The sequence below is a fragment of the Grus americana genome (genome assembly GCF_028858705.1).
Source record: "Grus americana isolate bGruAme1 chromosome 27 unlocalized genomic scaffold, bGruAme1.mat SUPER_27_unloc_1, whole genome shotgun sequence".
Lineage (NCBI taxonomy): Eukaryota > Metazoa > Chordata > Aves > Gruiformes > Gruidae > Grus > Grus americana.
In genome coordinates, this window is record NW_026561291.1 from 1,108,805 (window position 1) to 1,178,455 (window position 69,651).

A 69,651-nucleotide genomic window follows, 5' to 3' on the forward strand; every position below is an offset into this window, starting at 1 on the left:
CCGGGCTCCTGGGACGGAGGGAGCTCATGGCAAGTGGGCAGCACTGCAGAGAGACATCTCTGCCCAGGAGCATGTCCTCTGCAAAGCGCAGCAGGGCTGAGGGCACTGCCTGCAGGCACCGAGGGGAGAGGAGGGAGGAGAAGAGAGGTTAAAGGCAGCCTGGGGTGAGAGGATGCTGAGAGCTGATTCAAAGAGAACTCTTCACAGCCCCCTACGTGGTAAGTCTGTGTCTGCAGGGAAAAGCAGCTGTGGTTGCTGGAGGGACCTCTTCAAGCTGGTACATCCCACAGCCTGTGGGATCTTCTGGGAGGATGTTTGTGTGCAGGAGGAAAAATGGCAGAATTCACTTGAAAGGAAGGAGTCTGTGCTTTGAGATGTCTCATCATTGTCAACGGGGTTGGCAGGGGGAGATGGGAATTTCTTTTTGTGCTCTGGAGAAGGCACTGAGAGCCCAGTTCCCATTAGGACTTGTCTGAGCTGCTCCTTAGCCCCTGCACACAGAGGTGCCCCTGGGCAGTGCCCGGCTGCCAGGAGGGGTCTGCAGGGCAGAGCTGAGCACACAGCCGGTGGCATGGGCTCTGTGTGCACAGGCAGGGAGGAGACCTGAGCACAGAGGAACAGCTCCTGGCAGGGACAGCTCCAGGCAGCAGAGACATGAGCAGGGAGCGAGAGGCAGCTGTTCCCAGAAATGCTGTGGAAGGGGGGTTGGGGCACCTCCCTGCCATCCCCTGCAGTGCAGACACCTTCCCCGGAGAAACCCCCTGCTCTGCTCTCCCACCCAGCAGAACCTCTGCCCTGAAGGTCACCTTCTCGGCAGCCTGACCCCTGAGGAGCGGATATTACCAAATACCAGAGTGCCTCCATCGGCAGCAGCACTGTGGCATTTCTCTGGGTTTCCCCTCCTGTCTCTGCTCCCCTTGATCGTATCACCAGGTTTGCTGGGATGGGGGGGTGGGGTTCAGACACAGCTCAGAGACCAGCCCTGTGGGTCTTGCCATGCAGATGTGTCCATGGGAATGAAGTGTCCAAGTGCCTGCCTAATGCCCGGGCTGCAGGGGATACAAATGACCCCATTCTCCCTTCTTTAGGACACCCCATCTTTAGGACATTTGCTTCTTTCCCTGAGGGGTCTTGCTGGGCTGCAGGCTGCCCTCCCCCAGGGCACAGCTCTCCCATGGCATCCCGGTGGTCTCCAGGAGCCCCATGGAGAAGACCCCTCAGTGCTAAGGATATGGAAACGCTGCTGGGTGGCTGCCTGCAGACAGCTGCAGAGAGCCCTCTGTGTTCCTGGCTGGGAGGGGAGGGCTGAGATCCTGCTCAGGTAGAGTGAGACAGGCTGAGGGGGTTGGAGATGTGCACTTGGGAAATGGATTCCTCTGCTCTCAGCAGTGCCCAGCTCCTTTTGGGGGGAACGTCTGGGTGCGATCATCCTGCAGCTCAAAGAGGTGCCAGCACAGGGCGGCTGAGACCAGGGCTGATGGACCGACCGGCTCTCCTCACTCATCACTAAGCCTCTTCCTCATAGAAGTCTCCCCTAGCTCTTCAATGACTTTTTCTCCTCGCACAGGTCCCAATGCCCAGCGGAAGCAGATGTCCAACAGCAGCTCTATCACTGAGTTCCTCCTCTTGGCATTCGCAGACACACGGGAGCTGCAGCTCTTGCACTTCTGGCTCTTCCTGGGCATCTACCTGGCTGCTCTCCTGGGCAATGGCCTCATCATCACTGCCATAGCCTGCGACCACCACCTCCACACCCCCATTTACTTCCTCCTCCTCAACCTCTCCTTCCTCGACCTGGCCTCTATCTCCACCACCGTGCCCAAATCCATGGCCAATTCCCTCTGGGACACCAGGGCCATCTCCTATGCAGGATGTGCCGCCCAGCTCTTTTGTTTTCTCTTCTTTATCTCAGCAGAGTATTCTCTCCTCACCATCATGGCCTACGACCGCTACGTTGCCATCTGCCAAACCCTGCACTACAGGACCCTCCTGGGCAGCAGAGCTTGTGTCCACATGGCAGCAGCTGCCTGGGGCAGTGGGTTTCTCAATGCTGTGCTGCACATGGCCAATACATTTTCTATACCACTCTGCCACAGCAATACTCTAGACCAGTTCTTCTGTGAACTGCCCCAGATCCTCAAGCTCTCCTGCTCAGTCTCAGACTACCTCAGGGAAGTTGCAATTATTACTTTTAGTACTTTTCTATTTTTGGGTTGTTTTGTTTTCATTGTGCTGTCCTATGTGCAGATCTTCAGGGCCGTGCTGAGGATCCCCTCTGAGCAGGGATGGCACAAAGCCTTTTCCATGTGCCTCCCTCACCTGGCCGTGGTCTCCCTGTTTGTCAGCACTGCCATATTTGCCTACCTGAAGCCCCCCTCCATCTCTCCCTCATCTCTTGATCTGTTGTTTGCTGTTGTGTCCTCGGTGGTACCTCCAACACTGAATGCCCTCATCTATAGCATGAGGAACCAGGAGCTCAAGGATGCCATGAGGAAAATGATGACTGGATGTCTTTCAGCAGCCATAGACTGCCTACGTTCCTCTGAAACTGACTCCCTGTGTATGTCGTGACAGGCCAAGTCTGCCTTTCCTTCTTTACATTTTTTTTTCTTCATTCCACTTTTCATGATGTTGTGTTACAAATAAATATTATTATTCCTCCTCTTAAATATCCACCCATTCTGTGTGACCAATAGACCATGTATAAATGGGAAACCATTTTATTTAAGGTAAATAAATGAACCTACAGGAACTTTTTTGTCTAAGATCCATCCTCAGCTGAGCAGAAATGAAACAATTTTCTGGCTGCCCCAGCTTGGGGCAGGCTGCTTTGTCCCTGGGGGATTAGGAGCTCTTGAGGACCCCAAGGGCCAGGGCTCTTGTGCTAGCCTGGGGAGACAGGATGGCACGGAGGGGCTGCAGACCTCTCAGGATATGCTGGAGAGGAGAACAGGGGACACAGGGTGCCACTGACCTCCTTTCTCTTGTGCCCACCCATCTCTGCCCCCCAGGAGCTTCTCTGCCCTTCAGAGGGGCTGGGGCTCTGGGGCGAGTGCCCAGAGCTCTGCAGCAGCCTGCGGCAAGTACTGCTGTGGGGCCAGAGCAGACAGGGCTGGAGAGAGGGCAGGGAGGAATGTTTCTGGGAGAGAGAAACGTCAGTGTATAGCTTGTTCTGCGTGACCGTGCAGGGTGAGGGCTCGCATCAGGGGGACTGTGGTTCAGAGACAGGGCTCCTGGATGGGAGCTGAGACAGGCATGTGCAGGAGAGAGGAGGAGGCCAGTCTATGTCCTTGGTGGCATGGACAGACCGGGAAGGTGACCCAGGGCCTTTGTCACCTCCCAGCCTCTCTCACCAGCCATTTCCAGCCCTGACCGTTCACCCAGGTTATGGGCAAGTCTCGCTGTGCGGCCATCTCCATCCTCCTGCTGGGCTGAGTGCCTGCATTGGGGAAAATGGCCAGCTCTGGCCAGCTTCTTCTGAAGAGTGAGTGGCCCTGAGCAGCAGTGACTGGCCGTGTGTAGGCCTGGGACAGAGAGTCAGGGGATGTCAGTGAGAACAAGGTGATGGCTGATGGCTTTAACAAGTCCTTACAGCCACATCTGAGCCCAGAAATGGAAAGCAGTGGATCTGTATGGGTGGTGGAGGAGGAGGAGGAGGACGACGATGACGATGACGACGAGTTTTTTGCTGGGAAGGTGGCAGAAAGAAAGTCCCTTCTTGTGCACATCAGAGATAAGGAAGATGTTTCCATCTTGTGCGCATGCCTCAGCCTGGCAGATAGGGAATGCCCGCTGCTGGGGGTGGCTGTGCTCAGTCATGCCTCAGGAGCTGACCTTGCTCTCTTCCCCTCCTTCACTCCCCACACTTGGATGGACCACAGGAAACATCCATGATCCTGGAAAATGCACGACCCTCCTGGAGGGAGGTCCCACAACTGCAGGGGAAACAGGAAGGCTTTGAGAGACACATGGGGGTGCAGGCAGAGAGAAAGGTGTATGCATAGCAGTGAGTGTGTTAAAGGCAGGAAGAAGACTTGAAGTGGTGGTGGGGCTGCGGGGATGTCATGCTGAAGGGAATCAGGCTGAATTGTGATTTGGAGGCAGCAGCAGCAGCAGCAGGAGGACATGCATTTCAGTGCTGGGATATGGCGATAAGTGCAGGAGTCAAGCAAGTCTGGGACTGGGCTATTTTGGGTGCCAGAGGACATTAGCAGGGCATTGGAAGATGCCCGAGGGGTTGTGGGGAACTCACAGGCACTGTCAAGTCCTCAGGTAACCACAGCTTTGTCTTTGCAGGCACAGGCAGTGAGGCCAAAGTGACACATACAAGTCCTTCATTTGCTGGCTGGGGAGGGAGACAAGGAAGCTTAGCATAGAATTACCAAGGTAATTTATTCTCTTATTTCAGCTGTGCAGGCAGTGGTGCCTCAGCCTAATGGCTGGAGGACCCCAGTACAGAGGAAAGCAGGGTTTGTATCTGTTACAGTACAGTTGTATAGACCAATGCAATCACTCACGTTAAGGGATGGGCTCATCAGTTCCTACATCCTTGTCCCGTGCAGGTGGTGCAGACAAACGGTCAGTGGTATGTTAATTCTCTTTGTTCTAAAGCGATGTCCTGCTCAGGTGGGGGGATTATCCTGGATCCTGGTCGGTTGCTGTTCTGGCCGTGGTTATACGCCCGGTTTTTTGAAAGGTAAATCTTCCATGGGTTTATCATGGACATGGGATGTTCTCAGCTGGTAAGAGCTGGCTTAGGTTGGGTCTTCAGGTCACATGGGCCCTGAGGTAAAAGCTCATAGTCTCAATTAGTGTTCATTCTTGTAAGCAAGTTGTACTGCAGTTAGCATCTTGCCTTTCACTGGCATCAGTAAAGCTTGGGAGATCCCAAGGTCAGAGTGAGATGAGGAAGCAGGAGGAGGTAGCTAAAGTCCTCAGGGAAACTGGAACAGGCACAGGACAGTATAGGACCATCTGTGGTGCCAACAGCTGACAGCCTTGGTGTGGCTGGGCCCTCCTCCAACACCAGGACAGAAGTCCTTGTCCTCTCCACAGTGGCTGCTGTCTCTTCCACTGAATCCCGTGAGAAGGCCCCAGTCCCTGACAGTCCCAGGGCCTTGTTGCCTCCTCACCCACCCCCCATAGAGCCTGGGAGGTGTCCTACCGCTGACCTGCACTAGGCATCACGTACCCTCCCATCACACTGCTCCCAGGAGGAGCTGTAAGCATCTCATGAGGGAAAGGATCCTCTCTTCAGGGAATGGGGGTCAGGGCTTGGCCATCCTGCTTGGTGAAACACATTTAGGGATTTCACAGCCACTCCCACATTTGATTTTCCACATGTGACCAATGCTTCTGACTTCCTGTTTTACCAGCTCCCAGGGACAACCACAGAATCACAGAATGGTTTGGGTTGGAAGGGACCTCAAAGATCATCTAGTTCAATCCCCTGCCATGGGCAGGGACACCCTCCACTAGACCAGGTTGCCCAAAGCCCCATCCAACCTGGCCTTGAACACTTCCAGGGAGGGGGTATCCACAACTTCTCTGGGCAACGTGTTCCAGTGACTCACCACCCTCATAGAGAAGAAGTTTTTCCTAATATCTAATTTAAATCTACCCTCCTTCAGCTTACAGCCATTACCTCTTGGCCTATCATTACATGCCTTTGTAAATCTCCCTGTCTGGTCATTCCCTCCATGGTCTCTTGAGTGATGGTCCTCCCTGGGGCCCAGGAACACTCTCAGAAACTCGGAGGTTTGCTGCTGACTTTTACTTCTTTAGACACTTGTTCAATCTTTCAGGACCTGCAGTTCAGGAACTTGGCACCAGGGGGCTAATTAACATGCAAAACGCCCTAATGAGCCAATGCTCTGTGCATAATTTTCCTTTAGGTCTTCAGTTCTTATGTGGTTAATTAGAGAGATTTCAGGAGTCTAGTTAAAGTCTAAAGATTTCAATACTAAACAGTAAGGAAGGATTCTTTTTTTTTCCCCCCTACAGTTCTTAATTCTTCTGCTCACACATTGCGTGATATGAGAAATCCTCAGTTCATAGTGATCCTGAGTGTCTCCTAATGGAGTTTGAATATATATTCTGTAAATTCTCATGAGTTTTTTCATAGGACATGGACACGGACCAGCAAGATGATGACCCTTTCTCTCCCTCTGTGGAAAGAGAGACTTATACAGCCATTTCCAGAAATATATTTCCTGCCATCACTTTGAATGGGGAAACTGTGTTCTGGTGACACATTTGTATCGTCATATGATACATCTACATTTCATAGCTAAAGGGAGCTTGGAGCAAGGAAGGCAGGAGGAGTTGGATAGATCACCCTATATTTCTTTGCCATCAAGAAATGGCCACACCTGCTATCACTTCCTTCATGGCATCCCTTTCTTTGAGCTGGCCACATCTTTATGGGATGTCCCATGGCATAACACCATGACCTGCCAAGTGCCAGACCTCAGTCGATACGCAGAGGCCCAGAGCCCAGCCAAATAAAGAGGCCCAGAGCACAGATGTCACTCCTGTCTTCAAGCAGGAAAAGAAGGAAGACGCAGGGAACTACAGGCCAGTCAGACTCACCTCCCTTCCTGGGAAGATGATGGAGCAGCTAATGCTGGAAACCCTTTCCAGGCACAGGAACGATAAGGAAGTCATCAGGAGTCGTCAAGGCCCAGAGCCTTATGTATGTCCAGTTTGCCTGAGTATTCCCTGATCCGATCCTTTTCCAGCAAGGCACTTCTCCATGCTCCAGACTTTCCCCCTGGTCTCTGGCACCTGGGATTCCTGAAGGCCGATCTTGCTGGCAAATACTGAGGCAATGATGGCATTCGGTGCCTCAGCCTTTCGCACGTCCCGTGTCACCAGGTCCCCAGTCTCACTGAGCAATGGGCCCACAGTTTCCCTAGTTTCCCTTTTGTTCCCTGTCTACTTACAGAAGCCCTTCTTGGTTTCTTTGGCATCCCTTGCCAAATTCCATTCCATTTGGGCTTTAGCTTTCCTACCTTTCTCCCTGCATGCTCAATGTCTCTGTGTCCCTCCCAGGCTACCCATCCTCATTTCCACCCTCTGTATTCTTCCTTCTTGTGTTGGAGTTTGGCCAGGAGCTCCTTGTTCATCCACACAGCTCTCCTGGCATTTTTGCCTGACATCATATTTGATGGGATGCACCTCTCTTGAGCTTGGAGGAGGTGATCCTGGAATATGAACCAGCTTTCTCGGGCCCCCCTTCCCTCCAGGGCCACATCCCATGGGACTCTTCCAAGCAGATCCTTGAAGAAACCAAAGTCTACTCTCCTAAAACCCGGGGCTCTGAGATTGTTTTTACCTTCCTTCCCACCCTCAGGAACCTGAACTCCATCATCTCATGGTCACTACAGCCCCATCTCATGGTCACAAGGCTGCCTTTGACCTTCACATCCCCAACAAGCCCCTCATTGTTGATGAGGAAGAGGTCAGGCAGAGCACCTCTCCTCACTGGCTCCTCTGTCACCTGAGTGAGGAATTTCTCATCCAGGCACTCCACAAACCTCCTGGATTGCTTATGCCCTGCTGTGTTGTCCTTTGAGCAAATATTGAGGTGGTTGACATCTCCCGTGAGGACCAGAGCCTGCCAATGTGAGGCTGCTCCTATCTGCCTGTTGAGGGCCTCATATACTTCTTCCTCCTGGTCGAGTGGCCGATAGCAGACATCCACTGTAATGCCACCCTTTCCTGGTCTCACTTTAATCCTCACCCTTAGGTTCTCTCTTGGCTCCCTACCCATCCCCAGACAGAGCTCCATGTACTCCAGCTGTTCTCTCACATAAAAGGCAACGCCCCCCCTCCTTGTCATCCCATCCTCTCCTTCCTCAAGAGCCTGTATCCCTCCATTGCGACATCCAATCATGGGAGTCATCCTGCCACATTTCCATGATCCCAACAAGATCATTGCCCTGCAACTGCACACCGATCTCTAAATCCTCATGTTTATGCCGCATGCTGCATGCGTTAGAGTACAGGCACTTTAGAGAGGAACCCCAGCATGTTGAGTTCTTGGAGGGGGTGTGAGAGATTTCTCCATCATGGTGCTTTGTAGGCATTTCCTTGCTTACATGCAAGCACTGAACTTGAGCCCCGTTTTGTGATCCCTTCCCACCACATCACCCCATGCCCTTGCTCATTGATCCTGTCACTCCCTTAGAGGACTGCTGGTTACTCTCTCCCTCCCCCATCATTCTTAGTTCAAAGCCCTCCTTATGAGGTCAGCCAGCCTGTTGGCAGAAACAGCTTTGCCCTGCTTAGTGAGGTGGATCCCACCTCTGCCAAGACGATGCTGGTCCGCAAACAGGGTCCCATGGTCGTGGAACCCAAAAACCTACCCCAGTTCCGCAGTTAATTATTAACTTGTCCTAGTAGTGCCTTTCTCCTCACCAATGAGATTGAGGAGAACACCACCTGGGCCCCCATGCCCTTCAGTGCCACCCCCAGAGCTTTGTAGTCACTTCTGGTACTGTCCAGGTTGCCCCTGGTAGTGTCATTTGTGCCCACATGGGATAAGACCAGGAGGCAGTAGTCAGAGAGCCAGATGAGCTCTGGACGTCCCACCACAACATCCTGGATCCTTGTCCCCAGCAAGCAGCAAACCTCTCTAGATGGTTGGCTGGCCCAACAGATGAGTGCCTCTGTCCCCCGCACCAGGTAGTCACCCATTACGATGAAAAACCCCCCGTGGCACTACATCTGGATGAGGCTTGAATATCTCCATTTGTGGAGGTACCACAGCCTTTCGGAGTGCCTGTTCCTGGTGCCTGATGGACCTTATAGTGCAGCTTCTTTTCTCTTAAGTCTAGTCAGAATTTTCCACATCCCAACTTTTTCCCATGGCTTCTCATCCTTCCACTGTGCCCACATGGGAAGAGTCTGACTCCTTCTCCTCTGCACCATCCCATAAGACAGCTGTAGACAGTGACAGTATTGATAGCTGTGAAGTAGAATTTTCCACTTGACAGGGTGAGGAATGTGTTTGGGTTAATGCTTAGACACTGTCTAATTCAGGGTTGAATACACTGCGTTGCTTTGCTAATGACTGGACCCTTGAAGAGGAGCTGAAAGACTGATAAATGCACGCCTTGCTAAGGACTGTCCTCGAAGAGGACCTGAAAGATTGACAACCTGATAATTTTTCTAATCCTGCAACAAGATAAATATGTTGTAGTTTCTGTGTGCAGGGTGCTAGCTTTGTGGCATTACCACCCTGCAACCACCTCTGTGCAGACATGAAATAAATAAAATACCTCTGCTCTGTGTGTGTATTGGTGTACTGCACATGGGGTAAATGACCCCACTTTTGGGAAAACACCAGGACATCCCATGTCTCTAAAGAGCCTTTTGACAAGGTGGGCACATCTGTGCTGGCCTGGCCAGCCATTCCTACACCCCCTGCCCATGCTCTCCACAGCCCTTGAGCTGGTGGAGCTGCTCTGCAGAGCAAGTGGGCTGTGGGGCCTGGGGTCACAGGGGCACTCTGCAAGGGACGTGCTGGTCAGGCTGGGAGGCAGACCCAGCTCAGGGACATCACTGCCACTGACTGCCTCCCACAGAGGCTCTTATGTGGCCATGGAGGCTGCTCAGAGGTGACCTGCCTTATTGCCAATGCCATGAGATGTGTTTGGGTGCTGCACCGCATCCAGTCTATGGAAGTCCACTGATGGGAAAACGAACCACTCACCAGGCTCCTTTCCCTGTGCCTGCTGTGTCCCTTGGGCTTGCAGAACCCTCACTTGCTGGTTCACACCCACATTTAGCACTTGATCTCTGGGGCACTTAACCTTGGACAGGCTCGTGCTCAGTGGGCTCCATTCCCTGCTGACCTCCTGGCACGTGCTGTCCCTGCAGATCCCCTGGGCTCTCCTGGCAGTTCCTGATTCCTTTCAGAAAAACACACATCTGCCATCAGCCCTACCACAGGCTGTCGAGCCCCAGGCAGCTTAGTTGGAGTCCATTCAGCATCTGTGTGGGTGCTGTCCACCCACAAGGAACACCTGAGCCATTCCTCAGTCCCTGGAAGACCACACTGGTGTAACCGTGGGATAGGCGCCGTGAAACAGTAACTATAGAATCAGTTTGAGATAATTAATTATCCAGTGGACATGGGTGCATGACCACTGATGACCACCAGAGACCCCTTGAAGACCACCGACTCAAATCACTGAGCATGTGTGACGGGGAGGAAAATATGGAAATGGATTCCAAGAAATGATTATCATAGGACTGCCCTTTCTGAGAAAAACGATGAATATGTATGTTTTGATCCTACATAACCTGTGTGCTGGTGATCACCTGGCATGCACATTGGGTGGAGCTATCCCCTGTGCACCCAGGCCTGCAATAAAGAATGCCTGCCTTTTAACACTACATTGGTGTTACGAGGTTTATTCCCGGATTTCGGTGACAAACCCTCCTGCATGCTGGGGCTACTCCCCCAGCTCCAGAGATGTGCACAGATGGGAGCTGAGACAATTAACTTCCCACCGGTTTCTCTGGAGTTTATCTAAACAGGCAGTCTGGATGGATATGTACAATGAGGTATTCTGGTCATGAATACTAATATCACAAAAAAAAACCCCAAAACCCACAAAAAAACCAAACACACACAAAAAATTACAGACACATATAAAGACAAGTTAGTCCTGGCTCTTCCTGAGATACAAAGGGAGCCCTACTGGGATAATGGGCACCTTATTAATCTGAAGTAGATTGTATTCAAATAGTTTCCACAGGGCATCTATGATTTCCTGGTTCCTCATGCTGTAGATGAGGGGGTTCACTGCTGGAGGCACCACCGAGTACAGAACTGCCACCACCAGGTCCAGGGATGGGGAGGAGATGGAGGGGGGTTTCAGGTAGGCAAATATGGCAGTGCTGATAAACAGGGAGACCACGGCCAGGTGAGGGAGGCACATGGAAAAGGCTTTGTGCCGTCCCTGCTCAGAAGGGATCCTCAGCACAGCCCTGAAGATCTGCACATAGGACAGCACAATGAAAACAAAACAACCCAAAAATAGAAAAGTACTAAAAGTAATAATTGCAACTTCCCTGAGGTAGTCTGAGACTGAGCAGGAGAGCTTGAGGATCTGGGGCAGTTCACAGAAGAACTGGTCCAGGGCATTGCCCTGGCAGAGTGGTATAGAAAATGTATTGGCCATGTGCAGCACAGCATTGAGAAACCCAGTGCCCCAGGCAGCTGCTGCCATGTGGACACAAGCTCTGCTGCCCAGGAGGGTCCCGTAGTGCAGGGGTTGGCAGATGGCAATGTAGCGATCGTAGGCCATGACAGTGAGAAGGGCGTACTCAGCTCCAAGCAGGAAGACAATCAGAAAGACTTGAGCAGCACATCCTGTGTAGGAGATGGTCCTGATGTCCAATAGGGAATTGGCCACGGCTTTGGGCACAGTGGTGGAGATGGAGCCCAGGTCGAGGAGGGAGAGGTTGAGGAGGAAGAAGTACATGGGGGTGTGGAGGTGGTGGTCGCAGGCTATGGCAGTGATGATGAGGCCATTGGCCAGGAGAGCAGCCAGGTAGATGCCCAGGAAGAGCCAGAAGTGCAAGAGCTGCAGCTCCCGTGTGTCTGCGAATGCCAGGAGGAGAAACTCAGTGATGGAGCTGCTGTTGGACATTTGTGGTTCCTTGGCATGGGGGCTGGTTGAAAAAATGAAAGGACAGGGAACAATTAGGACATCTTCCTCTGAGCAAAGCCACTCCATTCTTCATAGAAACAGCCCCCAACTGAAATGCCTTTCCCTTCTCTGGTTTGTGCTGGCTGAGTGTGTTGTGAGGAGCTGAGGAGTCAGCTGTGCTCAGCTTCAGTGGGTACATGGAGCTGGTTTGTGACACCTCCAATGTTTAAAACCCATGTCAGATGCAATCCACCTTCAATGGAGAAATTAAATCTCTGCACTCATGACTCAGAAGAGTGCAGGCTGCCGAAGACAGGCTTAGCATTTCCTTAGAAGAATTTTGTCTGTGGTTTTTATTTTCCACCATCACATCTGGGGAGCGCTCTTTTGAGGGGTAGAAATACTCATTTTAGGGTGGAAAATGGGAAGAGGACAGCAATGGGAATGTGACAGAACAGGCAAAACAGCTCAGCTCTTTGTGGATTAGTGCAGAGTCAAGAGAGCTGTAGCGTTCATTACACTATCACCCAGCTGCCCTGCACTTTTGCTTGTGCTACCTTGAAGATGACCTCACACAAAAATTACACTTAAAAAAAATCCCAAAACTAGACTGTGATGAGAGATGGGGAGTTGTGTTTCCAAGGGCAGATCTGCAAACTCTTCTCTTTCCCAGCCCAGAGGTGTAGTTGTGATGGAGAGAGAAGGACAGAGCCCCTCTCAGAGAGAAGCAAAGGCCTCTGAGAGGAGAGAACTGACCTCCAAGGGAAAGCTCAGCACTCCCTGGGATCCTACAGCACAGCCGTGCTCTTCTGGGGCAGCTCCCAAGCCCAGCAGCACAGGCAAAGCAGACAGTCTGATATCCTGAAGATGGGATGTCCTAAAGGCAGAGTCAGCTCATTGCTCAGCAGACAATGCCCAGCAGACATCTAGAGTGAGGGACCACAAGAGAGCAGCCTGAAGGCAGCCTAGCCCAGGGCTTGGCTGCAGTTTCCTCCCACTCCCTGCCCATGTCTCTGCTGCCTGGAGCTGTCCCTGCCAGGAGCTGGTGCTCTGCCCACACCTCTCCTCCCTGTCCCTACTCTGAAGGACACAACTGGGCACCCCTGCCTGCACACCTGCATTCCCAGCCACTCAAACTTGCCTCTGCACAGGGAGTCCACCTGGCACATCCCAGGAGCTGTGGGCTCTGCCAGCTTGAGGAGATGCCTCCAGGAACCGCATTGGCATTGCCCTGCACCCAGAGACTTACCGTGTCAAGGGCTCTGAAGATTTCTCCTTTCCTGAGCTCTCAGCAAGCCTCCCATTTCCAACTGCCTTTAAGCTCTCTCTGCCTCGCTGTTCTCCCCTCGGTGCCTGCAGGCAGAGCCCTCAGCCCTGCTGGGCTCTGCAGAGGAGCTGCTCCTGGCCAGAGATGTCTCTCTGCAGCACAGCCCACTTGCCATGAGCTCCCTTTGTCCCAGGAGAGCAGCAGCAGAGGACCAGCCCAAGGCGGCATGTTAATGACCCCTCTGGTGGGTTTGGGGATGAGTCCATGAAGCTCAGACCCTGAGAGGAAGCTGATGAAACCTCTCCAGAAGTCACAGTCCGATGATGCAAACTCCACAGTTTCTTGGAGCATTAATGGGTCCCCCTGAGGGCCATCCCTGACAAAGCAGCTCTGGGGCTGGTTAGAGCAGGCAAGTGGAGGCAGTGATGACAGGTAGGCAAAGGCAATGGCAAGGTGGCTCTGATGCTGAGTAATCCTGGGTGTGTTTGATCAAGCCAAAGGGCCAAGCTGTGACCCCCAGCCCCTGGGAGGGGAGATCCTGTACCTCACACGTGTCTCAGGGCACTTCCTGTGCCAGTGTGATGTGGGGATGTGCAATGCCTAGAGCAGGACTACCACACACTCTTTCTCAGGCTCACAGGTTGTGACAAGGGGGCGATGAAGTCCTGGTGCTCTAATGATAAGATGTCTCCTCACAGGCATCCCCTGCAGAGAGAACAGCCACAGCCCAGCAGAGCAAGACCTTGGCTGTATTGGGGGCTTTCAGCCTTGCCACTGCCCCCAGATGTCTCCACCACAGCATGTCCTACGGTGTCCCACACCTGCACCTCTTTCCCTGCAGGCTCTCGACACCCAGCCTGCTCACCAACTTGGGTCTCACCTGAGCGTCTTCCCACCCTTACTGATATCTCTCCATCCTCACAGGCTCTTTGAAATGCAAAGGTCTGGCTAATCCAGACTCTTGCTGGGTGGCCTCTTGTACCACAGAACTGCACTTGCAGGGACATTTCTTTCTCCTCGTGTCCCATCTCAACCTCCCAAGATGCACTTGGTGGCATCTTCTCTTTCTCATCATGATGTTTCCCAGTTTTGAGAAAAGCTCCACCATCTCTGAAACCACCCCTCTCAAGCAGTCTCAGGCTACTCCTAGACTGCCCTGAGCCTCCCCACCACTGGGCAAAGGGGCCAAAGAAGCCCAGGTCTCTCAGCCCCTCCACATAGCCCATCTGCTTAAGGCCCCAAACTCCACCTGGCCACATCTCCTCTGGCCACTCTCCAGCTCCTCCCAGCTCCAGCAAAAGAGGGAGCCGAGAACTGGGACAAAGCCATGTGTGGGGGTCCCCACCAGTGCGGTGTCAAGGGCCAGAAGAACTGCCCTGCTCTGGGTGACCATGCTCATCCTAACGCAGCCCCGTATGCAACTGGCCTTCTTCACAGTGAGCAGAAACCCCTGGCTCGGATGGTGTCCCTCGCAGTTGCCAGGCCCTTCTCCTCCTCAGAGTCCCTCCTCAGCACAGCAGGTCCCAGCTGGCCCTGATGTACACGTTGGTTCTTCTCCCTGAGGCCAGACTGGCCAATTCTCCTTGTCAACGTCACGAGGTCTCTTTTGGCCAAATCCCCGAGTTTCTCCAGGTCCCTCTGGACTGAAGCTCCATTTGGTCAGCGGTTACTGTTTGTGTGCGGGTGGCTCACCCTGATGGTGGTGGAGTCTCACAAGAGAACAGCATGAGGAGTTGCAGATCTCTACAGACCCAGGTAGGAATTGCCATGAAGAGAGTCTGCAAAACACCACAGGAGGGTACAAAGACCTTCCATGTATACAGGAGCTGGCCCCAGGATCACCTCAGCTCCCCAGTTCCCCCACACACAGACAGACACTCACGTACAAATGACTCTCTCCAGCCCAGCAGCACAGCACCACTGAGGCTGGAAGGCAGCCACCTTCCATCTTCTCTGTGCTTCTTCTGCATGCTTGGTTTTTCGTCAGGAGCTCCTTTCTCATCCATGCCTTCCTCCAGCCACCTTTTCTTGACTTTCTGCATTTGGGGTGGATCATTCTGGAGTTTGAAGCGGAGATTCTCCTCAAGTCCTGCTCTTGGCCTTCTTCCCATCTCTCAGGATCCTACACTCTGCTTTCTCGCCCCTGACTGTTACATCTCTGACCAGCTCTTCCTTCCTTGCAAGCATGAAGTCCTGCAGGGCATCTCATCTTTTCTCCACTCTGCTCCCACCAGCGAGTAGCTTCGGGGGCAGCAAGGGAAGTTGCTAAAACACCCGTGTGAACTGGAGTCAAATGGACAGTGACCTGTGGATAAGTTCACAGTGGAGGTACATCAGCTGAGGTGATGGTTGCCTTTGGAAAAGCCCCTGCCAGAACATGTACACACCAGTGACCGCACACCCAATAATCCAAAGCTCCTTTGATCTTTAATGGCTTGAGTGATATCAGCCCTGTTCTGCAGTTGGAGTAGATGGTCCCTTCCAGCTTGAACTATTCTGTTCTGTTCTGTTCTGTTCTATTCTATTCTATTCTATTCTATTCTATTCTATTCTATTCCATTCCATTCCATTCCATTCCATTCCATTCCATTCCGATGTTTCCTCCCTGTTTCAAATCTTTCACTTTTTCATAATCTTCTGAGATTCTTTCTGTTATTTGCACTGGTGTGGCTCTTTGCCCCCCCGACCTCCCCTCCCCCCCTCCCTCCCCTTCTCCCAGAGCCACCCCAGTGCTCCCAGTCCAGCTCCCAGGCTCCCTGCAGTGCTCCGAGTTGTGCTCCAGTTCTCCCAGTGCCATTCACTGGCTTCCCCCAGTGCTCCCAGTAACGCCCTAGTGCTTCCAGAGCAATTCCCTTGGTCCCCCTAGTCCCCCTAGTTCTGCCCTAGTGCTCCCAGTTCGGTTCCCTGGCTCAGCCCAGTGCTCCCAGTGCCACTCCAGTGCAGCCAGTGCCACTCCTTGGTACTCCCAGTGCTTCTTCAGTTCTCCCAGTGGGGCTCCTTGCCTCCCCTCCCAGTTCTGCCACTGCCACCTCAGTGCAACCAGGGTGGCTCCCTGTCTCCCCCACTGGTCCCAGTGCCACCCCAGTTCTCCCACTATGGCTCCCTGGCTCCTCCCAGTGCCCCCAGAGCCACTCCCAGGCTCCCCGTGGTGCTTCTAGTCTCCATTTCTACTCCATTTCTAGTCTACATTTCTAGGCTCCATTTCTACTAGAGCTGCTCACAGGCTCCCTCCAGTGCTCCCAGTGCCACACCAGTGCTCCCAGTTGTGGTGGGTTGACCCTGGCTGGACGTCAGATGCCCACCAAAGCCGCTCTGTCACTGCCCTCTTCAGCTGGACAGGGGAGAGAAAATATAACGAAAGGCTCGGGGGTCGAGATAAGGGCAAGGAGAGATCATTCACTAATTACTGTCATGGGCATCTTCTCACAGAAGACATCCCTGTAGCCTCCCCTCCTCCTGCTACCAAAACCTTGCCACACAAACCAAACACATCTGCTGGCCCTCGTTTTGCTGGTTTTGTAATCTCATTTGGTGTTTTGGAGGTGGTGTTCATGGCAATTCCCACCCGGGTCTGTAGAGCCCTGCAACTCCTCATGCTGTTCTCTTGTGAGACTCCACCACCATCAGGGTGAGCCACCCACACACATACATTAACTGCTGACCAAATGGAGCTTCAGTCCAGAGGGACCTGAGATTCTTTGAGATGCTAGTCAACACAAACCTCTTGAGGGTTACAAGGAGAAGTGGCCAGTCCTGCATTAGAAGGCAGAGTAACCTCGGTCATCAGGGCAGGCTTGCACCTGACCGGCTGAGCAGTGACCCTGAGGAGAAGGGTCTGGGCGCTACGTGGGACACCATACAAGCCAGTGGTGCATGTTCACTATGAACAAGGCCACCTGCATACAGGTCTGCATTAGGATGACCATGGCCACCCAGACCATCTTGAGACTGGTTGAAGTGTGGTTTCAGAGATGGTGGAGTTTTTCTCAACATTGGAAAGCAGCACAAGAAAGAAATAATGGCACAAAGGGAAGCTTTGGAAGTTGAGACTGGGCATGAGGATTTCATGTCACGTTGAGTTACACGAAACATCACTCCAAGTGCAGTGCTGTGGTACAAGAGGCCACCCAGCAAGAGTCTGGATTAGCCAAAGCTTTGTATTTTAACAAACAGCCCATGAGGATGGAGAGATATCAGTAAGGGTAGGAAGATGCTCAAGTGAGAGCAAGGTTGGTGTGGTGGGTTGACTCTGGCTGGAGGCCAGGTGCCCACCAGAGCCGCTCTCTCACTCCCCTCATTCACTAGACAGGGAAGAAAAGGTATAACAAAACGCTTGTGGGTCGAGATAAGGACAGGGAGAGATCACTCACTAATTACCGTCACGAGCAAAACAGACTGAGCTTAGAGAGGTAATTCATCTGATTTATTACTAGGCAAAACAGAGTAGAGGAATGAGAAATAAAATCAAATCTTAAAACACCTCCCCCCACCCCTCCCATCTTCCCGGGCTCAACTTCACTCCTGGCTTCAATCTCTGCCCCCGCTCAGCGACACAGGGGGGACAGGGAATGGGGGTTACGGTCACTTCATCACACGGTGTTTCTGCCACTTCTTCCTCCTCAGGGGGAGGACTCCTCTCATCGTTCCCCTGCTCCAACATGGAGTCCCTCTCACGGGGTGCAGACCTTTACAAACTGCTCCAGCGTGGTCTCTCCCACGGGGTGCAGACCTTCAGGAGCAGACTGCTCCAGCATGGGGTCCCCCACGAGGTCACAAGTCCTGCCAGCAAACCTGCCCTGGCGCGGGCTCCTCTCTCCATGGGTCCACAGGTCGGGCCAGGAGCTTGCTCCAGCGTGGGCTTCCCACGGGCCACAGCCTCCTTCAGGTGCCTCCACCTACTCTGGCGTGGGGTCCTCCACAGGCTGCAGGTGGAATCTCTACACCCCCTCATCCTTCCTCCATGGGCTGCAGGGGGACAGCCTGCTTCACCATGGTCTTCACCACGGGCTGCAGGGGGATCTCTGCTCCAGTGCCTGGAACACCTCCTGCCCCTCCTTCTGCACTGACCTTGGTGTCTGCAGAGTTCCTTACATCTTCTCACTCCTCTCTCCGGCTGCAAAAGCTCTCTATAACTGTTTTTCTCCTTCTTAAATATGTTACCACAGAGGCGCTGATTGGCTTGGCCTTGGCCAGCGGCGGGTCCGTCTTGGAGCCGGCTGGCATTGGCTCTATCAGACACAGGGGAAGCTTCTAGCAGCTTCTCACAGAAGCCACCCCTGTAGCCCCCCCGCTACCAAAACCTTGCCACGCAAACCCAACCCAGTTGGCAAGCACAGCGGATGTCCACAGCCTTCCAGGAAACAGGTGCAGGCATAGGACACCATAGGACAACCTGTGGTGGAGATGGTCAAGGGAGATGACAAAGTTGAAAGCCCCCAACAGAGCTGAGGTCTTGCTCCCATTGGCTGTGGCTGTTGTCTGTCTCACCAAGGCCTACCAGGAGACACCTAATCCTTACAGCACGAGGGCCTCATGGCCTCCTCCTTGTCTCCACTCAAAGGCCTGGGAGGTGTCGTACCATCCTCCTGCAATTTACATTGCATGTCCCCACGACACCCTGCCCCAGGAAGAGCCCTGAGACCTGTGTGTGGGACAGGACCTCCCCTCCCAGGGACTGGGGGTCACAGCTTGGCCCTTTGGCTTGATAAAACACATCGAGGTTTACTCAGCATCAGAGCCACCTTGCCATTGCCTTTGCCTACCTGTCATCACTGCCTCCACTTGCCTGCTCTAACCAGCCCCAGAGTTGCTTTGTCAGGGATGGCCCTCAGGGGGACCCATTAATGCTCCAAGAAACTGTGGAGTTTGCATCGCACTGTGACTTCTGGAGAGGTTTCATCAGCTTCCTCTGAGGGTCTGAGCTTCATGGACTCATCCCCAAACCCACCAGAGGGGTCATTAACATGCTGCCTTGGGCTGGGCCTCTGCTGCTGAGCTGCTCCAGGCTCCTGGGATGGAGGGAGCTCATGGCAAGTGGGCTGTGCTGCAGAGAGACATCTCTGGCCAGGAGCAGCTCCTCTGCCAAGCGCAGCAGGGCAAAGGGCACTGCCAGGGTATCTCAGGGAGATGAGCAAGGCAGGTGAAGAGCTTAAAGGTGGTCAGGACTGGGAGGCTGACCAAGAGCTGAAAAAAAGAGAAATCTTGAGAGCCCTTGACACGGTAAGTCTCTGGGTGCAGGGCAATGGAGCTGTAGTTTCTGGAGCCATCTCCTCAAGCTGGCAGAGCCCACAGCTGATGGGATCTGTAAGAGGGGCTTTGTTTATACAATTTTAAATAACTTGTGAAGACATAGTCTGCATCTGGAGATGCACAGGGCTGTATTTCAGATCAGAGTCCCTTCGACGCAGGGTTTTGTGTGCAGGGACAGGGACTTTTCTGCGTTCCAGGATCAATGCTCAGCCTGCCTGGGGATCTCCCCATGGCACTGCAGGCAGAAGCTGTGGGTAGAAGGACGAATGTCTGGTAGGGCAGGGCAGTGTGGTTCTGCTGTTGAGAGAGTGCTGCATGTTTCCAGGCTGCTCACAGCTCCAGACCACCCCTGGGACACTTCACAGGGAACTTTTTAAGAAGGAAATCAAGGCAGGGGCTACCTGGAAGTAAAGGTGCGTCTCAGGGTTGGTGCTTTATATTTCTTGCTGTGATGGTAGGTGAAAATGGTAATGAAGCTGTCAAGATTGCACAAGAATGAAACACCTCTAGAATTACAGTGAGTGATGAACAGGGTTTTCAAGGCACCTGATAAAGCCACTTCACCCTTTCCTCTGCCTACCCAAAGCATTCACATCACCTTTGTGGTCTCTTCAGGGTTGATCTGCTCTTCCCCTTAAGACCTGCCAACACAGAGGTGCCCCTGGGCAGTGCCCTGCTGCCAGGAGGGGTCTGCAGGGCAGAGCTGAGCACACAGAGGGTGGGATGGGCTCTGTGAGCAGGGACAGGGAGGAGAGGTGTGGGCAGAGCACCAGCTCCTGGCAGGGACAGCTCCAGGCAGCAGAGACATGGGCAGGGAGTGGGAGGAAACTGCAGCCAAGCCCTGGGCTAGGCTGCCTTCAGGCTGCTCTCTTGTGGTCCCTCACTCTAGATGTCTGCTGGGCGTTGTCTGCTGAGCCATGAGCTGACTCTGCCTTTAGGACATCCCATCTTCAGGACATCGGACTGTCTGCTTTGCCTGTGCTGCTGGGCTTGGGAGCTGCCCCAGAAGAGCACGGCTGTGCTGTAGGATCCCAGGGAGTGCTGAGCTTTCCCTTGGAGGTCAGTTCTCTCCTCTCAGAGGCCTTTGTTTCTCTCTGAGAGGGGCTGTGTCCTTCTCTCTCAATCACAACTCCACCTCTGGGCTGGGAAAGAGAAGAGTTTGCAGATCTGCCCTTTGAATCATGACTCCTCTGCTCTTGTTAGTGTCTTTTTGGGGGTATTATTTAAAAGTAATTTCTGTTTGGCATCATCTTCAAGGCAGCAGAAGCAACAGTGCAGGGCAGGTGCATAACAGTCTAAAGGACACTGCAGCTCTCCGGACTCTGCACTAAGCTACAAAGAGCTGAGCCCTTTTGCCTGTCCTGTCTCAAGACTCTTCCCATTTTCCATTATGAAATGAGCATTTCTAACCCTCAGAAGAAAACTCCCCAGATGTGATTGTGGAAAATGAAAACACAGAAAACACTCATATTAGCATGCTAAGTCTCTCTTCTCCAGCCCGCACTCTTCTGAGTTGTGAGATCAGAGATTGAATTTTTCCATTAAATGTGGATTGCATCTGATATGGGTTTAAAACATTGGAGCTGTCACAAACCAGCTCCATGTACCCACTGCAGCTGAGCACAGCTGACTCCTCAGCTCCTCACAACACACTCAGCCAGCACAAACCAGAGAAAGGAAATGTATTTCAACTGGGGGGTGTTTCTATGAAAAAGAGAGTGGTTTTTCTCAGTGGATTCTGTCCTAACTTTTCCCTGTCCTTTTGTTATTAGAACTGGCCCCCATGCCAAGAAACAGCAAATGTCCAACAGCAGCTCAATCACTGAGTTCCTCCTCCTGGCATTCGCAGACACACGGGAGCTGCAGCTCTTGCACTTCTGGCTCTTCCTGGGCATCTACCTGGCTGCTCTCCTGGCCAATGGCCTCATCATCACTGCCATAGCCTGCGACCACCACCTCCACACCCCCATGTACTTCTTCCTCCTCAACCTCTCCATCCTCGACCTTGGTACCATCTCTATCACGGTCCCTAAAGTGATGGCCAACTCACTCTCAGACAACAGGTCCATCTCTAATGCAGGATGCGCTGCTCAAGTCTTTCTATTTTTCTTCTTGCTTGGAGCTGAGTACGCCCTTCTCACTGTCATGGCCTACGATCGCTACGTTGCCATCTGCCAACCCCTGCACTACGGGACCCTCCTGGGCAGCAGAGCTTGTGTCCACATGGCAGCAGCTGCCTGGGGCACTGGGTTTCTCTATGCTGTGCTCCACATGGCCAATACATTTTCTATACCACTCTGCCATGGTAATACTGTAGAACAGTTCTTCTGTGAAATCCCCCAGATCCTCAAGCTCTCCTGCTCAGATGCCTACCTCAGGGAAGTTGGGCTTCTTATATTAAGCTGTTTTTTAGGTTTTGGGTGTTTTGTTTTCATTGTGCTGTCCTATGTGCAGATCTTCAGGGCTGTGCTGAGGATCCCCTCTGAGCAGGGACGGCACAAAGCCTTTTCCACGTGCCTCCCTCACCTGGCCGTGGTCTCCCTCCTTGTCAGCACAGGCATATTTTCCTACCTGAAACCCCCCTCCATCTCTTCCCCATCCCTGGACCTGGTGGTGGCAGTTCTGTACTCGGTGGTGCCTCCAGCAGTGAACCCCCTCATCTACAGCATGAGGAACCAGGAAATCATAGATGCCCTGTGGAAACTATTTGAATACAATCTACTTCAGATCAAGAAGACCCCCATTATCCCACCAGGGCTCCCTCTGTATTTCAGGAAGAGCCAGGAGTAGCTTTTCTTCATATGGGTCTGTATTTTTTTGTGTGCTTCTTTTCTTCTTAGGTTTTTTGTTTATTTTATACCTGTGATATTAGTATTCTTAGCCTGTTACCTCTTTTTACTTGACCCAAACACCTCATGTACATATGGGTCCAGGCTGCCTGTCTAGATAAACTCCATGGTGAAAGCAGTGGGAATTCTCTCAGCTCCCATCTCTGCACATCTCCTCTGGAGCTGGGGGAGCAGCCCCAGCATGCAGGAGGGTTCAGGAGCCAAATGCCCAGCTGCCCCATGGAGTAGCAGCCTGGGTTGCCCTTGGGGCTGCCCCTCGCTGCCTCAGCGGGCACTCCCTCTCTGCTGCCTTCACGTCGGGGCTGCTGCTGCCCTGGAGCCATGGCCAAGGCCAGCAGCAGGAGATGGCCTGGACAGGGCTGCTCTCTCCTCCCTTCCACACTGTCCTGCTGTGTCCTGGCATTGCTGTCACCCCCAAGGTCTCGTGTACCTTATCAGCTTATCTGCCTGGTGCTGTCCCACCTGCAGTGGGGCTGATGGCAGATATCAGTCTGGAAAAGAATGGAGATCTGCCAGGAGAAGTGAGGGGATCTCCAGGGACAGTGTGTGAGTCTGAGGTGGCAGAGAGTGGCACCTCATAAAATGAGTGACAATCCAAGGAGGAGCGTCCCAGAGGAGAAGGCAAACCTGAGGAGACCATGGGCTAACGAGGGCTCTGCAATGGCAGGAGAGGCTGTGAGGAGCCAGAAGGCAAAGGGACATAAGTCTAGACAGTGGTTCATCACACCCTCATGGAAACCCTGTGGGCTGGACCTAGTGCAGCCCTCCCCTGCCCTTTCTGCCACTGGAGACACACCATGGTCCTGCCAAGCACTGTCCTTGTCTTCTGAGCCATCAGGGAAGATGGAAAGGGGCTCAGCAGCTGTGATCCCCTCTGGCTGGCTCTGCTTCCCACCCTGACCAGCATGGCCAATCAGGGTCACCCCATGGCCCCGGGGAACCACAGCCCCCTCGCTCTGCAGAGCAGCCCCACCAGCTTGGGGCCCTGCAGGGAGCATGGGGAGGGAACCAGGAACGGCCGGCCAGGCCAGCACAGACACACTCACCTGGGAAAAGGCTCTCTGCAGAGCAGGGATGACTCTGGAGGAGATCAAAGGAGCATTTCTGTGCCTGAAAGGAGGAATCAATGAGAAAGGGAAACCTCTTTCTGCAGGCACCCACTGGCAGCAGGCTCTTCTGTCCCCTGGCCGGGACTCTTGGTGGCATGGAGAGAGCGAGAAGGTGCCCCAGGGCATTCATCACCCCCCAGCCTCTCCCATCAGCCATTTCCAGCCCTGGTCACTCCCCCAGTTCTTGGTGGTTGGGCTCTGTGGCCATCTCCTTCCTGCTGTTGGTCTTGGTGCCTGTGTTGGGGAAACAGCCAGCCCTGCCCCAGCCTCCTGCCTTGCCCAGACCTTGGCAGAGCCCCGAGCAGGGCTGTCTGGGAACCTGTGCATGGGACATAGCTGGGGCTTGGCTGGGGCTGGGCACTGCTTGGCTGCAGAAGAAGGAGGGCTGCTGAGGAAGGACACTGAGGTCTGGCATGGGCACTTGTGGTGGAGGACGTGTCCCCGCCCCAAACACACCCTGTCCTGTGCAGTGTCTGATGATGGGGGCCCTGGGGGCATGTGTGGGGCAGTGGGGCTGCACAGGGGCAGGGATGGGTCACGGATGGGAGCCACAACACAATGATGAGGAGGTGGAAGCCGGGACAGGCTATGAAGGAGGAATTTAGAAAGATGACCTGAGTGTGTGGGCATGTGTTTAGGAAAGCCAGAGCTGAGCTGGAGCTGATGGGGGCTGCAGGCACCATCAAGAGCAAAATGAAGAGCTTCAGCCACTGTGTTTGCAGTAAAAGGCTGAACAAGGAAAGTGCTGCTGAATGGTGAGGGGGGGTCGTAACAGCAGACACAGGCCGGGCTGAGTGACTCAACGCCTTCCTTGCCTTAGACTGTGCTCAAAAGTTCTGCCAGGCCTCTGCTCAGTGAAAGGGCTCAAGGAGGAGGAGAGCAGGTATTGAGAGGAACCTCATGAAACCCCCCAAGGACAAGTGCCAGGTTCTGCCCCTGCAGGGGACTCACACTGGCAATGGCACAGGCTGGGGGCTGCCTGGCTGGGGAGCAGCTCTGTGGGAAAGGTCTTGGTGGGCAGGCAGCTGGACAGGAGGCAGCCGTGTGCCCTGGCAGCAAGGGAGGACAGCAGTGCCCTGGGCTGTGTGACCAGCAGCATGGCCAGGAGATGGAGGGTAGGGATTTACCCTCTCTATGTGGAAAGTTTCTAGTTCACATCGAGAATGCCGTGTCCACTTTTGGGAACCCCAAGAATGGAAAGGTGTTGACCATCTGGAGTGGGTTTAGTGAAGGGCCTTGAGATGGTCAGGGGGCTGGATCAGTGTCTCTGTGAGGAAAGGCTGATGAAGCTGGGCTCCTTCAGCCTGGAGAAGGGATGGCTGAGAGACACCTCAAAGCAAGGGGGATCTCACCTTTTTCACCACGAGGCTAGCCAAGCATTGGAACAAGCATTGATCACCGTGAGAGATTGTAAAGTCCTTTGTCCTTGCAGGTTTTCAAGACCCAGGTAGACAAAGACCTGTGGAACCAGGTCTGACCATTTACCTGACCTGTCTTGGATTAGAGAGTTTTTCTATAGACTTCTCAACATCTGCTCTGAAACTCAATGATCTTATCATCCTTAAATCTCTTGTGCAATATCTTATCAGCAGATGAGAGAACAGATGTTTATGGTGGTTTTTGTGACCAGCAAAGTCGAGTACGATGAACATCTCCTCCAGCCTGGTAACTGCAAGGGTAGGCTGGGAGGCACTGCCTGGGATAGCTCTGCATTACACCTAATGTTAATTGCATCCTCCTCTAACCACCTCAATGGCCATGGTCTGGACCCTGAAGGTCCTACATGGAGGTTTTGTGAATCAGGGAAACTGAATACCACCCGTGACTATTAGATGCATTCCTGGTGTTTGTGAACAGCAAGGAGTTTCTCTTTCTGGTGCATTCCCAGGTGACATGGACTCCACCTGGGATTTGTCTCCCCGTCTTTTAGACAACCACTGTCTGGGTGTCTTTCCACCCTTGCTTGTGCAGGCTCCTCTTACAGCTGATGGGGGGTCTTGACCCTCCTGCAGTCTCCTTTATCCTCGCAGCACTTGTCAATCACTTGGCTCCTTCATTGTCTTGGCCTCCAGGAACCCGACCAGCCCCCACACAGCCTGGGCATCAGCTCACTCCTGGCATCTTCTTTCCAGGTGAACCCCGTCCACATTGAATTCCCAGGTCTGGCTCTGAGCCTGCTTTGGCCCAAGGCAAACTCCTGAAAGTCTGGGTAAAACCCAGCAAGGTTCAACTCCCTCTGCAGCACTCCAGTGCTGTCCCAGAAGGCTCTGCACAGTTCTACACACCCACCCACCCACCAGCCCACCCATCTTCAGACTGTACCTCAGTGCACACACTGCCAACCTTTTTGCAGCATGCTATGAGAAACCTTCTGGCTGGTGATAATGTATCACACGCCACTTCTGGGAAGGTTGAGCTGCCCAAGCAAGCCTGCAGATGATCCCCATGGTGTCCAGGCCACAAGGGCAGCACATGGGACTCACGGGAGGCCAAGGCAAGGAGCCACATGCTGCTTGGTGTCAGGTCTGCTCCGGAGGGGCTGGTGCTGAGCAGGGTGTCCCTGAGCCCTGCCTGCGCTCCGGCCTGCTGCAGCCAGTCAAGTGGCTGTAACAGAGGTGCCCTCACAGTCAGCACCCAGACGTGTCCCCTTCACCGGCCTCACCCCTCCCTTTCTTTGGACACCAACAGCTGACGGCTGACCAGGGCTGCACTCTGGTCCTCACAGACAAGGCAGAACGGGATGAGGATGTCAAGGCTGAGGGCAGGCATTGCTGCCACGATCAAGCAGGAGCAGAAAGACACACAGCGTAGTGACAGCCTTGGAGGGAAGGAGAGCAGGTCTCAGCTTGTTCAAGACCTGCTTGGCAGGACCCTGGAGAGCCAAGATCCATGCAGCCCTCCATGAAGATGAAGAGGAAGTGTCTGGCTGACGAGTTCCAAGAGCAAGGAGGCAGTGCACAGAGGGTGGCAGGGGAAACAGGCTGGCCATGAGGCAGATGGAGACATGACCTGTGTGTGCCAAGATGGAGCCAGAAAAGCCAACCTCAGCGGGGCTGGAACTAGTGCGGGATAAGGAGGGCAACGACAAGGGCTGTTGTACGTTCACTGGCAGCACAAGGAGTCAGCTGAGGAAAATGTGGTCTCAGGGCTCAGTGGAGCAGGGCATGTAGTGACAAAGACATGGGAGAGGCTGTGGAGTTCATTGCTTCCTTCACCGTGCCTTTTTCCAGTGAAATCTCATCCCAGGTCCCCCTCGTCCCCAAATGGATCCCTTGGGCCAGTTCAGACACACACAAGTCCATGGAAAAAGATGGGATACACCTACGGGTGCTGGGGAAGCTGGACAGGGTCCTTGCAAGATTGTGCTTGTCTGTCCTTGACATTTCAGGGCTATCCGGGAAGGTGGCTGATGACTGCAGAGAGGCAGACATTGCACCCATCCTCCAGAAGGGCCAGAAGGAGGATCTGGAGAACTACAGCCCAGTCAGCCTCACCTCATTCCCTGGGATGGTGTCCTGGTTTTAGCTGAGAGGGTTGATTTTCTTCATAGTAGCTAGTGTGAGGATATGTTTTGGATTTGTGCTGGAGACAGTGTTGATAATATAGAGATGGTTTTGTTCTATGGACTTATTGTTGAGCAGTGTTTACACAGGGCCAAGGCCTTTTCTGCTGCGGCACAGACGCAACCGTGGCCCCAGACACTTCGAGATATACCTGCTGCGACACAGACGCAACCGCGGCCCCCGAACGCCGCCGCCCCCCGACAGATGGTGATGGAGTAAATCCTCCTGGAAGCCAATTCCAAGCCTGTGATGGACAAGATTGGAAGAGCCACCAAGGGCAAATGAAATCCCACTTGACCAGCCTGGTTGTGTTCTCCACTAAGAAGAACGGCCTTGTGCCCCAGGGGAATTTGTGGGCCCTCACTCTAGCAAGGCCTTTAACGCAGTCCCCCATGTCTCCAGATGGCCAGACCACTGAGATCTGGAGTGCGTAAATGGATCCCAGGCAGGTGGAACCTTGATTGGACCATGCAGCCACCGAGCAGCCAGTTACTAGGGGCCTCCATCAGTGACCAACCCCTGGGGCAACACTCATTGATGTCTTTATGAATTCTTATTTTTAATGCTGCAGGCCTTATGATGAAGGAAATTTCAGAAGATTTTGACAAAAAAATATGACGCACTGAAGAAGTAAAGAAAAAGATCTAAAGTGAAGAAATATGTTAATACACTTTTCAGCTTCTGAAATTCTTTGTGTTCTTGTCCTCCTGGTTTTGGTTCCTTTTGATTTATATTCCAGTCTTTGGGGGAGATTTCATGACCTTTTCTTTTCTTAGAAGGAAAAGCCATTTCCAAAGCTGATCTGGGGTGCAGCTACAGGGACACAGCTGTCTTCAGTTACAGGGACCCTCTGCCCAGGCTCTGTCAGGAGCTCCTGAGGGGCTCTGGTCTCCTGCAGCTCCTGTGTGACAGCGGCCAGTCCCAGGCAAACACTTCAGAGACACCGGGGCCTCTGCCAGGGGCACTCGATGTCCACGGTCAGACAACTGAGCTTGGCCTGGAAAGGGAAGGAACTGCTTGGAACTGTTAAAAAACACCTGAGTGCCTTTGCATTAACAAATTGAATATTGTAATCAAATGGTGATGTTTTCCCCCCATGCAAAAATGGGAATTTCCAGGCAGTGTATCAATTGCAGGAGAAGAAATATTGCTCTTCCCCTGTACTTGCATTGCCAGCACCATGAAGATTATCCCGCGTGTTTCATCTCCCCAATCTTTCCAGCTGTCCTGATAAAATGTCCAGCTCTAAAGGCATATTTTCCACAGACTATCTGGCTCTGTGCCCTTCCCATTGCTCTCCACTTTTCCCCTCTCCTTACTCCTTGCTCAGCCAGATCCCTCCCCACCACCCAGGTGTTGCTTTGAGCTTCAGGGAGTTAGAAGCCTGTCCTGTCTTTCAGCAGTCTAATTATCTCTTCAGCCAACTCCTTCACTGGGGTTATACCTATCCTGTCCGATCTCTCTCTCTCCCAAACATTTCTGGTGAGGCTGTTCCCTGTGGATGGGGAACCTCATTGGAGGCAGCTTGGGCTTGGCATGAAGTTGAGGAGCATGGGTTATTGTTTATGAAACTTCACCCTGCTTTCCTTCTGTGTGTTTGCCATGCAGAGCAACGCAGCTGTGCCTGTGTGCAGCCAGGTCCCTAAGGAAAGCAGGTGGGAGTTGGTGCAAAGGAGCTGTAACCTCCAGCTGCAGACTTGGGTGAGAAGTGTGATGTGAGGAGAAGTGATGCAAGTCCCAGGTGGCCCATGAGAGAGGTGGCAGGGCTGGGGAGGTGATGAGGAAGGTTGTCCATGCAGTGCCTGTCCTCAATGAGGAGCTCTTCCTACCCACCCTGACTTCCTGCACCAATATGGAATGGAGAATACTACTATAACTTTTTCTGTAAACTAAAAAAAAAAGAAACAAACAAACAAAAAAATCCCAAATCCAAGCTCTTAAAAATCAAAAATACTCCTTTTTGTAGGGCTCACTGAAATCTTTGAAATCTTCGACTTCACATACACCCTGGAGACCTCTCCAATTAGTTGTGTAAGTCTTGAAGACTTGCAGAAAATAACCAGAAGAGACATGGCTTGGTGCATTTTAATGAGCTCCCTGGTGTATTTGATGCTGAGACCAGGAACTAAGACACTGAGAGAAGCCTGAGGAAACCACTGAAGAAATCAATGTCAGAAGCAACTCCTACAGTTTCAGGGAGTGTTAATGGGTCCCACTGGGATCCATCACTGACAAAGCCACCCTGGGGGCTTGTTAGAGCAGAAGACTAGAGGCAGTGATGACAGGTAGGCAAAGGCAATGTTAAGGTGGCTCTGAGGCTGAGTAACCCTCGATGTGTCACATCTGCTGCGCTTTGCAGAGGAGCTGCTCCTGGGCAGAGATGTCTCTCTGCAGCACAGCCCACTTGCCATGAGCTCCCTCTGTCCCAGGAGCCTGGAGCAGCTCAGCAGCAGAGGACCAGCCCAAGGTGGCATGTTAATGACCCCTCTGGTGGATTTGGGGATGAGTCCCTGAACCTCAGGCATGGAGCAGCACCTGAAGAGACCTGTCAAGAAGTCAAACTCAGACACCATCTCCAAAGTTTCTCAGAGTGTTAATGGGTGCCCCTGAGAACCATTACCAACAAAGCCTCCCCAGGGGCTCGTTAGAGCAGAGAACTGGAAGCAGGAATGGCAGGAAGGCCAAGACAATGTAAAGGTGGCTCTGATGCTGAGGATATCTGGAATCTTTGCATCCAGCCAAACGGACAAGCCCTGACCCCCAGCCCCTGGCAAAGGGAGATCCTGTCCCTCACACACATGTTTCTCAGGGCTCTTCCTGGGGCAGTGGGGTGTGGGGATGTGCAATGCTAAGGGCAAGGCTGTGGAATGACATCTGCCAGGCTCCTGGGTGGGGACGAGGAGGCCATGAGGCCCGAGTGCCGTAAGGGTAAGGTGTTTCCTCACTGGCATCAGTGGCAGAGACAAGAGCCATGGCCAAGGAGGCAAAGACCTCAGATCTGTTGGAGGGTTTCAGCTTTGCATGGCCCTAGATTGTCTCCACCACAGGCTGTCCTACAGTGTCCCACACCTGTCCCTAGTTCCCGGCATGCTGCAGACATCCACTCTGCTTCTCCACCCTGCTCTGACCTGAGCAACTCATTCCCCTGACTGCTATCTCTCCATCCCTGCGAGGTATGCCTTGAAACACAAAGCCATGGACTGAGCCAGGCTCCCTCGGGAGGTCTGATTATACCACAGCGCTGCCCTCGGAGGGACATTTCTTTCTCCTTGTGTCCACTTTAAGCATCCCAACCCTCCATCTCTTGTATGATTTCTTTCCCATGCTGTCTCCCACTATGAAGAAAAGCTCCTCCAGCTCTGGAACCACACTTCAACCACTCTATGGCTACTCCTGTACTTCCCGGAGCCTCTCCACCACTGGGCCAAAGGGCTGAAGAAGCCCATGTCCCTCAGCTTCCACATGCAGGGCATGTGCCCTGCACCCCACCTTGGCAGACCTCTTCTGGGCACTCTCCAGTGCCTCCCTGCTCCTCCAAAATGGGGAGCCACACCCTGGGACACACCTGTGTGTGGGGGGCCACTGCAGGACCCAGGATTTTCTCAGGATCACAGCTCAGCCAGTCAGGTCACAGCTAGCCCTGGTCTATAGGGCTGTTCTTCCTCCTGATGCAGGACTGCCCACTTCTCCTTCTCCTCCTCAAACCCAGGCCAAACCCCAGAGTTTCACAAGGTCCCCCTGGACTGACACTCCTTTGAGGCAGCCCTTAATTTTTGTGTGCAAGTGGCTCACCCTGATGGTGGTGTCTCCCACAAGGTAACAGCAGGAGGAGTTCCAGGATGCTGTAGATAACAGAAAGAGGTTCTAGTTCAATGGAATTAATGAACCAGGAAGGCATTACCATGACAGCCATCTCCAAAATACCAAATGAGGGTAAAAAGGAAGCTAATGCAGGGCCAGTGAAGAAAGGGTGAATGAGGATTGGGCTGTTTGTGTGCTAGGATATGTTAGTGTGAAATGGGCACCTATACAGGCACATTGTATGTGTATGCTCACAGAGCCAGACCCTCACAGTGGTCTCATGTTGCCACTGGGGCCTGAAACATTCAAAGTTCAGTGTTTCATTGTGGATGACAGTTTCTTCAGACAGAACAGGCTCTCCTTACAGCCTGCAACAGCCGTGCCTTGCAACAGGGTGACACATGAGAGTGACACATGCAGGAAGGGATGGCATGAGAGCGATGATATTCCAACATCCCCAAGGTCCCTTGCCAACCCAATAAAATCCAGTAGAATTGGAAGAGCCCTAAACCTCTCAGGCATGCATTTGTAAGGTTGGCCTTACCAGTATGAGAGGCTGAGAGAGGTGGGGTTGTTCAACAGTGAGAAGAGATGGCTTTGGGAAGATCTAAAAATGGCCCATATACCACTACTAAGAGGTTATCAGCAAGACAGATCCAGGCTTTTCCCTCTTGTGTGTGAGGAAAAACTGTTTAGCCATGAAGAGAGTGAAGCACTGGAGCAGATTGGCCAGTGATGTTGTGCTGTGTCAGTCCCTGGAAGAGTTCAAAGGCAACATGAAGAACTCCCTGAGCAACCTGGTGTGACCTGATAGCTGCCCTTGCTGTGTGATGCACATTGGCCTCGAGACCTCCTAGGGTCCCTTCCCAGCACGAACGTCTGTCCATTTCCTTCCACCACAGGTCTTCCCTTCACCATGGTAAGGAAAGCACTCAGGTTCCCCATGACCATGAGGAAAGTCAGACTAAGTTTGGTCAGGTCATCTGTGTCATTCCTGTCCCAAACCACTCACTGCTGCTCAGATGCAGAGCTGCATGGCAGGTACCCCCAAAACAGCCTTGATCTAGTGTTCCGCTTCACCTTCTATTTCCTTTCTCCCTCTTCTCTTCCCTTTGATCCTTCTTGTACCCTCCCACACTAACAGCCCACCTCTGTTCACTCTTTCCTCACTGGCCCTGGCTTTGCTGGCTTTGAAGCTGTTTCTGAGATGGTCACCATGGATAATCCTACGTTGGAAGGAAATTGCATTAAAGTAGCACCACCTTCTACTATTTGTATTACCCTGCAACTCCCCGTGCTGTTACCTTGTGAGGGACACCACCATCACGGTGACCATCTGCACACAAATATTGAGCTTCAGTCTCGGGGACCTTGAGAAACTCTGGGGTTTAGAGAGCAGAAACCTCTTGAAATGTTACAAGGAGAAATGGCCAGTCCTGCACTGGGGGGAAGAATAAGCCTGGACCCGTGTGTCCCTCTGTGGGGCTTCCTGCTGTAGTCAAGTGGGGAGGAATGGAGAGAGTCCCGAGGAGGATGGCCAATATAGGACGTGGGGCCTCAAGCACATGCCCTGTCTGGGGAGGCTGAAGGACCTGAGCTTCTTCAGGCTGCTGAAGTGGAGGCTCAGAGCACCACAGTCACAACCTGCAGCTACTTGAAGGATGCTGTCAGTGATGCTGGAGCTTTTCTTCATAATAGAAAAAAAGGAGGAAAAAGGAAGAGCACCACAAAGTGTGGCTTGGGAGGCTGAGACAAGAAATGAGGAGAAGGAAATGTGACTCCAAGGGCAGTGCTGACATAGAATAGGGTGCCCAGAGGGAGTCTGGACCAGCCCATGGCTTTCTCTTTCAAGGAACAGCCAGGGACGATGGAGCGATATCAGTAAGGCTAGTGAGATATTGGGGTGAAATGGAAAAAAGGATTGGGTGTCTTCAAAGAAAGAGGTGCAGGTGTGGGACACTGTAGGGCAGGCTGTATTGGACACTGCTGAGGGCTGTGGCAAGGCTGAAAGACCCCAACCACAGATGACCTCTGCATCACCATGGCTATGGCTATTGTCTCTGCAGTCAGGGCCTACCAGAAGATGCCTTCAATTGATTCAGGAAGACCTCATGACCTCCTTGCTCCACCCAGAAGGGTCATGCCATAGTCTTGCTCCAGGCATTGCACATGCCCACATCCCACTGGCCCAGGAAGAGCCCTGAGCAACATGTGAGGGACAGGATCTCCATTCGCAGGGGCTGGGGGTCAGGGCTTGTCCATCTGGCTTCATTTAACACTTCCAGATATCCTCAGCATCAGAGCCACCTTGACATTGGTTTTGTCTACTTGTCATTATTGCTTCCAGTTTCCTGCTCTAACGAGCCCCTGGGGAGGCTTTGTTGGTAATGTCCCTCAGGGGGACCCATTAACCCTCTGAGAAACTTTGGAGTTTACATCTGAGTTTGACTTCTTGAGAGGTTTCATCAGCTTCCTCTCAGGGTCTGAGCTTCATGGACTCATCCCCAAACCCACCAGAGGGGTCATTAAAAGGCTGCCTTGGGCTGGTCCTCTGCTGCTGCTCTCCTGGGACAAAGGGAGCTCATGGCAAGTGGGCAGTGCTGCAGAGAGACATCTCTGCCCAGGAGCAGCTCCTCTGCAGAGCACAGCAGGGCTGAGGGCGCTGGGAGAGGAGTGAGGCAGAGAATAGGAGGATGCTGAGAGCTCAGGGAAGGAGAAATCTTCACAGCCCTCTACACAGTAAGTCTCTGGGTGCAGGCAAGTGCCACTGCGGTTCCTGAAGGGTTCTCCTCAAGCTGTCACAGGTCACAGCCTATAGGACCTTTCTCCGGAGTAGAAGGTAAGGGCATCCTCCAGTGCAGGGTTCCCTGCAGCACCGTCAGAGGGACAGAGCATGACGGCTGCCTTGTCCCGGGGTTGGCTGCAGGGTGTGAGGGTGGGTGTGCAGCCAGGGGTGCCCAGTTGTGTCCTTCAGAGCAGGGTCCCTGCAGCCCAGGGGCTGTGTGCCGGGGCAGGGACTCTGCCGCCTGCCAGGGTCAGCACTCAGCCTGCCCGGGGAGCTGCCCAGGGCACTGCAGGGAGAAGCTGTGGGTGGAAGGAGCGACCCCCTGGAAGGGCAGGGCAGGGTCCTTCTGCTCTTGAGAGGGTGCTGTGTGGGTCATGGCTGCTCACAGCTCCAGATCACTCCCAGCACAAGTCCCAGGGGACTTTTCAAGAAGCACATCAAGGCAGGGGCTACATGGAAGGAAAGGTGCTTTCTGGATCCTGTGTTTTTCCAGTTTCTTGTGGTGGTGGTGCAGAAATATGGTCATGGAGCTCTCAGGGTAGCACCACAGTGCGAGACACTGACAGCATTACAGCCATTGGTCAACACCTCTTCAAGGAACCTGATAAAGTCCCTTCACTCACCTCAGCCTCCTCCTCAGGTGGGAAAGGGGTAACGGGAGCAAAATCAACAAAAGAAACCCCCACAGTTCTGTTCTGCACTCAGGTGAATTGGGAGAGACAATGGTCAAATCTCTCTTATATCACGGGTAGATTTAACCTGTGATCACTCCTGTTTCCTCTCTGCCTGTTGCTGCACAGCAGGACTGACTCCTCTGGAGCCCACAGAAGAGGCCCCTGCTCTGCATTGCACCCTCAGCCAGCACAAACCAAGGATCACGCCAGGATCTGCGTGAAGACAGACAGAGGACACTTGTGGTTGCTTACTGTGATGAATGGAATAGGTTCTGCTCACAGGTGTCCGTCCTAACTCTTCACTGCGTTTCTCCCCCTTGGACAGGCCCTCGTGTGCAGAGGGAACAAATGTTTAACGGCAGCTCCATCACTGAGTTCCTCCTCCTGGCATTCGCAGACACACGGGAGCTGCAGCTCTTGCACTTCTGGCTCTTCCTGGGCATCTACCTGGCTGCTCTCCTGGCCAATGGCCTCATCATCACTGCCATCGCCTGCGACCACCACCTCCACACCCCCATGTACTTCTTCCTCCTCAACCTCTCCCTCCTCGACCTGGGCTCCATCTCCACCACTCTCCCTAAAGCCATGGCCAATTCCCTCTGGGACACCAGGGCCATCTCCTACACAGGATGTGCTGCCCAGTTCTTTTCTCTTATCTTCATGATTTCAGCAGAATTTTATCTTCTCACTGTCATGGCCTATGACCGCTACATTGCCATCTGCCAACCCCTGCACTACGGGACCCTCCTGGGCAGCAGAGCTTGTGTCCACATGGCAGCAGCTGCCTGGGGCACTGGGTTTCTCTATGCTGTGCTGCACACGGCCAATACATTTTCTATACCACTCTGCCAGGGCAATGCCCTGGACCAGTTATTCTGTGAAATCCCCCAGATCCTCAAGCTCTCCTGCTCACATTACTACCTCAGGGAAGTTGGGCTTATTGTGGTTGGTGCCTGTTTATTCTTACTGTGTTTTGTTTTCATTGTGGTGTCCTATGTGCAGATCTTCAGGGCCGTGCTGAGGATCCCCTCTGAGCAGGGACGGCACAAAGCCTTTTCCATGTGCCTCCCTCATATGGCTGTTGTCTCACTATTCATCGGCACCTCATTTTTTGCTCACCTGAAGCCCACCTCCATCTCGTCCGATCCCTGGACCTGGTGGTGGCAGTTCTGTACTCGGTGGTGCCTCCAGCAGTGAACCCCCTCATCTACAGCATGAGGAACCAGGAGCTCAAGGAGGCCCTGAGGAAACTAATTCAATGGATCTTACACCACCAACAGTAATTTGTCTCCCCTTCTCTGCAGAGTGCCCAGGGTATATTTTAGGCCAGTACTCTGGGGTTTTTTTTCTCTTATCATCATCGTTAGAGGTAATTGCTTGGGTTCATAGGACTTCTCTTGAGGTGCTGTCCTGTTGTGTCTGATCCTTGAAGAACCATGTGTCACCTTTTGCCTTCCTAATAGCCTCTCTGCAATAAAAGGGGATCTCCTGAGGGAGGTGCCTGCAGCCTGGGCTCTCCTTGATACAGTTGTGGCTAAGAACAAGCCAGAGGAATTGGACTTTCCAAGTCTCTTCCGCCTGGATTTCTCCTTCTGTTTGGGGAAATAATCTCATGGTATCACTGTTAGACACCAAGCACTTAGTTGAAGGCTCTCGTCTTGGTGTCCAGGGGCATTGGAAATGGTGCACGAGCTCCCAGTCCCCTTCCTCAGGCTGTCACAGGTATGACGGGGCTGATGGCAGAGGTCCGTCCAAGTGGAAAGGAATCTGGTGTGGTCAGGAGAGGATGGGGACACTGCAGGTACTCCTGGGTGTGAAGTGAATGGAGACTCAGAAGGTGAAAGACCCTGAGATGAAGTCCCCCCAGGGCAGAGCACTCACTCCAGGTACCCCCAAAGAAAGATTCTGCAGTCCTGTGGGAGTCCGTGAAGATGCAGCAGGCACAGGGCAGGAGAGTGGAGAGATGCAGGAGGTGCCTGAGGAGCCGCAGGGCCAGGACTCTGCTGGTGTCCTGGGGAGCAGGGCTGGCGGGGAGGCAGAGTGGGGCAAAGGCGGTCAGGGCTGGGGATCCCCTGCAGCGTCAATGCAGGAGAGGCCGAGAGGGAGTGGCCTGCACTGGCACTTGGGGCCAGCTGCAGGCCTGGGGCCGATGGGGAGGCTGAGCCCCCCCTCTGCCTCCCAGCAGCTGCTGTGCCCTTCCGAGGGGCTGGGGCTGTGGGCTGAGTGCCCAGAGCTCTGCAGCAGCCCAGACTGCCAGCCCAGACTGGGCTGCTCTGCTGGGCTGCGCTGGGGAGAGGGCAGGGAAGGTGGGGGAGAGCCGGGGAGGGGATGGGCTGGACTGGAAAGTGCCCAGGACAGGAACAGCCTGACGTTATCGGAGCTCTGTGACCATCCAGGGGGAGGACCCGCTCCAGTGGGCCTGTGGAGCAGAGCCTGATCTCCTCGAGAAGGAAGCAAGTCATCACAGGTGCAGGAGAGAGGAGCTGCTCTGTGCCATGTTCCCTGGACACGCTGGGGAAGCTGCCCCAGGGCAAGTGGGAGAAACCGCCCCACACATCGTCCATTTCCCTCGCTGGCCATACACCCAGCCCTGGGGAGGGACCTTGGTTGTGGGGCCAGCTCCGTCCTCCTGCTGGGCTCAGTGCCTGTCCTGGGGCACGGCCAGCCCGGTGCCGTCTCTCTTCTGTCCCACACCCTGCAGATCCCACCGCACGGCTGACTGCTGACACCTGCATGGGACACGACCGAGGTTGTGCAGGGGCAGGTACTGGTGGGGGGGGCTGCCAAATGGAGGGCTGCTGCGGGTGGAGGCATGGAGGGCTGCCACGGGGACTGTGCTGCTGGAGACGTTTCCCCACCCCAAGAACGCACCCTGCTCTATCTAGTGCCTGCACTGCAGGGCCGGGGGACCATGTTGGGCAGCAGGGCTTGGCCAGCCCAGCTGAGGAGGTCTCCTCTTCTTGCCCCACGCTCTTCAGCCCACTGTCAGCCTATAGGCATTGCCACAGTGCCTCTGCGCTGGCTGTTGGGTGTCTCCATGTGCCCTGCTCTGAGCCCATGCAGGGACCTGCCGTGGGTGTCTCTGCTGGAGCTGGCCACCATGGCCTGCCTGCACAGTCCCAGGAGATCCTGGACAGGCTGCCCTTGGCGATGGGCTGTGATGGTCCTCAGCCCACAGCAGGTTCTGAGCACCAGCCCAGGAATGCTTCCCTGGGGATGAGTGCCTCACGCTGTGCTGGCTGCACATGTGAGCCTTGGGGGATGTCCTCACACTATGGTTCTTCTGGGTACAAAAGGGGAACCGTCGTCTCCCAAAGTGATTTCAGCTGGGTGGGAGCTGCCAGTGTTGCAGAAAGGCTGGCACACAGAAAGACTATTTGAAAAAGGACAATCATTTCATTGGGCTCTAGTCCCAACCCCTCCTCAGACAGCTCCTGATAGATCAGGTGCTCAGGGCCTTGTCTCAACAAATTTGGAATATCTCCACTGGCTGAGATCCCACCATCTCCCCCGGGCCCTGGCTCCAGTGTTTGGCTCTGAGGGATTTCTCAAAACAGGGCAGCTCTCTCAGCCTCTCCTTGGACATAACACGCTCCAGGCCCCGACCACCCTTCTGGCCACTGCTGGAAAATCTCCACTCGGTCAGGGTCGGTCTGGCTGCTGCTGTGGACCAGAGGCTGGATCATGAGCTGTCCTGGTTTCAGCTGAGACACAGTTAATTGTCTTCCCAGCAGCCAGTCTGGGGCTATGTTTGGGATTTGTGCTGGAAACAGTGTTGATAACATAGAGATGTTTTTGTTACACAGAGATGTTTTTGTTCTTGCTGAGCAGGGCTTACACAGTGTCAAGGCCTTTCCTGCTCCTCACATCTCCCTGCCTATGGGATGGCTGGGGGTGGGAGGGGACACAGCCAGGACAGCTGACTCCAACTGACCAAGGGGACATTCCATACCATATGATGTCATGCTCAGCTTATAAATGGCTTGGGGAAGAGGAAGGACAGGGGGGTGGTAGCATTTGGAGTGATGATGTTTGTCTTCCCAAGTCACCGTTACGCGTGATGGAGCCCTACTTTCCTGGAGATGGCTGAACACCTGCCTGCCCAGGGGAAGTGAGGAATGAATTCTTGCTTTGCTTTGCTTGTGCACACAGCTTTTGCTTTACTTATTGAACTGTCTTTATCTCAGCCCACGGGTTTTCTCACTCTGACTCTTCCGACTCTCTCCCCCATCCCGCTGTGGTTGAGTGAGCGGGCGGCTGCATGGTGCTCAGTTGCTGGTTGGGGTAAAACCATGACACAAGCTGACCTCATGAGTTGGGGAAATGCATTCACAGTGAATGCTCCTACACTGCCCTGATGGCTGAAGGCAACTCCCTGAACTGGAATTGTGTAAACTTACCCGTTGTCTCTCAGCGCATGCCAGAGAAATGGCTTGCAGCCTTGTAAAGCTACGAATAAGTGACAAAACCCAGAACAAATCCACCTCAGTTAACTTCTTGTATAAAATTAGGATCTGTCAGAACAGAAATATGTTGGAGCTGTTCACTGTGGTGGACAAATCGTAGCAGGACTTGGCAAAATATTAAACTGCAACGGACTTCTCATTTCAACAGAAGGCTGATGGATGAAGAGGTAGCATGCCATGTGTGCTCCTTTCTCTCTTAACAGCCCTTCTTGGTATATGCCTGGCAGTCTGCTACACTTGAGAGAGAAATAAGATTTTCATTCATTTCTCTTATATTCCAAAAGGGGGACAGATTCTTTTGCACATAATCACTCTTTCAGTAAAACTCTCCAAGTGCCATTTTCCTCACCTTTGGAGCTGGGGGATCCACTTTTCAGTAATACATGCAGGCAACTGAGAAATATCTAGTGTTGACTAAAAGAATTGGATATTAGTAATATCCGATAGATCCAACGGACGTTGTCCTTCATGTCACTCGTTATCGCCTCTGTCGGGAGAATGGGGCAGCGAAAGGCAGATGGTGGCCTTCTGCGCACTGGAAAGATCTCAAATGCTAGCAAGCTCTAAAAGCCATTCTTGTTTTGTGCAAACTTTCTCAAGCGCAGGTTGTACAATGCAATAGGGAAAAGATGTAGGAAGTTGCTGTTTTGATTTAGATGTAATGCAAAGCTATTAAACATAGGCTTTCCTTCTGTATTTGTTACGCAAATGTTATCATAAGAAGGGAAATACTAATTATGAATATTTTTACTTGTGACGGGGAAGTTGACAATGCCTATGAACAAGGCAAGGCAAATTAGGTCAAGACCTCGTTACACTTGGAAGTAAACAGCCGTGCTGTGGAACGGCTAGGAGAGGCTATGTGACAATGTGGGTTCTTGGCATTGTCTTTAAGAAAGCAGAAAATGCAGGAAGCGTTAACATTGATTTCATGTACGCTATACGGTCATTCACAGGCAGAGGTAAGCCTGTATTTTCCTCTAGGCTTGTAGGGTTTCATTTTTTTTATTCTCATGGAAGTAGCTTCGCACAGTGAGTTCTGCTTCCCTCTGGTATTAGCTCTCAGCTCTTTCTATAGAGAGCAACAGAGAGAAGATGAGCTTTAAAAACAGACTATTTTGACACTTTGTCAAAGGAAGTCCATCTGGAACCAGAAGTGTGTGTGTACTACAGTCATACACCATATACCCTATTGTGAAGTAACAGTTCTGCAGATCATAGTAAACGCACTCACGAAGGAGCTGTGTTTCATGAAGTGGACAGTCCGATGTGAAGCCAGGAGATGTCCATGTACTGCCTGTAGATACGCTTGTCCAAAACGTTTGTCTGTTACTGCACTTTGCAAGTGGGAATTAACTGGATCAGGCTCTAAAAGAAGTTGGTGTTGCCTGTTGACAGTATTTTTGCAGAAAGAGTTCTGAATGGTGGACTCCTTTAAACGTTGGTTTGCACTGAGGAAGAGTTTATCCATGGTACCTGCCTGAGCTGTGCTCACACAACATGAGTAAATGCAGGAAGACCCAACCTTTTTAGCTCGTGCTTTGGCATATGAGAAAAGCCCAGGAAAATGCATCACAACTCTTGCCCGACTTTCAGGCCAGGTGGGGTGACTTCCTCCAACTTGCACTGATATCTGTACTGATGCTTGTCCTGTACAGGACATCCCGTGGCGCTGTGATTCAACATTATGACAAAAAAAAGAGCTACAACACTAAATTTCGTATTAGTTTACAGGCAGGCTAATAACCTAAGCATACTAAAGGAAGGCATGAAGATTGAGGCAGCTCATGTTTAAAGAAAACATCTGCACGATTTTTTGCCTGCAGAAACCTGACAGAAAAGAAAGAAGGTATAATAAAAATGTGGCTCGTCTGGCAGTATTTTTTTTGCTTTTGTAATTACTTGAAGGCGTCATTATTTTTTTAGCTGTTGCATCAGCAAACCATGCCAGATGTTAGTCAAAATGCTAGTGGGCTTCAGTGCAAAAAGACTTCTTCCAATGGAAGCTGTCTGAACAGTTCCAGAGACACGGACTCCAGAACTCCACCTATTTCTTCTCTGTTCCAAAAGATCCCCAAACTGGACACTCCTACAGCAGAGATAGAAAGCTTAGCACCATAACCTTGGAACTGTGAAGCAGCTGCTTCTAACTGACTCACAAGGGGAGTGAGGTCGAGGATCTCTTGTTGGAATCTCTGTGGATCAGAAGCATGTGGAGGGCTCTAATGGCTTCAGGAACAAAAGGAACCCTGGATGGGGTGCTGGCACATCTTGTCTAGACGGAGCTTTTGCCAAGAAAGGTTGCACCAGAGAATCCCTGAGGTCCCTTCCAACCTGGTATTCAATGATTCTGTGATTCTGTCAATCCCCATCTTTATTCCTCCTGCTCCCCCTTCCCCTGCACATCGCTCACGGGTTCACACAGCTCTATCGATTCCTGCATCCCTCCCAGGCCAGGGTCCCCCTGGGTCACACTCTTGCAGAGCCCAGGCTGACATTCCTGGAAGTGGTGCCTGTGCTTTCTCCATGGCCCACCAATTACTGTGAGCAGCGAGGCTGGGTTCTTCTCCTTGGCTCCATGTTTGCTCTGTCACGCCTGTGCCTTGGTAAATTTTGGGTTCTGGCTTCCCCTTTTTCTTTTTTTCTTCCAAAAAAAAGGAAACCCTTTTTTGGTTTCCCAGCTGACAGCTCCTGCCCCAACCCCACAGCCCAGGGACAGGCCACAGGATGATGCTGCCCATCAGCCCCGCTTGCAGTTCGCTGCCCTGGAGACTCTCAGGTCCTCCCAGCCCCCTGGGAAATATTCCCCTGCAGTCGACCCTGCTGAAGACATGAAATCATAGAGAATCATTGAGGTTGGAAAAGACCCTTTCAGATCATCACATGCAGGGAAAAATGTGACAAAAAATGCAGGGTGAGGGAACAATTCCTAATGTAAAAGTTGGTAATTCAGTGCCTGCCTGGAGAGACAAAACCACAGCCAAGAGATAATGAACACAAAGTCCCACAAAGCTGGGCCACACATGGTGAGGCACAGGGAGAGGTCCATCCAGTGTCTGGAGCCCATGACCTGCCTTCCTGGTCTGTGATGGGGGGTGCCCCCAACAAGGGTGTGGGGCTGGGGGTCCAGGAAGGCACATGGGCCCAGCGTGGGGCTCTGAAATCTCCTGTGAAGCCAGGAGGGCTGAGTCCATGGGGCAGGGAACCACCACCCCTCCCAGAGCAGGGCAGAGGACCCGGGGCTCCAGGCTGCCTGTCCGTGCTCCTCTCCTGCCCCGACACCCCACTGTGCAATGTGGGGGATGGTGCTCACTGGAGCCCTGGTAAGAACCTGTTTCCCGCTGTGCCTCCAAAGCACCGCGTGCCCCAAGGGCTGTCACCGTCTGCCCCTTGCCTCTCCCAGCCTCCTGGGGGGACACTCCAGTTTGCCCTAATCTGCCCTGATCGGGGGCCACGTGGTGGGTGGGAAGGGGATCTCCTTTACAGAGACACCCCAGGCATCCGGGCTCCCTCAGCCGCTCTGCTCATGGCAGTGGTGCAGCCAGAGAGGACCCGGGGCACTGGCAGAGGAGAGGGGACATGGACAGGGACACACACCCCCCCAGAGCATAGCTTTGCTGAAGGGGTTTATTGATCATTAGAGGGAAATGGCCCAGGGCTCCCAGGGGGTAGGGGGGGGTCATCCAGGGATGATCATCTCCTCCTGCCTCTGGAGGGGGACAGGACAGGGCTGTCACCACCAGTTCCAGTCCTGAAAGGCAGAGCCCAGAATGTGCCTGTAACAGACTCCCACCGTGACACCTGCCTTGGTGGCCTCCCCCCCCGATTCTTACCCAGACACACTCAACCCTATCACCACCATTGTCAAGCTCTACATAGTCAAAGCACTCCCTAACGTACAGGGCTACCCCACTGTCTCCTCATACATCGGTGGTTTAGACCCCAAAGCCTCCCTAAATCACTGGTTTAGACCCCAAAAGCTCCCTTAGGGGCTGTTTTTCAGCCCAGAAGTTTCTGAGGTGGATGTTTCTCACACTAAAAGCTCCCCAAGTGGGTGTGTCTGAGACAAGGGCTAACACCCTAAATGGGTGTTTCTGAGCTCAAAATTGCCCTACATGGGTGTGTCTGAGACCAAAAGCTCCCTAAATGCTTACTTCTCATCACAAATAAACTTGCTAAATTACTGGGGTTGAGCTCAAAAGCTCCTTAAATTTATGCTTCTGAGCAACCAAGCACCCTATGTTAGTGTTTCTGAGACCCAGAGCTCCCCATATAAGAGGTTTGACCACCAAAACTCCTTAAATGGATGTGTCTGAGCCACAACACTCCCTAAATCAAAGTTTTGGATCTCGAAAGCTACCAAAACACTGTTTCAGAGCTCCAAAGCTCCCTACATAAGTGTTTTCGAGGCCCAAAAGCTCCCTAAGTGGGTGTTGCTCAGCCCAAGAGCTCCCTAAATCCCTGCTTCTGAGACCCAAAGCTGCCAAAATATCTGTTTTTAGAGCCCAAAGCTCCCTTAATTCCTGGGTTAAGCCCCACAGATCCCTCAATTGCTGTTGTGACTCCCAAAAGTTCCTCATATTGGTTTTTCTGAGCCCAAGAGCTCCTCACTTGGGGTTTTTCTGAGCTCAAAATCGCCTTACATGTGTCTGAGTGCAAAAGCTCCCAAAATGGGTGTGTCTGAACCCCCCAAAATCCCTAAATTCTTGGATTTCAGCCCCAAAGCTCCCTAAGTGGGTATTCCTCAGCCCAAAGCTACCTCAGCTGTGGTTTTGGATCCCAAAAGCTGCCAAACTGAGTGCTTCTGACCCCAAAGCTCCCTGAACGGGTTTTCTGAAGCCCAAAACCTCACGAAATTGCTGTTTCTGAGCCCAGGAGCTGCCTAAATCAGTGCTTCAGACTGCAAAATAGCTTGAAGTGGCAGTTTCTCAGCCCCACAGCTCCCTAAGTGGCTGGCTGTTCCTGACCCAAAAAAACCCTCTACATGGGTGTTTCTGAGTACTAAAGTTCAATGAATGGCTTCTTTGAACCCCAAAACCTCCCTAAATTGCTGTTTCTGAGCCAAAAAAATCCCTAAATGAGTGTTTCTCAGAAAAAAAAGCTCCCTAAAGAAGTCGGTTTAGTCCTAATCTCCCCGAATTGCTGTTTCTGAGCCCAAAGCTCCCTAAATTGTGAAGCCCAAAAGCTCACTAAATTGCTCTTTCTGAGCCCCAAAGCTCTCTAAATTGGTGGTTTGGATCCCGAAAGCTCCCAAACTGTGTTTTCCAGACACAAAAAGCTTCCTAAATCAGTGGTTTAGAAACCAAAAGCTCCCTAAGTGGCCATTTCTCAGCCCAAAAGCTCCATAAAGCAATGGTTTAGATCCCAGAAGCTCCCGAAATCAGTGGCTTAGACCCCAAAAGCTCCCTTAGTGGCTGTCTCTCAGCCCAGAAGTTCCCTAAGTGGCTGTTTCTCAGGCTACGAGCTCCCTAAGTGGGTGTGTGTATGCCCAATAGCTCACTAAATTTCTGTTTCTGACCCAAAAAAATCTCTACATGGGTGTTTCTGATCCCACAGCTCCATGAAGGGGTCCTCTGAAGCCCAAAGGCTAACTAAATTCCCATTTCTGAGCCCATTTGCTACCTAAAACACTGTTAATGACTGCAAAATCACTTTAAATGGCAGATTCTCCGCCCCAAAGCTCCTTATGTGGCAGTTTCTCAGCCCCAAACTGCCTAAGTGGCTGTTTCTCAGCCCAAAAACTCCACAAATCAGTGGTTTAGACCCCAAAAGCTCCCTAAGTGGCTGTTTTTCAGCCCAAAACATTCCTAAGTGTCTGTTTCTCAGCCTAACGGCTCCCTGCGTGGCGCTGTCTGGGCCCAAAATCTCCCTAAATAGGTGTGTGTGAACCCAAAATCTCCCTACAAGGCTGTGTCTGATCCCACAGCTCCATGAATGTCTTCTTTGAATCCCTAAACCTCCCTAATTTGCTGTTTGTGAGCCCAAAAAATTCCTACATGGGTGTTTGTGAGCTGCAAGGCTCTGGGGCAGCCCGGGCCTCTCCTCACGGAGCTGCCCTGCGCCTGCTGCCCCCCGTGCTGCCACAGACCCCGGGGCTGGGTCCCGCTGATGGAGGGGGGTGATTTTGGGCAGGAAGAGCTGCCTGTCATGATCCTGTAGCTTTCTGGGGGTTTAGTTCGGGCACCTTCAGAGCAAGAAAGTCCAACGCCAGAAGCTTCTGTCCAGGCCCTTCCCAGAGGAGTCAGGCCGCCCTGGGAAGGGCCCTGTCGGGGCACAGGCCTCGTCCTGCTGCGCTCACCCAACGCAGCCCGCCAGCCATGGCATCTCACCCCCTGACCGCAGCTACTCCTCAGCCAGCCGGGATGCTGCGCCGGTGCAGACACGGCCTTCAGGAAGGGCCATTTCACCTGGAGCTGTTCTCTCAGCTCTGCCCTCCCTCGGTCTGCTCCTGGGGGCTGGGCCCACTCAGGGAGGGAGGGGAGGCAGAGGGGAGGCAGAGGACATGACAGGAGGGGAGGGGACAGGAGGGAGCTGCCCTGGATTTGCTCTGCCTTGGCAAGTCTTTCCCAAAATGCGGGTCTGCCTGCGCTCCAGCCACAGCCCTGGGCGGCACGAGCTGCGTGACGGGAGCCACTGGCGTCGGCCGGGCCGGCACCTGGCAGGAGACAGGGCTCTGCCCCCGGTCACACCGCCCGTGCTGAGCCCAGCACCCAGGGCCTTCCTCAGGCCTCGCCTTCCCCCGGGTGGTGAGGAGGAGAGACTGTTTCCTCTCTGCTGTGCTGTATTTCCAGCACACATCTGCTGAGTTGAAGTCCCCCACGAGAAGAAGGGCTAGCGAGCGTGAGACTTCTCCCAGCAGCTTATAGAATATGTCAGCCAACTCTTCATCGTGCTTGGGTGGTCTATAACAGGCTCCCACTGTGATACCTGCCTTGGTGGCCTCCCCCCAAATCTTACCCTAAATCATGGTTTTGAAGACCAAAAGCTTACTAAATCAGTGTTTTAGATCCTGAAAGCTCCCAAACTGTGTTTTCCAGACCCCAAAAGCTTCCTTAATCAGTGGTTTAGAAACCAAAAGCTCCCTAAGTGGCTGTTTATCAGCCCAGAAGATTCCTAAGTGGATGTTTCTAAGCCCAAAATCACCCTAAATGGGTGTGTCTGAGACCAAAAGCTCCCTAAATGGTTAAGTCTCTTCACAAAAAATTGCTAAATTTCTGGTTTTGACCTCAAAAGCTCCCTAAATTTATGCTTCTGAGCAACAAGGCCCCTAAGTAAGTGTGTCTTACTTAGATGATCTATATCAGACTCCCACCGTGACACCTACCTTGGTGGCCTCCCCCCCGATTCTTACCCAGACACACTCAACCCTATCACCACCATCGTCAAGCTCTACATAGTCAAAGCACTCCCTAACATACAGGGCTACCCCACTGTCTCCTCATACATCAGTGGTTTAGACCCCAAAACCTCCCTAGATCACTGGTTTAGACCCCAAAAGCTCCCTTAGGGGCTGTTTTTCAGCCCAGAAGTTTCTGAAGTGGATGTTTCGCAGACTAAAAGCTCCCCAAGTGGGTGTGTCTGAGTGAAAAAGCTCCCTAAATGGGTGTTTCGGAGCCCAAAATCACCCTAAATGGGTGCCTCTGAGACCAAAGGCTCCCTAAATGGTTATTTCTGATTACAAAAAAATGGCTAGAAGCTCCTTAAATTTATGCTTCTGAGCAACAAAGTGCCTGATGTTGTGTTTCGGAGCCCCAGAGCTCCCTAAAAAGAAGATCAGGATGCCAGCACCTCCCAAACTGAGTGTTTCTGACCCCAAAGCTCTCTGAATGGGTTTCCTGAAGCCCAAAAGCTCACCAAATTGCTGTTTCTGAGCCCAGGAGCTGCCTAAATCAGTGCTTCAGAATGCAAAATGGCTTCAAGTGGCAGTTTCTCGGCCCCACAGCTCCCTAAGTGGCTCTTTCTCAGCCCAAAAGCTCCCTGGGCTCCAAAAATCTCCCAAAATAGCTGCATGTGAGCCCAAAATCTCCCTAAATGGTTATGTCTGATCACAAAAAACCCGTGCTGAATTACTGGCTTTAAGCCCCAAAGCTCCCTAAGTGGGTATTGCTGAGCCCAAAGTTACCTAAACTGCGCTATTGAATCCCCCTGCTTCTACAGTACTTTTGGGGTAACGTTTGTGCTCCCGTATCCATGATAAAGTCGAGTGACTCTGCTTTCAGGGCCTTAAGGGAGATTAAAAGGTTGCTATTCTTTAAGGAGAGCCGGTCTTGGTTTAGGGACCCTGCTGGCTCCTGTATGGTCCCTGCCACACCTTTCCCTGCTCCTGATGTTGTCCATCCATTTTTCTCAGTTCCTGTCTCAGGGGACTGTAAGGACACTGTTCCTGCGGCTTAAGCAGCCCCTCCTTTCCGCTCTTTCCTTGCTTTTCTGCTGGACTATCGCTGCTAATTGAGCATAGGGTACCCCATCGATTTGGCATTGGGGCACCCCCAATTTTAAGGCTTATTGAAACGAGACACTTGCCCAGAGCCCCGACGTGTTTTCATTTGTTGGGTGCTTCCCTGCAAAAATCCTCCAACTTTGAGTAAGGTAACAGCACGTGTTAACAGGTCTGCCCGTGAACTTACTCAAGGAGGACCTCAAAAGGTCAGCATTACAGTTTTTAGCGCTGAGGGAGTTTCTCGCAAAAGTTGATTTACACCCTTATCACTCAGAGCTGTCAACCACGGCTCAGGGAATCTCCCTGTCTGGGGAAGATGCAGACAGCCCAGCAGCCAATTTTTCTGAACAGATGCTTGCCGTGCCTCCCCACCCCACTCTTCCCCCACCTTGTTTTGTCTCCTTGTGGCCACCAGCTGGTTCCCAAGGCTGGGCCTGGCCAGAGGAGGGAGCAGAGGTGGGGTCTCTCACGGGGTGGAACTCTGCTCTCCTGGAAGCCAGGGCTGTGCTCTTGGCTTTTTGCCCTGCTCCCTCCCCTCCGCATCCTCAACTCTATCACCTCAGGGTCACTGCAGCCAAGGCTGCCGCTGGCTTTCAAATCCCCAACCACTTCTTCCTTGTTCACCAGTGCCAGGCCCAGCAGAGCACCTCTCCTCCTTCCTTCCTCCACCACCCCTGCCAGGAAATGTGCACTAGAAATCTCCTGGATCGCTCCATCCCTGCTGGATTTGTCCTTCCAGCAGGCACCAGAGTGGTTCAGGTCCCCCACGAGGACCAGAGCTGTGAACAGGAGGCTTCTCTCACTGGTTCTTTCTGTGCTGGTTTCCCGGGGAGAGCGCGAGCACCACCTGCATCGTCCTGCCTGTGTGTTGGGATGTGCACGTGTTCGCGCTGTGGGGTGTGCGTGGACTTTATTCCCTCCTGCCCCTGCGAGCAGTTCTGGGATCACCCGTGGGGTGTGTGTGTGCAATCCCTTTAGATGGATCCATCACCAGGCACAGACCAGCCAGTCCAGATGGGAACAGCTCCAGACCTCTTTATTTTGTCTTTAGAGGTGGATCTTGGCAGCTGAGAAGCCTCCAAGCGCCTTCACTAACAGCCACCGCTCCCGGCACCTTCCCCTCTGCTGCGGTACCAGCATCTAGTTGTAGGGAGGAAGAAAGAAAAGCAAATGATTGTATGGACAGAGAGAAGGCAGAGAAATCCTGCAGGCGTAGCTCAGGCCACCCATGATGGCATCTGCTTGCGATGAATCTTCAAGGTGTCACTTCAGTGGGAGAGGCCCCTGATGCCCAAGCCCAGGAGAAGGTCCCAGGTGCAGCTGGTCAGCCTGGGGCTCAGTCAGGTGGAGCTGAGACCTTGGATGTCCCATACAGGTGTCCCCCCTCGGGGCAAGGTGTCTTGGGGCAGGACTCTGCAAGGGAAGGACGTGCTCTCTGTTTGGAAAGGGGAGAGCCAGCCATCACAGGGATCCCTCTGTCTTCAGACAGGACTTTTACATCCCACGTGGAAAGCCAGTTCTGGGTGCCCAGGCAGTGCCCCTTGGGTGTCAGGGAGGTCCAGCCCAAACCCACCCTCCAAAACCCGCTTCTGCCGCACGAGGGGTGTCAGAAATGCCCTCTTTCCCCCCAGGGATGCCCTCCGTGGAGGGACGGGCCCTGCAGCCGGAGGAAGCACCGTGCCTTTTTGGAGATAGTTACCAGGGGAGCTGCCTCTGCCGCTCTTGACGCCGCCTGTTGTTCTCAGCGACGTGCCTGAAAATGTTCCTCCGCGCTTGGTGCGGCTCCAGCCTGTTGAGGACCTGGACCGCTCGTGGGGAAAGGTGGCTGCAACAACAGGGAAACATCGTCCCTCAGCATCTGTCCTACGCAAGCCCCGGATGCAGGGACGGGGGACCTGGACATCTCTGCGGGGTCATGGCTGCTCGACTGCCCCAGGCTGTGTCCAGAGCCAGCGCACACTTACTCAGGCTGGAGTCTCTTCAGCTGGGCTGCTGCTGCCATCTCCTCTGCTGGGAGAGGGTTTTCCGCCTTCCTCCACCTCTCGTTGACCTCCTTTCTCCTGGGCTGGGCCGGAGGGTGGGGAATCCAAGGGCCTCCAGTGCCGAGTGCCTGCCAAGGAGGAGATGCTCTCAGCAAACCAGACGGCAGACAGAGGTGCCGTTCCCCAGAGGACCTCTTGAAAGGAGCCTGCAGCAGGACCTGGGAGCCGGGAGACTAAGCACCACGTGCCCGTCACCACGGCTGATGGCTGCTTTTGCCCCTCGGATCCTGCTGCCCATCTCTCCCCCACGGGGATGAGCAGGCAAACCCCTGCCCTGCAGCTGGGTGTCAGTCCTGCTCCAACCCCCTGGAGACCCCCGACAGAGAGGGTCGCTGCTGCTCTCAGCGGTGTCAATCACTGCCCGTATCTGGGGTGGCTGGCGATCCTCCCCTGCAGCCCAGGCTTCCCACGCCGCCCATTCTGCCTTCGCTTGCTGTCGTCGCTCTTGCCACCGCGTCTTCACTTGCTCCCACTCTGCAGACAGCTGCCAGACCTCCTGGAGGGGACGGAAACGCAGCAGCAGGCAGGATTAGTCTCAGCTCCTGCAGCAGCTTCCTTCGGCTCTGACCCGTGGTGGTGCCCCTTGCCTCAGCCGGTCGGTTGGCAGCGCTTTGCCCCTACCAGGTCAGGGGCCGTGGAGTCACGCCAACGCATGGCGAGCACGGCTGAGTGACCAAAGACCTCCACTCCCAAGCGTCTAGGAAGGACTTGGACATTTTCCATAGCCCCTGGCCAGAATAAAGTGTTTCATGGCAACCTTAGTCTGGAGAAGAGGAGGCTGAGGGGAGACCTGATCGCTCTCTACAACTACCTCAAAGGAGGTTGTAGTGAGGTGGGTGTTGGTCTCCTCTCCCAGATAAAAAGCGAGAGGATGAGAGGAAATGGCTTCAAGGTGTGTCAGGGCAGGTTTAGATTGGACATTAGGAAAAATTTCTTCACCCAAAGAGTGGTCAGGCATTGGAACAGGCTGCCCAGAGAGGTGGTGGAGTCCCCATCCCTGGACGTGTTCAAAAAACGTGTAGACGTGGCACTTTGGGACATGGTTTAGTGGGCATGGTGGTGTTGGGTTGACGGTTGGACTTGATGATCTTAGAGGTCTTTTCCAACCTTAATGATTCTATGAGTCTATGAACTCCTGGGACAATAACAGGCGAGAAGGGTGTGTAGCACCTTCCTTTTTGTGAAGAAGATCTGAAGGGGGTGACAGGCAGGTTACAAGGAACGCACGCCAAGGGATCCTTTCAGCTCGGCTCTCTGCACAAAGAGGCTTTAGCCGAGTCTCAGCGGCACGGTAGTTATAGCAAGGCACAGCACGTACCTGCAGCGCTCTCTTGCAGCCTTCGGAGGACGGGATTGCAGCGGTGGGCCTGGCTGGAGGAAATGGCTCCTGCCTGCCTGCCTCCTTCGTCTTGGGGGAGCTGCCTGGACATGGCGGGAGCACGCTGCAAAGAGACACGGAACACCCCCGATCCCCCCGACCCCCCCAACACCCCCCCCCCAACACCCCCCCACCCCCTCCCCGTACCGGACGGAGCCGCCCACCGGGTCTGGGCTGCAGCGGCGCCTTCCCCGCTGGTCCGACCGCGCATGCGCGACAGCGGGTGGGGCTCCCGCGCTCTGCGGGGGGCGGAGTCACGGCAGGGGAGGGGGAGAGGGGGCGGGGCTGGGGTGGCACTGGGAGCACTGGGGGAGCCAGGGAGCCATACTGGGAGCACTGGAGTGGCACTGGGGGAGCCAGGGATTCATACTGGGAGCACTGGGGTGGCACTGGAGGGAGCTATGGGGGAGCCAGGGAGCCATACTGGGAGCACTGGGGTGGCACTGGGAGCACTGGGGGAGCCAGGGAGCCATACTGGGAGCACTGGGGTGGCACTGGAGGGAGCTATGGGGAAGCACTTGGAGCACTGGGGCAGCACTGGGAGCATCAAGGGGCACTGCTGAAGCACTGGGGGGCACTGGGAGCACTGCGCACCACATCACATCTCCCAGTTGCCCCCCCCAGCTCCCCTTCTGGGGGAGCCATGGGGACCTTCATTCATCCGCCGCTCCTTGACAGAGTGAAGGCTCTGCTCCCATTCCTGCAAGAACCCAGGGTCGTTAGGAGCCACCCCTCGTTGCCCAAGCAGCCCGAGGGGATTCATGGGGTCTTAGTGCAAAGAAAAGCAACGAGGGCTCTGGAGAAGTGGGGGGCATGGTGAGAACTTGCCACCAAAGGGACAAGAACAGAACTGCCCAGGGAGAAACCTACAGGTGATTTTCTCCAAGGGAAGAAACCCATCTGGTTTCCAAGGGGGATCTGAATCGGCATATAAAAAGCACCCAGGAAGCCAGCTGTCTGCAGGAGCAGAGCAGGAGACCACAGCAGGACGAGGTGCCTGCTCAAAAAAGAGGGGACCGATCTCTTTTCTTCCACGTGGGAACACCCTGAGCTCAGCGGATGTGTCTGGAAATGGACGCGACCACCAGCAAAGCGGTTCTTTGGGTACGTGATACCTGTGAGCAGCAGCTGGGCACACGCGTACCTGGAAGAAGGGCTGAGCCAGGGCTTTGAAGGAGGTTTTCCAATCTTCTCGGTCCTTTTCCTCCTGCAGGATGCTCAAGACTACGCTCTTGTCTGTAGAAGACACAAAGGAATACGTGAGCTTTTCTCTGTAGACCCTGAGGTCTGCCCAGAGCTCTGCTGGGTTCCTTGACAGCGAGGAGTACGATGACATAGAAAGAAGAGGAACCAAGAGCAGAAAGGATGACACAGATGCCTACTTGGAGCAAACTATCTCCCAATCTGCTCATGGCCTCAAGCTGGTCTGGCCTGAGTGCTTTGGATGAGCTCACCGCCCTCATGGTCCTCCTTGTCTTCTCATTGGTTTCCTGGCATGGAGACTGTCCCGGGAAGGAGGAACCAATGACACCGGTCCCGGTTAAAACCTAACGACTGCACACCTGTTGGTGACTTCCCAGAGCTTCCCAGCATCACTCTACCTGCAGGGTTGTTCCATCTCAGGTGCTGTAGAAACAGAGGAACAGGCAACATGGCATCTTGTGTGTTCCTGCTGAGTGCTTCTGCCAGGCACACCACGTCTTTCCGAAGGTGGCCCCAGAAGAACTCTTCCATATCCTCCCATTCCTCTTTCATCAGGTCTAGAATTGCCTGGAACACAGGGCAGGTTCCTCCCTTAGGCTCTCAAGAAGATCTCCTCCCAAACTAGGCTGAATGCCCCTTACAGCATGGTAGACCTCTTTGTCAGTGTAGATCCCCAGCAGGAGGGATGAATGGAGAAAATCTCTCACAAGACCAACGCAGGCAGGCAACGGGCACCTCTCCAGCTCATTTCTCCATGAGAGAGGGCTCTCCAGGATGGACCCTTTCTCTCTTTTATCCTCGGTGTTGCATTCAGAAAGAGCAATTACCCACCATGTCTTTTCCTATGTCCCACGATGGGGCCACAGGACACATAGACCTTTGCCTTGGCCAGCCATGGTATTTTCCCCATGCCCGTGGCTCTGCGGGAGGGTTGAGTGGACGGGTGAAGCCCTCTGGGGCTGTGGAGCCAGGAGGATTGACTTTCATTTCTTTCTGCATGAGGCCTGTCTCAGGTTTGTGGTCAGTTCCCTCAACGGCAGCACCACACTTGCATGTCTTCACTTCCATGGGAAGTCCATGCTGCATTTGGACACAAGAGGGTGGAGTGAGAGAGAAGACTGGAAGCCCAGCTGGGTGCTGATGGCATCTAGCAAAAGCTGGGGGCACCCAGCAGGTTTCCATGGCCTCCACCTGGCTTTCTACATGGGGTCATTTCAACAGCTAACAACAGGCAGGAGGAGATGTGTGCCTATGAGCAAACATCTCCAGGACAACCAGGTTCTTCCTACAGTCAACAGGACATGCCTAGGCATTGATTTGGGGATGAGAGTGACCAAGACCTGGAAGCACCCGCTTCACGGCACTGCTCCCAAGGGGAGACACAAATCCCAGCTCCATTTAACCTAGTGCCTTGCTGGGAGAAGAGCCCAGCTGGCTTGGAGAAGAGCCCAGCTGGCTTCTGAGCTTTGCAGCTGCTCTTGCAGGTAAAGGACCGCTTGACACGGAGGTGACATTGGAGTCCACATTAGGAGGGAAGCAGGGCAGTAGAAGGAGCATCTACAGTGACCACCCAGTAGAAACCGCCAGGCCAAGAGGCCAAGATGTGTTTCAAGGTGGTGCAAAGGGGATGAGCACCTCTGGGAGCCAGAAGAAGACCTGAGAAGCTCATCCCAAGCCTGACTTTTTCCTATGGAGGTGACAGGGTTGCAATGAGAAGCACAAGAAGACAGAGCTGCAGAGACCACCAGCCCAAAGGCTGGTTTGCATCTGACTGTGACTTCTGGAGAGGTTTCATCAGCTTCCTCTCAGGGTCGGAGCTTCATGGACTCATCCCCAAACCCACCAGAGGGGTCATTAACATGCCGCCTTGGGCTGCTCCTCTGCTGCTGGTCTCCTGGGACAAAGGGAGCTCATGGCAAGTGGGCTGTGCTGCAGAGAGACAGCTCTGCCCAGGAGCAGCTCCTCTGCAGAGCACAGCAGGGCTGAGGGCTCTGCCTGCAGGCACCGAGGGGAGAACAGCGAGGCAGAGAGAGCTTAAAGGCAGTTGGAAATGGGAGGCTTGCTGAGAGCTCAGGGAAGGAGAAATCTTCAGAGCCCTTGACACGGTAAGTCTCTGGGTGCAGGGCAATGCAGCTGTAGTTCCTGGAGGCATCTCCTCAAGCTGGAACAGCTCAAGCGTATGGGATCTATAAGGAGGGGGTGGGCTTTTTTAGGCAATTTTGAATAGCTGTGTAGCCAGAGTTTTCAGCTGGAGGTGCCCAAGGCTGTCCTTCACATCAGGGTCCCTGCCCACCAGGGGAATCTTCTGCCTGCCAGGGTCAGCCCTCAGCCTGCCCGGGGAGCTGCCCAGGGCACTGCAGGGAGAAGCTGTGGGTGGAAGGAGCGACCCCCTGGAAGGGCAGGGCAGGGTCCTTCTGATCTTGAGAGGGTGCTGCGTGTTTCCAGGCTACTCACAGCTTCAGATCACCCCTGGGACATTTGCCATGGCACTTCTCAAGGAGCATTGGGATCCCCTTGGGCAGTGCCCTGGTGCCAGGAGGGGTCTGCAGGGCAGAGCTGAGCACACAGAGGGTGGGATGGGCTCTGTGAGCAGGGACAGGGAGGAGAGGCGTGGGCAGAGCACCAGCTCCTGGCAGGGACAGCTCCAGGCAGCAGAGACATGGGCAGGGAGTGGGAGGAAACTGCAGCCAAGCCCTGGGCTAGGCTGCCTTCAGGCTGCTCTCTTGTGGTCCCTCACTCTAGATGTCTGCTGGGCGTTGTCTGCTGAGCCATGAGCTGACTCTGCCTTTAGGACATCCCATCTTCAGGACATCGGACTGTCTGCTTTGCCTGTGCTGCTGGGCTTGGGAGCTGCCCCAGAAGAGCACGGCTGTGCTGTAGGATCCCAGGGAGTGCTGAGCTTTCCCTTGGAGGTCAGTTCTCTCCTCTCAGAGGCCTTTGCTTCTCTCTGAGAGGGGCTGTGTCCTTCTCTCTCAATCACAAGTGCATGTCTGGACTGGGAAAAAAAAAGAGTTTGCAGATCTGCCCTTTCAACCAGGACTCCCCATCTCTCATCACAGTCTAGTTTTGGGGGTTTTTTAAAGTGTCATTTGTGTGTGATGTCATCTTCAAGGCATCACAAATAAAAGTGCAGGGCAGCTGGGTGACAGTCTAATGAACACTGAAGCTGTCCTGACTCTGCACTAAGCTAGAAAGAGCTGAACCCTTTTGCCTGTCCTTCCTCAAGACCCTTCCTATTTTCCATCCTAAAATGAGTATTTCTACCCCTCACAAGAACACCCCTCAGATGTGACAGTGGAAAATAAAAAGCACAGACAAAATTCTTACAAGGACATACTAAGCCACTCTTGTGCATCCTGGGAACTTCTGAGTCATGACAGCAGGGACTGAATTTTACCATTAGAAGTGGATTACATCTGACATTGATTTTTAACATTTGAGCTTTCACAAACCAGCTCCATGTACCCACTGCAGCTGAGCACAGCTGACTCCTCAGCTCCTCACAACACATCAGCCAGCACAAAGCAGAGAAAGGAAATGCATTTCAGCATGGGGGTTTTACTATGAAAAAATGGAGTGGCATTGCTCAGAGAAATCTGTCACAATTTTCCTTGTCCTTCCTTTTTTCAACCAACCAGCCTCAATGTCAAGAAACAGCAGATGTCCAACAGCAGCTCCATCACTGAGTTCCTCCTCCTGGCATTGGCAGACACACGGGAGCTGCAGCTCTTGCACTTCTGGCTCTTCCTGGGCATCTACCTGGCTGCTCTCCTGGCCAATGGCCTCATCATCACTGCCATAGCCTGCGACCACCACCTCCACACCCCCATGTACTTCTTCCTCCTCAACCTCTCCCTCCTTGACCTGGGCTCCATCTCCACCACTCTCCCTAAAGCCATGGCCAATTCCCTCTGGGACACCAGGGCCATCTCCTACGCAGGATGTGCTGCTCAGGTCTTTTTCTTTTACTTTCTGATCTCAGCAGAATATTTCCTTCTCACAGTCATGTCCTATGACCGCTATGTTGCCATCTGCAAACCCCTGCACTACGGGACCCTCCTGGGCAGCAGAGCTTGTGTCCACATGGCAGCAGCTGCCTGGGGCAGTGGGTTTCTCAATGCTGTGCTGCACACGGCCAATACATTTTCAATTCCACTCTGCCAGGGTAATGCCCTGGACCAGTTCTTCTGTGACATCCCACAAATCCTTAAGCTCTCCTGCTCAGATGCCTACCTCAGGGAAGTTGGGCTTCTTATATTAAGCTGTTTTTTAGGTTTTGGGTGTTTTCTTTTCATTGTGCTGTCCTATGTGCAGATCTTCAGGGCCGTGCTGAGGATCCCCTCTGAGCAGGGATGGCACAAAGCCTTTTCCACGTGCCTCCCTCACCTGGCCGTGGTCTCCCTGTTTGTCACCACTGTCATATTTTCTCACCTAAAGCCCCCCTCCATCTCCTCCCCATCCCTGGACCTGGTGGTGGCAGTTCTGTACTCGCTGGTGCCTCCATCAGCGAACCCCCTCATCTACAGCATGAGGAACCAGGAGCTCAAGCAGGCCATTAGGAAAGTGATTTCATGGATGTTTCTCATGAAAAATTTATCTCAGTTATGATATACTTCCCATTTCTCTTTCACAAGTGACTGCCAGGGTAACCAATATCAGGCCTTTACTTGGTTTCTTTGTTTATCATTATCCTCAGAGTTATCTGTTTGTTCATTTGTGTCTATTTTGTTCCTAATGAAATGTTCAGATTCATCTCAGTTCTACTGAGGAATGAACTTGTTCTGTCTCACTTGTATAAAAGGGTTGTCTGACCCTGGGACTCTCTCATCGCACCTCTGTAATAAAGTGGCATCTCCTCAATGCAGTTCCTCACGATTGAGCTGTTCTTCCAAAGCTGATGTCAACATCAGACCCAAGGAATTTCACCCCCAAAGGGCGTGTTTCTCCCTGCGTTTTGGAGAGAAAAGCTCACTGTCACTTTGGGAGCTGTTAGAGATCGAGGGGTGGAATTTGGACTCAACCATTGGAGTGTGGTGAGAATGGGGATGGTGAGTGGTCTCTAGAGGTACATGCCCAGGGCCATCCCACATGTGACAGTGCAGAGGACATCCCCCCAGAGGGGAATCTGCAGCTGTCTGCAGATCTCTGTGGTGGGCAGTGGCTGGACCCACCCCAAGGTGAGCGATTGCCCGAGCTGCATTCACCCAAAGAATCCTGGTATCTGCAAGGAAACAAAGACAGAGATGACCAGTAACAGACCAACTCCTGATTTGGCTTTGCATGTGTGCGCAGCTTTTGCTTTACCTGTGAAACTGCCTTCATCTCACCCCACGAGTTCTCTCACTTTTACCCTTTGGATTCTTCTTCCCCATCCTGCTGGGAGGGAGGGAGCGAGTGAGCAGCTGTGTGGGGCTGAGCTGCCTACCAGGTTACACCACACCACCAGGACATGTTCTTGGGACAACCTCCCCCACCCATCTGCCAGCTCTTACCCCACAAGTCACTCCCAGACAAAGCTCCTCAGCTGGGGCTGAGCTGGAGGACTGGGGTCCAGCTGTGACCAGAGAGAGGACAAGGCTTCTCCTGGGTCCTCTGCAGCCTTTGTGATCCCCACAGATCAAGGTAGCACACAGAGGAGAACCTGGCAACATGCAGACCATGCCCATGCCCATGAGGGCCCTCCAGAAGAGTCCCTCAGTCTAAATGTCCAGCCTGGCTTGCTTTTGCATGAAGAGACAGAGGAGAAACTGCCCCAGGAGCCTCCTGCCAGACCCATCTCCTCATGTCACCTTTCCAGCCCTGGCCATTCACCATGGTCCTTGGGAGGGCTGACCTTTGCCATGTCCTGCGGGGCTCAGTGGCCGTGTCACTAGGAGAGGCAGTCCTGCCCAGCCTCTGTCCTGGCCCAGAGCCCTGCAGAGTGCAGAGCAGGGCTGATTGGGAACCAGCACCTGGGACACAGCTCAGCCTGGGCAGGGGCAGGGTGCTGGGGGAGGCTGCCCAAGCAGGAGGGCCACTGGGGGCTGGGGCACTGCGAGCTGCTGTGGGGGATGATGCCAAGGGAGACTTTTCTCCACCACTGAACACCCCTTGCCCCAGGGGATGTGCGCAGCAGGGCCGTGGGGCCATGTGTGGGGCTGCATCTGCCCAGGGGAGGGAATGCCCACAGCAGACACAATGCTCCAGGGAGCTCCCACACTGCTGGGACCTCAGAATTACCCCCAGCCCCCAGCCAGGCAGGGCTCTCGCCCTTCTTACTGCGATGGTGCCAGTGGACATGTGCTGGCTCAGGAGAAAGCACTGACCAATCATATTGACCTCTCAAGTTCTCCCTGCTCAGAGCAGACCACGGGGCTAGTGACCTCCATAGGTCCCTTCCCAGCCAAACCTCTGTAGGGAGAGGGGATAAGCAGTGGAGGTGAGGGTAGTGTGTTGAGGCATTGCTGGCATTTTTAATCCCTGGCTAAGTCTGTCCTCGGGATTATGCATTGAATGACTTCATCCTCAAAAGGAGGCTCTGCTCCATGGGCACCAGGAGTCAAACCAGCACTGGGCTACCACCAAAACGGCTTCACTCCGTGCAAACTGTGTCTGACAAATTTTGTGGCCTTTAACGATGATGTTAGAGCATTGGTGGATAAGGGAAGAGTGACAGACGTCATCTACCTGGACTTGTGCAAAGCATCTGACACTATCCCGCATAAAGTCCTGGTGTCTAAATGGGAGAGATGTGGATTTGAGGGAGGAACCACTTGGTGGATAAGGAATTGGTTGGATTGTTGCACTCAAGGAGTTGTGGTCAACAGCTCCACATCCAAGTGGAGATCAGTGACGAGTGACGTTCCTTGGGGGTCGGACTGGTGCTGTTTAACATTGTTGTGGGTGACATAGACAGTGGGATCGAGTGCACCCTCAGCAAGTTTGCCGACGACACCAAGCTGTGTGGTGTGGTTGACACACTGGAGGTAGGGATGCCATCCAGAGGGACCTTGACAGGCTGGAGAGGTGTGCCCGTGTGAACCACATGTAGTTCAACAAGGCCAAATGCGAGGTCCTGCACGTGGGTCGGGGCAATCCCAAGCACGACTATAGGCTGGTTGAGGAATGGATTGAGAGCAGCCCTGAGGAGAAGGACTTGCGGGTATTTATTGATGAAAAGCTGAACATGAGCTGGCAGCGTGCACCTGCAGCCCAGAAAGCCAACCCTGTCCTGGGCTGCATCAAAAGCAGCGTGACCAGCAGGTCGAGGGAGGGGACTCTGCCACTCTTCTCTGGTCTCATGAGACCCCACCTGCAGTACTGCGTCCAGCTCTGGGGTCCCCAGTACAAGACAGACATGGAGCTGTTGGTGTGAGTCCAGAGGAGGCCACAACGATGATCAGAGGGCTGGAGCACCTCTCCTATGAAGACAGGCTGAGAGAGTTGGGGTGGTTCACCCTGGAGAAGAGAAGGCTCCGGGGAGACCTTATAGCAGCCTTCCAGTACCTGAATGGGGCTACAGGAAGGACTGAGAAGGACTCCTTTATCAGGGAGTGTGGTGATAGGACAAGGGGTAATGGCTTTAAACTGAAGGAGTGTAGATGTAGATTAGATATTAGGAAGAAATTCTTCCCTGTGAGGGTGATGAGTTACTGGCACAGGTTGCCCAGAAAAGTTGTGGATGCCCCATCCCTGGAAGTGTTCCAGGCCAGGTTGGATGGGGCTTTGAGCAACGTTGTCTAGTGGAAGATGTCCCTGCCCCTGTCAGGGAGGTTAAAACTGGATGATGTTTAAGTTAATTACACATTGTCTCTGCCGCTCCTTTCTCCTCAGGGGGAGGAGTCCTCACACCTTTCCCCAGTGGGGGGTCCCTCCCCCAGGAGACAGTCCTCCATGAACTTCTTCAACATGAGTCCTTCCCACGGGCTGCAGTTCTTTACAAACTGCTCCACCGCGGGTCCCTTCCACAGTGTGCAGTCCTTCAGGAACAGACTGCTCCAGCGTGGGTCCCCCACGGGGTCACAAGTCCTGCCAACAAACCTGCTCCAGCGTGGGCTCCTCTCTCCACGAAGCCACAGGTCCTGCCAGAAGCCAGCTCTGGTGTGGGCTTCCCACAGGGTCACAGCCTCCTTTGGGAGCATCCACTTGCTCCGGCGTGGGGTCCTCCATGGGCTGCAGGTGGATATCTGCTCTACGATCAACCTCCATGGGCTGCAGGGGGACAGCCTGCCTCACCATGGTGCTCCCCACAAGCTGCAGGGGATTCTCTGCTCTGGCACCTGGAGTACCTCCTCCCCCTCCTTCTTCACTGACCTTGCTGTCTGCAGAGTTGTTCCTCTCACATATTCTAACACCTGTCTCTGGCTGCAATTGCTCCTGGTGTTTGGGGTTTTTTTTCTTCTTTTCCCTTTTTAAATAAGTCATGACAGAGGTGCTACCACCGTCGCTGATTGGCTCAGCCTTGGCCAGCAGCATGTCCGTCTTGGAGCCAGTTGCACTGATTCTATTGGACATGGGGGAAGCTTCTAACAGCTTCTCACAGAAGCCATCCCTATAGCCCCCCATCCATAACAAAACCTTGCCATGCAAACCGCTGTCCCTGCTTTTACTTGTTTTGTAACCCATTTGGTGTTTTGGAGGTGGTGTTCATGGAATTTCCTACATGGATCTGAAGAGCCCTGCAACTCCTCATGCTCATCATGAAAAAGGCCACCTGCATACAGGTCTGCATTAGGACGACCATGGCCACCCAGACCATCCTGAGACTGGTTGAAGTGTGCTTTCAGAGATGGTGGAGTTTTTCTCAACATTGGAAAGCAACACGAGAAAGAAATAATGGCACAAAGTAAAGCTTTGGAAGTTGAGACTGGATAGGAAGGTTTCATGTCACTTTGAGTTAATGAAACATCATTCCAAGTGCAGTGCTGTGGTACAAGAGGCCACCCAGAAAGAGTCTGGATTAGCCAAAGCTTTGTATTTCAATGAACAGCCCGTGAGGATGGAGAGATATCAGTAAGGGTAGGAAGATGCTCAAGTGAGAGCAAGGTTGGCAAGCACAGTGGATGTCCACAGCCTTCAGGGAAACAGATGCAGGCATAGGACACCACAGGACAACCTGTGGTGGAGATGGTCAAGGAAGCTGACAAAGTTGAAAGCCCCCGACAGAGCTGAGGTCTTTCTCCCATTGGCCGTGGCTGTTGTCTGGGTCAGCAAGGCCTACCAGGAGACACCTAATCCTGACAGCATGAGGGCCTCATGGCCTCCTTGACTCCACTCAAAGGCCTGGGAGGTGTCGTACCATTGTCCTGCACTTGGCATTGCATGTCCCCACAATACCCTGCCCCAGGAAGAGACCTGAGACACGTGTGTGTGGATCAGGACCTCCCTTCCAAGGGGATGGGGGCCCTTGGGCTTGGCCCTTTGATGAAACACACCCAGGATTACTCAGCATCAGAGCCACCTTGCCATTGCCTTTGCCTACCTGTCATCACTGCCTCCACTTGCCTGCTCTAACCAGCCCCAGAGTTGCTTTGTCAGGGATGGCCCTCAGGGGGACCCATTAATGCTCCAAGAAACTGTGGAGTTTGCATCGGACTGTGACTTCTGGAGAGGTTTCATCAGCTTCCTCTCAGGGTCTGAGCTTCATGGACTCATCCCCAAACCCACCAGAGGGGTCATTAACATGCCGCCTTGGGCTGGGCCTCTGCTGCTGGTCTCCTGGGACAAAGGGAGCTCATGGCAAGTGGGCTGTGCTGCAGAGGGACATCTCTGGCCAGGAGCAGCTCCTCTGCAGAGCACAGCAGGGCTGAGGGCTCTGCCTGCAAGCACCGAGGGGAGAACAGCGAGGCAGAGAGAGCTTAAAGGCAGTTGGAAATGGGAGGCTTGCTGAGAGCTCAGGGAAGGAGAAATCTTCAGAGCCCTTGACACGGCAAGTCTCTGGGTGCAGGGCAATGCAGCTGTAGTTCCTGGAGGCATCTCCTCAAGCTGGCAGAGCCCACAGCTCCTGGGATGTGCTAGGTGGACTCCCTGTGCAGAGGCAAGTTTGAGTGGCTGTGAATGCAGGTGTGCAGGCAGGGGTGCCCAGTTGTGTCCTTCAGAGCAGGGACAGGGAGGAGAGCTGTGGACAGAGCAACAGCTCCTGGCAGGGACAGCTCCAGGCAGCAGAGACATGGGCAGGGAGTGGGAGGAAACTGCAGCCAAGCCCTGGGCTAGGCTGCCTTCAGGCTGCTCTCTTGTGGTCCCTCACTCTAGATGGCTGCTGGGCGTTGTCTGCTGAGCAATGAGCTGACTCTGCCTTTAGGACATCCCATCTTCAGGACATCGGACTGTCTGCTTTGCCTGTGCTGCTGGGCTTGGGAGCTGCCCCAGAAGGGCATGGCTGTGCTGTAGGATCCCAGGGAGTGCTGAGCTTTCCCTTGGAGGTCAGTTCTCTCCTCTCAGAGGCCTTTGCTTCTCTGAGAGGGGCTGTGTCCTTCTTAATCACAACTCCACTCCTGAGCTGGGAAAGTGAACAGTTTGCAGATCTGCCCTTTGAAACAGGACTCCTCTGCTCTCCTTAGAGTCTTTTTTTGGGCTATTTTTTAGAGAGTAATTTATGTTTGTCGACAACGTCAAGGCAACAGAATCAATTTCATTAGCAGTCTAGTGGACACCTCAGCTCTCCTGACTCTGCAGTAAGCTACAAAGACCTGAGCCCTTTTGCCTGAACTGTCTCAAGACTCTTCCCGTTTTCCATGATAAAATGTGTATTTCTAACCCTCAGAGGAAAAATCCCCAGAGGTGATGGTCAAAAATAAAAACCACAGATAACATTCCTATAAGGACATGCTAAGAATCTCTTGTGTATCCCGCACTTTTCCAAATCATGAGTGCAGAGATTTAATTTCTCCATTGAAGGTGGATTACAGCTGACATCGCTTGTCTTCATTGGAGGTGTCACAAACCAGCTCCATGTACCCACTGCAGCTGAGCACAGCTGACTCCTCAGCTCCTCACCACACACTCAGCCAGCACAAACCAGAGAAAGGAAAAGCATTTCGAATAGGGATTATTTCTATGAAAAATGGAGTGGCTTTGCTTAGAGGAAGATGTCCTAACTTTTCCCCGTCCTTTGCTTTTTTGAACCAGCCCCCATGCCAAGAAATAGCACATGTCCAACAGCAGCTCCATCACTGAGTTCCTCCTCCTGGCATTCGCAGACACACGGGAGCTGCAGCTCTTGCACTTCTGGCTCTTCCTGGGCATCTACCTGGCTGCTCTCCTGGGCAATGGCCTCATCATCACTGCCATAGCCTGCGACCACCACCTCCGCACCCCCATGTACTTCTTCCTCCTCAACCTCTCCCTCCTCGACCTGGGCACCATCTCCACCACTGTGCCCAAAGCCATGGCCAATTCCCTCTGGGACACCAGGACCATCTCCTACACAGGATGTGCTGCACACGTCTTTCTCTTTTACTTTCTGATCTCAGCAGAATATTCCCTCCTCACCGTCTTGGCCTATGACCGCTACGTTGCCATCTGCCTACCCCTGCACTACGGGACCCTCCTGGGCAGCAGAGCTTGTGTCCACATGGCAGCAGCTGCCTGGGGCAGTGGGTTTCTCACTGCTGTGCTGCACACGGCCAATACATTTTCAATTCCTCTCTGCCAGGGTAATGCCCTGGACCAATTCTTCTGTGAACTCCCCCAGATCCTCAAGCTCTCCTGCTCAGGCTCCTACCTCAGGGAAGTTTGGCTTCTTATATTAAGCTGTTTTTTAGGTTTTGGCTGTTTTGTTTTCATTGTGCTGTCCTATGTGCAGATCTTCAGGGCTGTGTTGAGGATCCCCTCTGAGCAGGGACGGCACAAAGCCTTTTCCACGTGCCTCCCTCACCTGGCTGTGGTCTCCCTGTTTATCAGCACTGCCATATTTGCTCACCTGAAGCCCCCCTCCATCTCCTCCCCATCCCTGGACCTGGTGGTGGCAGTTCTGTACTCGGTGGTGCCTCCAGCATTGAACCCCCTCATCTACAGCATGAGGAACCAGGAGCTCAAGAATGCCTTGAGGACACTAATCTAATGGACCTTGAACCACCAATAGTAATTTGTCTCCCCTTCTTCGCAAAGTTCCAAGAGTATATTTTAGGCCAGTACTCTGGGTTTTTATTTCTCTCATAATCATAGTTAGAGGTAATTGCTTGGGTTCATAGCACTTCTCTTGAGGCTCTGTCCTGTTGTGTCTGATCCTTTACGAATGTCCTGGTTCTGGCAAGGACAGAGTTAATTTCACAAGGAGCCAGGACAGGTGACCCAAGCTGGCCGGGGGCTATTCCATACCATGTGACATCATGCTCACCATAAAAGGGGGGCTAGTCGGGCAGTGGGGGGGTGGCGCGGTTTTCGGCACGGTTCTGGAATGGGCTGAGCTTCTAGTGGGTCGGTGGTTGGATCGGTAAATTGTTCTCTGTTATCACCCATTGTGAATATCTGTTATCAGTGCTGTTGTTGATTGTTTTCCCTCTCCCTTGCTGTCCCAGTAAACTGCCCTTATCCCAATCCTCCAGGCTTTGCCCTTGTTTTTCTGTTCTCCTCCACATCCTGCCGGGGGAGGGGTGAGTGAGCAGCACGTGGTGCTTAGTTGCCGGCTGGGCCTAAACCACGTCATCAGGAGAAACTTGTCATCTGTTTGCTGGAGCAGCTGGGAAGTATCGACCTCACTACGGGATGGACAACAGGGTAGTAACAACTGCAGGATTTTATGGGCAGGAGCACTGAAGGGCAGAGCACAAGTACTGAGCACTGAGCAGAGCTCAGTACCACTGGTCTCTAAGGACGGCCTCCTGCAACAGCCCATAAGGATATTCAGTTGACTCTCTCAAAGGAGCTCAGTGGCACCAAGATGAGATGTTACTACTGAAGTTAAAGAAGAAACAAAGACAGTGCAGGGCTGCTGCAGAACTTAGCAAGAGCAGGTGTAAATAGGTCTGAGATGCTCTATGTTGCCTTTGGCTCAGTCTTCATCAGCAAGGTCTCCCAGGCCCTTGCACCTTGAAGCAGAACCCATGGAGAACAACCATCAGTGGGTGGGGATGAAATCTAGGGTCACTTGATCAAACTCAACCCTTGCCAGTCCATGAGATGGGAGGGACTTCACCCAAGGATGCTGAGAGAGCAGGCCAAAGTCACGGGGACACTGCCTCATCTCATATTGGACAGGTGATCAGTTTAGCAGAAGCCATTCAGCTGGTACACACCAGAGGATCTGCTAACCTTCCTGGTCCTGCCCAAACAAAGCCTGCGCATACTGTGGGAGGAGGTAAGGTCCCCATAGCGCACACAGGGAGCTGGCTGGGGAAGGCAGTGTGGGCTGCTCCTCCCCTGGGAACAAGCAAGCCCATCTGTGAGATTGTCTTGGCTCAAGGACCTGGCTGTACTCGGTGGGTAATGTGGAAGGATGGGAGATCTGGTGTGTACCTCAAGGAGATCTAACCTTGGGGGAAAATACTCCATGATGTGAGTTACATGTGCTAGGAAGCAAGGCAGCAGGAACCACTTGAACCAACAGCGGGCAATCCTCACGAGGAATGGGGCGAGTACTTCACCTGTCCTGAGTAATCACCTTGGCAGATGGGACCCAAGTCATTGACACGTGTGGGGGTGGAGGCAGTGGGCCTGGAATGAGTGAACAATATCAGCGTGTGTCAAGGAACAGGGGGTACTGGTTAATGAGGATGTGTAAACCTGACTGTCGGAAGTAAAGATGGTTTAAGTACGGAGTACAAGTTGTAAGTGTTGGTAAGAGGGGATTGTGGGAACGAGAAAGAGAGAGAATGGAAAGGCTCGAGTAGGGTGTAGAAATGCAACAACACAGGAATTGGGCGATTGTGTACATCCTGAATGTGTACACTCAGGTGTATCAGTCAACGTGGGACCTGAGCATGACGGAAATGCTGTGGAATAAGGGTGCGGATTGTACTGGGACTAGGTGGGATGGGGTTAATTTTCCTCATAGCAGCTCATATGGTGCTTTGCATTGGTGGCCCAAACAGTGGTGATAACACACCCATATTTTAGCTATTGCTGAGCAGTGTGTGCACAGTGTCAAGGCCTTCTCTGTTCCAATGAGTAGTTTGGAGTTCTTGACAGTGGAAGAGCAGGGCCAAGCATTTTGCTCTGTATGGGTTTCAACATCCACTTTTTTTAGTAGTGGAGGAGCAACAGGAGCCCCTGTCAGAAGAGACAGTGTGTTGCCCCATGCCCTACACAGCCAAGTCCAGCCAGCACTGCAATAGCCCTACTGCTGGCACAAGCTGAGCTCATCAGCAAAGCTGGTGGTGCCTCTGTGAAAGCATATTTCAGAAAGGGCACAAATGCCAGAGTGAGACAGAAGTAAGGTAGGAAAAAAAAACAGTGAGGAAAAAATCCTGCAGACAGCAAGGTCAGGGAAGAAGGAGAGGGAGGAGGTGCTGCAGACACCAGAGCAGAGATTCCCTTGCAAATCATGGAGAAGACCATGGTGAGGCAGGCTGACCCCCACCAGCCCATGGAGGTTAATGTTGGAGCAGACAGTCACCTGCAGCCCTTGGAGGACCCCATTCCAGAGCAGGTGGTTGCCCCCAAAGGAGGCTGTGACCCTGTGGGAAGCCCATGCTGGAGCAGGCTCCTCAAGGACTTCTGACCCCATGGGGGACCCACCTTCCACTAGACCAGGTTGCTCAAAGCCCCATCCAGCCTGGCATTGAACACTTCCACAGACAGGGCATCCACAACTTCTCTGGGCAACCTGTGCCCGTGTCTCACCACCCTCACCAGATAAAATTTCATCCTTATGTTCAATCTAAACCTACCCTCTTCCAGTTTAAAAGCCTCTTGTCCTATCACTACAGGCCCTGGTAAAAAGTCTCCCTCTTCCCGTAAGCCTGCCCTATACACTGTATGCCTGCAATAAGGTCTCCTGTCACAAATCCTGATCCAGACTCCTGCTGACTACACTAGCTTGTCACAGACGGGCGATTTAGACCAATTAAAGAACCACCGCCAGAAGTATCAGCAAAAGCGGTTTTACTGCAACTTATCAAAGTCGGATGGCAAGGGTCACTCTATTCCTTACTGCACAGAGGATATAACAATGATTCACAGCTACCAGAACAGAATCAAAGTCACCAATACAAAATCTTAGTGCACTGTTACACAAGGTTAAGCACGATATCAGTCACTTAGCAAAGATCTGCAGTGGGTAAGAGGTCTCAGCCTCGAGAAGTAACCTTGAGAGGTGTCCCAGCTCAAGGAGAGATCACTGCTGGGCAGCCAGCTGCTTAGCAGGGAGAGCTCAAAGAAGATACCCTTAGGCTGCCACATTTATGGAATAGAGTGGTTGGCTCACAGGCCAATTCCATGTGATGGGAAAGGTATGCATGAGACTCCTTGTACCCACAACTTTCTTTGTTCCCTGACAAATGAGTCTTGGAGGAACCACCTGTTACTCATGTCTTAATCATGTGATGGGTGTTCCAGTTTCCAAGCCCATATACATCAATGCTCACCATGTCCCTCTGCTCCTGTTTTCAGAGACCAGACTGGAACTAGAGAAGTTGTTGGCCAGGTTACACCTGGGCCTTTACCTCCTTTGGACCCTGAACCAAACTACTGCTGGTTTGGTCAGGGAGCCGAGTGGATCCGTCACAGGGACTCAGCTTCCTCCCATACCTGCCACAAACCCACAGCTGGTGGGAGGACTCTTGCCTCAGTTCACAAGTGCGCACACAATACAGTCCTCCAAAGAGTGGAAGAAACCACATGTGCCTCCTGTCTTCGAGAAGGGCAAGAAGAAGGACCCAGGGAACTACCGGCCAGTCAGCCTCACCTCTCTCTTCCTGGGAAGGAGATAGAGCAGCTAATCCTGGAAACATTCTTCCAGGCACACCGTACTGGTTTGGGCTGGGATGGAGTTAATTTTCTTCACGGCAGCCCCTGTGGTACTGTGTTTGGGATTTGTCACCAAAACAGAGTTGCCAACACACCAATGGTGTAGCTATTGCTGAACCATGTTTGCACAGCATCAAGGCCTTCTCTGTTCTCTCCCTTCCTCCCCAGCGAGTAAATTGTATTTGTGGATGAGGGAAGAGGAAGGGGATGTCATTCAGCAAGGCAAAGATTTACACTGTGTATTGGTGGTGGTGTCCAGGCTTTGGCAGCAGGGGGGATGCGGGGGTGTCCTCTGTGAGAAGACACCAGGGGCTGCCTCCCCATGCCAGACAGAGGTGGTTCCAGCAGGCTCCAAGCAGACCACCACTGCACAAAAATGAGCCCATCAGTGAAGCTGGTGGGACCTTTACAAAAGCATATTTAAGAAAGGACACAAGTGCCAGAATGGGAGAGGAGTAAGGGAGACAAAATGTGAGAAACAGCCCTGCAAGCACGGAGGTTGGTGAAGAGGGAGGGGGAAGAGGTGCTCCAGGCACAAGAGCAGATTGCCTCCTGCAGCCCATGGAGAATATCAGAGTAGAGCCGCTATTTCCCTGCGGCCCATGGAGAAGACCATGGTGGGGAAAGTAAGCCCTGCAGTCCGTCGAGGACCCAACACTGAAGATGTTGGACAATTCCTGAAAGAATGCTGGATGGAGGACAGCCCATGCTGGAGTGGGTTTGTCTTGAAGGACTGTAGCCCATAGGAGGGACCCCATGGGAAAAGTCTTAGAGGGAAGGAGCAGCAGAGAGGAACTGTTATGGACTGACCGCAACTCCCATTCCCCATCCCCCTGCCCTGCTCAGCGGGGAGGAGATAGAGGAGTTGGGAATGAAGGAGTGAGTGAAGTGGAGCCAGGGATAAAAGGGTTGGGAGGAGGCCTTCCCTGGGGAAGGAGGTAAGGTCTTCCACCAGCCCCACGCTTCTTCCACGGGCAGCCTTTGCAGTTGCACATGCCTGGTCTGCCCATTTACCTTCACCACTGTCCCGTTTGTACAAGGCCCACAGACATCTTGGCACGCCCAGTGTAAGCTGGCCTCCACCAAAGCTGGAGCCCACCTGGCCTTGGGGTCAGGGAGGAGCCAGGTCCCCTCTGCTCTGGGCTGGGCACAGCTTTCCCCTGGGAACCTCCCTGAGGAGCACTCCTCCTGGGTGCCAGCCTGTGGCCTGGCATGGGTGGCACGGGGACCAGGGCTGCTGGGGCAGGGCTGAAGTAGCTCAGCTGGGAGAGCGTTAGACTGAAGATCTAAAGGTCCCTGGTTCAACCCCGGGCTTCAGCAATCATTTTCTCCCTCAGATTTTTGCAGACCTGTCTGCCTTCCTCCAGCCTGCCCCAGCCCTGCTTGCTCCTTCACCTCTTGCCAGAGCACTGTCCCTGCTCTGTAGCTGCAGCCCTGCAGCTCAGAAGGAGCCTTCCTCCAGCACCACGAGTCCCCAGCCTCCCCCTGGGCAGGACTCTCCATTCAGTGCTCCTCTGGGGTGGTCTCCAGCTCTCCCTCCTTCCCTGCTCCACAGGGATCGAGGTCTCTCCACTGCGCGGTCTCTGCAAAGACCCTGTCTCTCTCCTCTTTCTCATTCGCCATGGTGCACAGACTGCTCCTCTCCTCACACCCCCCTTCACCTGGTTCTCAGTTCCCAGACCAGAGGCCACTGTCCCCCCCCACTCCCAGGCAGAGGCACTCCCTGGAGCTGAGGCCTGAATGGCAGCATCCTTCCTCTGGAGGTCTGTCGCAGCGAGACCTCTGATGTGCCCAGGACAGCTGACCAAGCCGTGCTGAGGATCACCCACTGCAGTGCATGGGCGTCGTGTGTAGTCACACGCTGTCCTGAGCAGAGTTTCTTGCCCCCCTTGACCCGCCTGCTGCAATGACTGATGAAACACCTCTGTGCTCCTCTCTGGGCATCAGCCCCAGGGCGATGGAAGCCTGCCCTTCACCCCACCTCCAGGGATGCTGGCGGGGAGGGGGGGTGCAGGGGGAGGCCCGCTACCTGGATGAGGGGGTGAGAGGTTTCTGTCCCCATGTCCCCCCACTGCACACCCTGGGGTGCCATCAGAGCCTGGGGACACCTCACCCCAGGCAGGGTGTTTCCCTCACCCTGTTGCTCTGCTCCTCCTGTGGAGCTGGGGACAGGTGGGAGACAGACGGCTGTTGCCCTGGGTGGCAGAGGAGGCTCGGGGGCTTTCTCCTCTCCATCAAGCCCAGAGTGGGTCAGAGCGTGGGAGCAGCGCCTGC

At 53.4% G+C, this 69,651-nt stretch overlaps 3 protein-coding genes and 1 non-coding gene across 4 annotated transcripts; all 4 read left to right on the forward strand.

Annotated features, from left to right (window-relative positions):
- The first annotated feature begins 3,564 nt into the window (after window positions 1-3,564).
- LOC129200051 (olfactory receptor 14A16-like) lies at window positions 3,565-51,737 on the forward strand. The gene is made up of 3 exons (XM_054811305.1): window positions 3,565-3,755; window positions 20,955-21,947; window positions 51,608-51,737. Exons 1-3 carry the CDS (start codon window positions 3,565-3,567, stop codon window positions 51,735-51,737), a joined length of 1,314 nt encoding a protein of 437 aa, XP_054667280.1.
- Window positions 51,738-55,152: 3,415 nt separating this feature from the next.
- LOC129200052 (olfactory receptor 14A16-like) lies at window positions 55,153-56,100 on the forward strand. The gene has a single exon (XM_054811306.1). The coding sequence runs from the start codon at window positions 55,153-55,155 to the stop codon at window positions 56,098-56,100; it is 948 nt and encodes a 315-aa protein (XP_054667281.1).
- Window positions 56,101-62,605: 6,505 nt separating this feature from the next.
- On the forward strand, window positions 62,606-63,532 carry LOC129200057 (olfactory receptor 14J1-like). Its single transcript, XM_054811312.1, has one exon. The coding sequence runs from the start codon at window positions 62,621-62,623 to the stop codon at window positions 63,530-63,532; it is 912 nt and encodes a 303-aa protein (XP_054667287.1). The 5' UTR covers window positions 62,606-62,620.
- Window positions 63,533-68,624: 5,092 nt separating this feature from the next.
- On the forward strand, window positions 68,625-68,697 carry TRNAF-GAA (transfer RNA phenylalanine (anticodon GAA)). Its single transcript has one exon. It is a non-coding gene; the product is annotated as a tRNA-Phe (tRNA).
- Window positions 68,698-69,651: the final 954 nt, after the last annotated feature.

What these genes read in the sequence shown, in the direction of transcription:
- LOC129200052 (XM_054811306.1), top strand. Translation starts at nt 55,153, where the DNA reads ATGTCCAACAGCAGCTCCATCACTGAGTTCCTCCTCCTGGCATTGGCA.
- LOC129200051 (XM_054811305.1), top strand. Translation starts at nt 3,565, where the DNA reads ATGGCTGATGGCTTTAACAAGTCCTTACAGCCACATCTGAGCCCAGAA. An exon ending in AAGGAAGATGTTTCCATCTT is followed by an intron (nt 3,756 to 20,954) that starts GTGCGCATGCCT and finishes TTTTGTTATTAG; the next exon opens with AACTGGCCCCCATGCCAAGA. An exon ending in ATCCCACCAGGGCTCCCTCT is followed by an intron (nt 21,948 to 51,607) that starts GTATTTCAGGAA and finishes GTTCCTTGACAG; the next exon opens with CGAGGAGTACGATGACATAG.
- LOC129200057 (XM_054811312.1), top strand. Translation starts at nt 62,621, where the DNA reads ATGTCCAACAGCAGCTCCATCACTGAGTTCCTCCTCCTGGCATTCGCA.